Below are 72,089 nucleotides of genomic sequence, written 5' to 3'. Positions count from 1 at the left end.
GGAAGATACAGACAACCCTAGTTGATACATGAGCTATTCGAGCATACAAAACAGAATGTTTATTTGAAGGTTTAGAGTTTGGCACATACAAATTTACTTGGAATGGCAGGTAGATACCGTATATAGGTAGGTATGGTGGACTCATATGGAATAACTTTGGGATTTATGGAATTGGATGCACAAGCAGTATTCCCGCTTAGTACAAGTGAAGGCTAGCAAAAGACTGGGAAGTGACCAGCTAGAGAGCGACAACAATCATGAACATGCATTAAAATTAATCAACACCGAATGCAAGCATAAGTAGGATATAATGCACCATGAACATAAATATCGTAGAGGCTATGTTGATTTTGTTTCAACTACATGCGTGAACATGTGCCAAGTCAAGCCACTCGAATCATTCAAAAGAGGATACCACCCTATCATACCACATCACAACCATTTTAATAGCATGTTGGCACACAAGGTAAACCATTATAAGCTCCTAGCTAATTAAGCATGGCATAAGCAACTATAATCCTTAATTTTCATTGCAAACACGTTTATTCATAATAGGCTGAATCAGGAACGATGAACTAATCATAGTTACAAAAACAAGAGAGGTCGAGTTCATACCAGCTTCTCTCATCTCAATCAGTCCATCATATATCGTCACAATTGCCTTTCACTTGCACGACTGAATAGTGTGGATAATAATAATAGTGCGCGTGCATTGGACTAAGCTGGAATCTGCAAGCATTCAATTCAAGAGAGAAGACAAGGTAATATGGGTTGTTTTGTCAGATCAACAATAATGCATATAAGAGCCACTTTAACATTTTAATTATGGTTTTCTCCTCTCGACCCCCAAAGAACAAGAAAAGAAAAAAAACTATTTACACGGGAAAGCTCCCAACAAGCAAAAAGAAGAACGAGAAATCTTTTGGGTTTTCTTTTTAATTACTACTACAAGAATGGAAAGTAAACTAATTAAAAGCTACAACTATTTTTTTGTTTTTCTTAAGGTTTATTAAACACACAAGAAGAAAGCATAAAAAGGAAAATAAACTAGCATGGATGATACAATGAAAAAGTATGAACATCGACAACTAGCAATGAGTGTGTGAACATGAATGTCATGTCAGTGAGAAATACGTACTCCCCCAAGCTTAGACTTTTGGCCTAAGTTGGTCTATGGCCACGGCTGGCCTGGCAGATATCCAAAGTTGTAGCTGGGGTCGTACTGTGATGTGACACGTCTCCAACGTATCTATAATTGTTGATTGCTCCATGCTATATTATCTGCTGTTTTGGGCAATATTGGCTTTATTACCCACTTTTATATTATTTTTGGGACTAACCTATTAACCGGAGGCCCAGCCCAGATTTGTTGTTTTATGCCTATTTCAGTGTTTTGAAGAAAAGGAATATCAGACGGAGTCGAAATGGAACGAAATCAACTGGGAAAGTTATTTTTGGAAGGAAACACACCTGATGGACTTGGACCCCACGTTAAGGAAGGAACGAGGTGCTCACGAGGGTGGGGGGGGCGCCCTGCACCCATATATACCTACGTGACCTAAAACTTCCAGAGCGCAAGATAGATCGGGAGTTCCGCCGCCAGAAGCCTCCGTAGCCACTGAAAACCAATCTAGACCTGTTCCGGCACCCTGCCGGAGGGGGAAAGCCTTCTCCGGTGGCCATCTTCATCATCCCGGTGCTCTCCATGACGAGGAGGGAGTAGTTCTCCCTCGGGGCTGAGGGTATGTACCAGTAGCTATGTGTTTGATCTCTCTCTCTCTCTCTCTCGTGTTCTTGAGATGTTACGATCTTGATGTATTGCGAGCTTTGCTATTATATTTGGATCCTATGATGTTTTCCCCCCTCTTCTCTCTTGTAATGAATTGAGTTTTCCCCTTGAAGTAATCTTATCGGATTGAGTCTTTAAAGACTTGAGAACACTTGATGTATGTCTTGCCGTGGATATCTGTGGTGACAATGGGATACCACGTGCCACTTGATGTATGTTTTGGTGACCAACTTGCGGGTTTCGTGACATTGGGAACCTATGCATAGGGGTAGGCACACGTTTTCATCGTGATTCTCCGGTAGAACTTTGGGGCACTCTTTGAGGTCCTTTTGTGTTGGTTGAATAGATGAATCTGAGATTGTGTGACGCATATCATATAATCATGCCCACAGATACTTGAGGTGCAATGGACTATCTAGGTGACATTAGGGTTTTGGTTGATTTGTGTCTTAAGGTGTTATTCTAGTACGAACTCTAGGGATGTTTGTGACACTTATAGGAATAGCCCAACGGATTTATTGGAAAGAATAACTTTGAGGTGGTTTCGTACCCTACCATAATCTCTTCGTTCGTTCTCCGCTATTAGTGACTTTGGAGTGACTCTTTGTTGCATGTTGAGGGATAGTTTTATGATCCAATTATGTTAGTATTGTTGAGAGGACTTACACTAGTGAAAGTATGAACCCTAGGCCTTGTTTCAACGCATTGCAATACCGTTTACGCTCACTTTTATCATTAGTTACCTTGCTGTTTTTATTATTTTAGATTACAAATACCTTTATCTACTATCCATATACCACTTGTTTCACCATCTCTTCGCCGAACTAGTGCACCTATACAATTTACCGTTGTATTGGGTGCGTTGGGGACACAAGAGACTTTTTGTTATTTGGTTGCAGGGTTGCTTGAGAGAGACCATCTTCATCCTATGCCTCCTACGGATTGATAAACCTTAGGTCATCCACTTGAGGAAATTTGCTACTGTCCTACAAACCTCTGCACTTGGAGGCCCAACAACGTCTACAAGAAGAAGGTTGTGTAGTAGACATCATGATGCAGCAGCTATTGCCTCATGAGCTGCCGCTTGGAGATGGGCTGTCTCCATCCTCCTCTTATACTCGTCCGGCTCCTCCCTGGTTATAACATATCTCCCTTTTGCCTGAGAGTCAAAGAAAGCAGGAGCAGGGAGAACGACGTGATAGGTGCGTCGTCTGTCAAAGATTAGTCGGTACTAGAGGAACTAATCGTTCCTCTCAACAAATTGATGACGAACCATAGCCTCATAATCTAAATAAACAGGAGGCAACTCAATATCATGCTCACGTATGGGTATATCAGGAAAATTAGCTATGCGGGTTGCATAAATTCCACCAAAGAAATCTCCATGAATACGATTATTATGCAACTTTGATAACCCACAAGTATACCGGATCGCAACAGTTTTCAAGGGTAAAGTATTCAACCCAAATTTATTGATTCGACACAAGGGGAGCCAAAGAATACTCTCAAGTATTAGCAGCTGAGTTGTCAATTCAACGAGACCTGGAAACTTAGTATCTGCAGCAAAGTATTTAGTAGCAAAATAATATGATAGTAGTGGTGATGGTAACAAAAGGTAACGGTAGTAAAAGCAATGTTTTTGGTATTTTGTAGTGATGATAGCAATAGCAACGGGAAAGTAAATAAGTGAAGAACAATATACGGAAAGCTCGTAGGCAATAGATCGGTGATGGAGAATTATGCCGGATGCGGTTCATCATGTAACAGTCATAACCTAGGGTGACACAGAACTAGCTCCAGTTCGTCAATGTAATGTAGGCATGTATTCCAAATATAGTCATACGTGCTTATGGAAAAGAACTTGCATAACATCTTTTGTCCTACCCTCCCGTGGCAGCGGGGTCCTTACGGAAACTAAGGGATATTAAGGCCTCCTTTTAATAGAGAACCAGAACAAAGCATTAACACATAGTGAATACATGAACTCTTCAAACTAGGGTCATCACCGGTAAGTATCCTGATTATTGTCACTTCGGGGTTAATGGATCATAACACATAATAGGTGACTATAGACTTGCAAGATAGGATCAAGAACACTCATATATTGATGAAAACATAATAGGTTCAGATCTGAAATCATGGCACTCGGGCCCTAGTGACAAGCATTAAGCATAGCAAAGTCACAGAAACATCAATCTCAGAACATAGTGGATACTAGGGATCAAACCCTAACAAAACTAACTCAATTACATGATAGATCCCATCCAACCCATCACTGTCCAGCAAGCCTACGATGGAATTACTCACGCATGACGGTGAGCATCATGAAATTGGTGATGGAGGATGGTTGATGATGACGATGGCGACGGATTCACCTCTCCGGAGCCCTGAACGGACTCCATATCAGCCGTCCTGAGAGCTTTTAGGGCTTGGCGGCGGCTCCATTTTAGGCACCCCCCACCCTCGTGGACAGGTGGTGGGCCCCCTGGCCTTCATCTTTTGCAGGTATTTTTCATATTTTACGAAAAGTTGCTCCGTGAATTTTCAGGTCATTCCGAGAACGTTTGTTTCTGCGCATAAATAACACCATGGTAATTCTGCTGAAAACATCATCAGTCCAGGTTAGTTCCATTCAAATCATGCAAGTTAGAGTCCAAAACAAGAGCAAAAGTGTTTGGAAAAGTAGATACGATGGAGACGTATCAACTCCCCCAAGCTTAAACCTTTGCTTGTCCTCAAGCAATTCAGTTGACAAACTGAAAGAGATAAAGAAAAACTTTTACAAACTCTGTTTGCTCTTCTTGTTGTAAATATGTAAAGCCAGCATTCAAGTTTTCAGCAAAGATTATAACTAACCACATTTGCAATAATGCATAGGTCTCAAGTTTACTCATATCAATAGCATAATCAACTAGTGAGCCATAATAATAAATCTCAAATGACAACACTTTCTCAAAACAATCATAATATGATATAACAAGATGGTATATCGCTAGCCCTTTCTGAGACCACAGAACATAAATGCAGAGCATCTTTAAAGACCAAGGACTGACTAGACATTGTAATTCATGGTAAAAGAGATTCAGTCAAGTCATACTCAATGTAAATTAACAATAATGAATGCAAATGACAGCGGTGCTCTCCAACTGGTGCTTTTTAATTAGAGGGGGATGACTCAACATAAAAGTAAATAGATAGGCCCTTCGCAGAGCGAAGCAGGGATTTTTAGAGGTGCCAGAGCTCGGTTTTTGAAACAGAGGTGAATAATATTTTGAGCGGTACACTTTCATTGTCAACATAACAACCAAGAGATGGCGATATCTTCCATGCTACACACATTATAGGCGGTTCCCAAATAGAATGGTAAAGTTTATACTCCCCATTCCTCCAACAAGCATCAATCCATGGCTTGCTCGAAACAATGAGTGCCTCCAACTAACAGGAGTCCCAGAGGGAGTTTTTTTTGCAATTATTTTTATTTAGTTCGCATAAAGCATGGGACTGGGCATCCCGGTGACCAGCCATTTATCTCATGAGTGAGGAGCGGAGTCCACTCCTCTTGAGAATAACCCGCCTAACATGGAAGATACAGACATCCCTAGTTGATACATGAGCTATTCGAGCATACAAAACAGGATATTTATTTGAAGGTTTAGAGTTTGGCACATACAAATTTACTTGGAACGATAGGTAGATACAGTATATAGGTAGGTATGGTGGACTCATTTGGAATAACTTTGGGGTTTAAGGGATTGGATGTACAAGCAGTATTCCCGCTTAGTACAGGTGAAGGCTAGCAAAAGACTGGGAAGATACCAGCTAGAGGCGACAATAGTCATGAACATGCATTAAAATTAGTCAACACCGAATGCAAGCATGATGTGGCGACCCGACCCGAATGGATCAAGCCTACTGTGCTCCGGTGTCATCCCTGGATCAGTAATGCTGACACCACACAGTACAGCGAAGGATTTATAGCATAGTGGCAATCACACACTTATTACATCGTTGTCTCAAAGAGAACTTATTACAATAAAATGGCTTAAGGCCATCTAAAAACGATAACAGCGGAAGACTTGGAAGATAAATGGGTCCATCAACTCCAACGGCATCACTGAGTATAGGGCCACGACCTAAAAACACCTTACTCGTCGTTCGAAAATTCTGCAACACAAGAAGTTGCAGCCCGAGAACGGGTCAGCACATGGAATATGCTGGCAAAGTAACACATAGAGAGTAATGGAATGAAACAGCTATACTACATGCATATTTGGCTGGTGGAAAGCTCTATGGTTACAGTTTTGCGTAAAGCCAGTTTTTCCCTACTGCAAAGGAATAAATTTATTTAACTATCATGGTGGTTGTTAAACATTGAGAATGGTTGACAGCATTCTCAATCCCAATTAAAAATAATTAAAACCCAACAACATTAATTAGAAGTAACATGTTGAGATTCACATGATATTCAAGTACTAGATACTCAAGTTGTCCATAACCGGGGACACGGCTAATCATGATTAGTTTGTACACTCTGCAAGGTTTGCGCACTTTTCCCACAGACTCGATCGCCTCCGTTTGGTTTCTCGCACTAACATGGTGTTTGAGAAGACGGATGACCGAGACATAGTCTTTCAGAAGCGCTAGCACCCTTACGATGGAGTAGACCGTACCACCTACATCCCCTACATCTGCTAAGTCTACCCCTATAAGAGTTCGCCACGACTTAGTCAACTTATGCAGAGCCCATAATGGCTTGTGCTGCACACGGAAGTTTCTAGCATGAAAGATCTTATTGATCCTTTGAGCCTGGGTGGCGGTCCAAAAAAAACAGGCAAGTCCTGATAGACATCAGGGTGCCTCAATCCACCCAGATGTGTGTTTAAGTTGCCACCTTAGATAAACCATTAAAATTATCAACTCACATCTGTCATGGATATCACTCACCCAATCCACGTCTACTAGCATAGCATGGCATAATAAGCAAACATAGAAGTAACTCCCAAAGGTTTCATAATAAACAGGTAATAGGTACTACCTCATCTACTTCCCATCCCACAATTTAATTAGATCCTAATCATGCAGTGTGAGAGGATTGATCTAATGCAATAAAACATGGGTTGTAGAAAGGTATGATCAAAGTGTTACTTGCCTTGCTGATGATCCGCGAGACCTAGGGTTTCGAAGTAACAGGCGGCGCAAACCGGGTGATCTATCGCAGACAAACAACAAGCACACAATAAGTACTCATCTAATGCACAGGTAAAACTCGAACAAGAGATCGAACCAGTTAGTTCAACTTAAGAACTCCGATTGCAAAGAAAGAACGAACCGAACAAAGAAACGGAAAACAAACGGCGGAAGAAAACAACTCGGTTCTAGCAAGTTGAAACTAGGTCAAATTTTACCGGGACAAAAACTTGTTTAAGTTGATTAGACGGAACGGCGGTTTCGAAACGAAACTCCAGGCGCTTAAATCACCTGATTCCGATAAACGAGTGAGAAGATAAACTAGAATGAAGATCGGATCTGAGATCACGATCGCGGAAAAGACGCGGAATAAATCCGACGAAAAGAAAAAGAAGAACGGTTAAACGAACGGGCGTCGTTAACCTAGAAGAATCCGGTGATCACGTTCGTTAGGACGAACGGTCCGGCGAATGGTCCAAAGGCAACTAAATCGGAAAAGAAAATGAATCCGATCTAGGGTTTCGGAGAAGAAAACCGAAACGAAAAACCGATCTAGAAAACGAATCAGAAGAGAAGAAAAAAATCGGAACGATTAGAAGAAAACGATCCGAGGAAAAGAGACGCGGGGCAACCTCCGGCGAGGTCTCCGGCGAGGTCTTCGGTGAGGGGTTCCGGCGGCGTGGCCTAGGGCGGCGGCGTGGGCAAGGTGCGGCGGCGCGGGTGTGGGGTGGCGCGGCGGCGGTGTAGGGCACGGGGTGGGGTGCGGTGGAGGGCTTGGGGTTTGATTTGAGGTGTTTAGAGGGGGGGTGTTGGGGTATTTATATAGGTGAGGGGAGGGGAAAACTTGGGGTAGGGGACAAGAAATAGAGTAGGAAAAAGAGTAGGAGAAAGACTCCTAGAAGAAAAACGAAACAAAGGAAAAAAGAGGGGGCTACGGTGGCCAGAGTCCTGCTGGGACTCGGCTTCAAGCGAGGCGGCGGCCTGGCGCCTGGCCTGGCGCTGGCGCACGCGCACGGCTGGGAGGCTGGGGCGGCCGGCCGGCTGGCTGGGCCTTTGGCCCGGCTGGCCTGGCTCTTTTTTTTTAAACGGTTTCGTCCGTAGAAAAACACAGAAAAGAAAGCTAGACGAACTCCAAAAGTTCTAAAGTAAATTTCCCCCGACTCCTAAAAATGAGCCGAAGTAAATGAACTTTTCTCCGGGCCTAAAATGCAATTTTCGAAAACGCGCATTTTTCCCTATCCAAATAAAATGCAAATAAAATTCCGGCAAAACCAAAACTTGATCTATTCATTAAATCTTCATTTTTCCTCAATTTTGGGAAAGTCATATTATTCCCTCTCTCATGTTTTGACACCGGAAAAATAATTGAAGATAAAATAAATAAATCAAATGATCCTCTTTTCAAATTTGAGAAAACTCTCAAATATGAAAATAACGAAATCTCCAACTCTCTCCGAAGGTCCTTGAGTTGCGTGAAATTTCTAGGATCAACCAAAAATGCAAGAAATATGCTATGCATGATGATCTAGTGTATAACATTCCAAATAGAAAATTTGGGATGTTACAAACCTACCCCCCTTAAGATGAATCTTGCCCTCGAGATTCGGGTTGGCTAGAAAATAGGTGAGGGTGGTCCTTGAGCAAATCTTCTTCTCTCTCCCAGGTGGCCTCATCCTCTGAGTGGTGGTTCCACTGAACTTTGCAAAACATGATAACCTTGCTGCGAGTAACTCTGCTGGCATAATCGAGAATCTTGACTGGCTTCTCCTCATACGTTAAGTCGTCCTTCAACTGAATCGCTTCGAGTGGCACGGTATCTCTTAGCGGTACCTCCGCCATCTCGGCGTGACATTTCTTCAGCTGAGAAGCATGGAATACATCATGAACTCCTGACAGTCCCTCTGGTAATTCTAACTTATAAGCAACTTCTCCCATACGTTGCAAAATCTTATACGGTCCAACGAAACGCGGTGCTAATTTTCCCTTAACTCCAAAGCGCTTAACTCCTCGAAGTGGGGATACTCGGAGATAAACTCTGTCTCCGGTTTCGTAAACTGTCTCCTTGCATTTAGAATCTGCGTAGCTCTTCTGCCTGGACTGGGCTACCTTGAGCCTATCGCGAATAAACTTAACTTTCCGTTCAGACTCCTTAATCAAATCTGGTCCAAAGAATTGACGGTCTCCAACTTCGTAACTGTTGTCATGGGACGAAACTGGTATCTGATACGATACTCCTCGGAACTCCATGCAAACAAATGATCCTAGTCATGTATATCTTTGCCAACTTAGCACTGGTGTAAGTGGTCTTAACTGGAATAAAATGTGCTACATTCGTCAAACGATCAACTACTACCCATATCGAGTCGTAGCCTGCTTTTGTCCTGGGTAGTCCTGTGATAAAATCCATGCCTATCTTATCCCACTTCCACTCGGGTATCGGCAATGGTTGTAACAATCCTGCTGGCTTCTGATGCTCTGCCTTTACTCTCTGGCATACGTCACAAACTGCTACATATGCTGCAATATCCTTTTTCATTCCGGTCCACCAGAATGTTTCCTTCAAATCCAAATACATCTTGGTATTCCCTGGGTGAATCGAATACGGTGAATCATGTGCCTCTTGCAAAATCAACTTCCTGATCTCCGGGTCATTGGGCACATAAACACGGTCCTCAAACCATAAGGTATCGTGCTCATCCTCACGAAATCCCTTTGCTTTTCCTTTGCTCATTCTCTCTTTTATAGCAGCAATCTCCTTGTCAGATTTCTGAGCTTCCCTGATTTTATCCATCAATGTTGACTGAATCTCCAATGCTGCTACAAAGCCTTTCGGAACTATTTCCAAACATAGCTCACGAAGGTTTTCTGCTAACTCCTTGGGTATTTTCCCCGTCATTAGAGTATTGACATGGCTCTTACGGCTCAATGCGTCAACTACTACATTAGCTTTTCCAGGATGGTAATGCAATCTCATGTCATAATCCTTGATGAGCGCCAACCATCTCCTTTGTCTGAGGTTCAAATCCTTCTGAGTGAAAATGTACTTCAAACTCTTGTGATCCGTGTACACCTCACAATGATTTCCAATGAGGAAATGTCTCCACGTTTTCAGCGCATGCACTACGGCTGCTAACTCCAAATCATGCGTCGCATAATTCAACTCATGAGGCTTCAGTTGTCGTGAAGCATATGAAACAACTTTTCCTTCCTGCATAAGCACTGCTCCAAGTCCTCGACGTGAAGTGTCGCAATACACCTCATAATCCTTGGTCTGAATTGGCAAAATCAATACTGGTGAGGTAACCAAACGTTTCTTCAACTCCTGAAAACTAGCCTCACACTCCTCAGTCCATTTGAACTTAGTATCCTTCTTCAACAACTCCGTCATAGGCTTCGCAATCTTTGAGAAATTCTCAATAAATCTCCGGTAGTATCCTGCGAGTCCCAGAAAAACTCCGGATCTCTCCAACTGTCGTTGGTGATTCCCATTCGGTTACGGTCTCAACCTTTGTGGGGTCAACTGCTATACCTTCTCCGGATATAACGTGTCCGAGGAATCCAACTTCCTTCAACCAAAACTCACATTTGCTAAATTTTGCGTATAACTGATGTTCCCTTAGTTTCTCCAAAACCAAACGCAAATGTTCCTTATGCGCCTCTTCATTCTTTGAATAAACTAGGATGTCATCAATGAACACTACGATGAACTTATCCAAAAACTCCATAAACACTTTGTTCATCAGGTTCATAAAATAGGCAGGTGCGTTAGTCAATCCAAATGACATAACGGTATACTCATACAGTCCATATCTCGTGGTGAATGCTGTCTTAGGTATGTCCTGCTCTCGAATCTTCAATTGATGGTACCCTGATCGCAAATCGATCTTGGAAAACACTTTAGCTCCTTGCAACCGATCAAACAGATCGTTGATCATTGGCAGTGGGTACTTATTCTTGATGGTTACTTCATTCAATCCTCGATAATCTACAACCATGCTTAATGATCCATCCTTCTTTTTCACTAGAAGTACGGGTGATCCCCAAGGCGAAGAACTTGGGCGAATGTAACCTTTCTCCAGTAAATCCTTAATCTGATTCTTAATTTCCACCAAATCCTTTGCTGGCATCCGGTACGGTCTCTTCGATATTGGGCCTGTACCTAGCAATAACTCAATCAAAAACTCAATGTCCCTATCCGGTGGCATGCCTGGTAATTCCTCAGGAAATACATCAGGAAAATCCTTTACCACTGGTACTTCTTCTTGGACAACTCCTGTTAGGCAGTTTACTTGTGTCCTGCTTGGCACATGCCGGGATACATACTTGATCCTTCTTCCTTCTGGTGTGGTAAGCAAAATTGACTTACTAGCACACTCAATATTCCCTTCATACTTTGATAACCAATCCATGCCTAATATCACACCCAATCCTTGAGATTCCAATACTATTAGGTCTGAGGGAAAAACATAGTTACCAATCCTTAATGGTAACCGATCACACCATCGTCTAGCCATAAACTCCGCTCCTGGTGAGCTTACTAACATGGGTGACCTAAGGGCTTGGGTTGGTAGGTTATATTTATCCACAAATCCCCTTGATATGTATGAATGCGATGCACCAGTGTCAAAAAGAACGAGTGCAGTAAATGACTTAACCAAAAACTTACCGATTACTGCATCGGGCTGATCTTCAATCTCCTCCACATTAACGTGGTTCACTTGTCCCCTATTAAAAGGGTTCGGCTTTTTCCCGGAGCTTCCATTGCCATTTCCATTCTGGCCTTCAGGACATTCATTTGCATAATGCCCTGGCTTCGAACACTTATAGCAAGTGATGTGGATCAAGTCCTTCTTGGCTGGGGTTGATGGGGTGGTCCGGTTCTGGCCGTTGCTTCCTCCATTCCCATTGCCATTCTTGTGGCCACTATGGTTGTGCGAGCTACCTCCTCCATGGGTGTGCTGAAACTGAAATCCCGGTTTAGGGGCAAAACGGGGCTTCTGCTGGGCTCCAGAGTTATACTCCCCCTGTCCATACTTCCTCTTACGGTTCTCAATCTGCTGTTGCTTCCCTTCAATCATGATGGCACGACCTACCAACTCCTGGTAGTTGTTGAAACTCGCTACCATCAACTGCATGCTTAGCTCATCATTCAATCCTTCCAGAAACTTCTCCTGCTTAGCTGCATCCGTAGCAACGTCATCTGGGGCATAACGTGCTAACTTGCTGAAGTCGTCAATGTACTGGCCCACTGTCCTTCCTCCTTGGCGTAAGTTACGAAACTCATGCTGCTTTATGGCCATAGCTCCGGCTGAAACATGGGCAGTGCGGAAAGCTTGCTGAAACTGATCCCATGTGACAGTGTCAACTGGGTAAGTGGCTGTGAAATTCTCCCACCATGCTGCCGCGGGTCCGTCAAGCTGGTGAGCGGCAAACTTCACTTTCTCACCATCCGTGCATCCTGCAGTGGTCAACTCCCTTCCAATCTTGCGGAGCCAATCGTCTGCTACTATTGGCTCGGTGCTACTGGAAAACACCGGCGGATTTAGCCTAAGGAAACGGGCTAAGTGGTCAACAGGTGGCGGTGGTGGTGGTGGGTTGTTGTTGTTGTTCTACTGGTTCTGGACTAACATCTGCATCAATTGATTCTGCTGCTGGATCAACTTAGTGAGCTCCGGTGGGAATCCATTGTCACGTCTCGGAGGCATCTAAGGGTTTTAGAAAAGACGAGAATTGAGAATAGAGTGGGGTCTAAAGGGAAAACACTACCCATATGCACATGAGGCAAAAGCACACAATATCACTTAATTCAATCAAACAAGGGCTTACAATCGGTCTAAAACTATCGCAAAAGTGCTCGACTATAATGTTTACATGGGGGAAATACTACTACTATCTGGTGGTCATCTAGAAATTTGAACCGGTGGAAGACTCCATGATATCTGCTCCAGCTTCGTCTTCAAAGTCGGGTCCACTTGGATCCGAATCGGTGTCGTCGATGATGATGTAGTTGTCCGGACATGCGACGTACTCGTCGTCCTCCTGGGATGCTAACTTCCTCTTGAGTTCTTCAATCTCCTGCTTAAGATCAACGTTGTGCCTTGCTAGAGCTACGATCTCATCCATGTAGTCCTTGCGTGTAGACTTCAGTTCTCCTTCTAGCTCGATGATCCTTGCCTTTGCATTCTTCAACTCTATCATATCATTGCACATCTGGTTCTCATGGCATCGAATGTGCTGGTTTAACTCCTGGATGAATGATGCAATGGATCTATCCTTCTTGGTGCTGACTAACTCCCATTGTTCATCTCGGCGTCCGCAGATCTGGTAGATAGTGTCCTTGAGGTCTTCTTGGTAAACTTCTCCAATGCGTCCTATGGTGATATGAGCTGCCATGCTCTTTCCCAGACTCGAGGTTGGTGCATTGAAAACACTATCTATAGGCTTCGTGATTGGCGCGAATGTTCTTCCCGGAACGTGAGCTTGAATCTTCCAGCGCTCCTCTTCAGGCAGAGTGGCGTTGAAGGTTCCCGTGAAGCTTGGTAATCCAATGTTCAGGTACTTGGTGACTTCCTTCAGGTGCAATCCAAAAGGTGTGCCTTCATCCGGTTGAGCGTACTTAATCTTCGCGTGCGTCATCCTAAAAGAGTAGAAAAGATGAGGAGTTAGAAAATGAGAAGAGAATGGTGATCTATGGCTATAACTTAGTGGTCGTGTCCTAGAGTCAGCGTGTGCTCTGATACCATCTCTGTGGCGACCCGACCCGAATGGATCAAGCCTACTGTGCTCCGGTGTCATCCCTGGATCAGTAATGCTGACACCACACAGTACAACGAAGGATTTATAGTAGAGTGGCAATCACACACTTATTACATCGTTGTCTCAAAGAGAACTTATTACAATAAAATGGCTTAAGGCCATCTAAAAGATAACAGCGGAAGACTTGGAAGATAAATGGGTCCATCAACTCCAACGGCATCACTGAGTATAGGGCCACGACCTAAAAACACCTTACTCGTCGTCGAAATGTCTGCAACATAAGAAGTTGCAGCCCGAGAACGGGTCAGCACATGGAATATGCTGGCAAAGTAACACATAGAGAGTAATGGAATGAAACAGCTATACTACATGCATATTTGGCTGGTGGAAAGCTCTATAGGTTACAGTTTTGCGTAAAGCCAGTTTTTCCCTACTGCAAAGGAATAAATTTATTTAACTATCATGGTGGTTGTTAAACATTGAGAATGGTTGACAGCATTCTCAATCCCAATTAAAAATAATTAAAACCCAACAACATTAATTAGAAGTAACATGTTGAGATTCACATGATATTCAAGTACTAGATACTCAATTGTCCATAACCGGGGACACGGCTAATCATGATTAGTTTGTACACTCTGCAAAGGTTTGCGCACTTTTCCCCACAAGACTCGATCGCCTCCGTTTGGTTTCTCGCACTACATGGTGTTTGAGAAGACGGATGACCGAGACATAGTCTTTCAGAAGCGCTAGCACCTTACGATGGAGTAGACCGTACCACCTACATCCCCTACATCTGCTAGTCTACCCCTATAAGAGTTCGCACGACTTAGTCAACTATGCCAGAGCCCATAATGGCTTGTGGCTGCACACGGAAGTTTCTAGCATGAAAGATCTTATGATCCCTTTGAGCCTGGGTGGCGGTCCAAAAAAACAGGCAAGTCCTGATAGACATCAGGTGCCTCAATCCACCCAGATGTGTGTTTAAGTTGCCACCTTAGATAAACCATTAAAATTATCAACTCACATCTGTCATGGATATCAGTCACCCAATCCACGTCTACTAGCATAGCATGGCATAATAAGCAAACGTAGAAGTAACTCCCAAAGGTTTCATAATAAACAGGTAATAGGTACTACCTCATCTACTTCCCATCCCACAATTTAATTAGATCCTAATCATGCAGTGTGAGAGGATTGATTTAATGCAATAAAACATGGGTTGTAGAAAGGTATGATCAAAGTGTTACTTGCCTTGCTGATGATCCGCGAGACCTAGGGTTTCGAAGTAACAGGCGGCGCAAACCGGGTGATCTATCGTAGACAAACAACAAGCACACAATAAGTACTCATCTAATGCACAGGTAAAACTCGAACAAGAGATCGAACCAGGTAGTTCAACTTAAGAACTCCGGTTGCAAAGAAAGAACGAACCGAACAAAGAAACGGAAAACAAACGGCGGAAGAAAACAACTCGGTTCTAGCAAGTTGAAACTAGGTCAAATTTTACCGGGGCAAAAACTTGTTTAAGTTGATTAGACGGAATGGCGGTTTTGAAACGAAACTCCAGGCGCTTGAATCACCTGATTCCGATAAACGAGCGAGAAGATAAACTAGAACGAAGATCAGATCTGAGATCACAATCGCGGAAAAGACGCGGAATAAATCCGACGAAAAGAAAAAGAAGAATGGTTAAACGAACGGGCGTCGTTAACCTAGAAGAATCCGGTGATCACGTTCGTTAGGACGAACGGTCCGGCGAACGGTCCAAAGGCAACTAAATTGGAAAAGAAAATGAATCCGATCTAGGGTTTCGGAGAAGAAAACCGAAACGAAAAACCGATCTAGAAAATGAATCAGAAGAGAAGAAAAAAATCAGAACGATTAGAAGAAAACGATCCGAGGAAAAGAGACGCGGGGCAACCTCCGGCGAGGTCTCCGGCGAGGGGCTCCGGCGGCGTGGCGTAGGGCAGCGGCGTGGGCAAGGTGCGGCGACGGCGTGGGCAAGGTGCGGCGGCGCGGGTGTGGGGTGGCGCGGCGGCGGTGTAGGGCGCGGGGTGGGGTGCGGTGGAGGGCTTGGGGTTTGATTTGAGGTGTTTAGAGGGGGGGTGTTGGGGTATTTATATAGGTGAGGGGAGGGGAAAACTTGGGGTAGGGGACAAGAAATAGAAAAGGAAAAAGAGTAGGAGAAAGAGTCCTAGAAGAAAAACGACACAAAGAAAAAGGAGGGGGCTACGGTGGCCAGAGTCCCGCTGGGACTCGGCTTCGAGCGAGGCGGCGGCCTGGCGCCTGGCCTGGCGCTGTCGCACGCGCGCGGCTGGGAGGCTGGGGCGGCCGGCCGGCTGGCTGGGCCTTTGGCCCGGCTGGCCTGGCTCTTTTTTTTAAACGGTTTCGCGCGCAGAAAAACACAGAAAAGAAAGCTAGACGAACTCCAAAAATTCTAAAGTAAATTTTCCCTGACTCCTAAAAATGAGCCGAACAAAATGAACTTTTCTCCGGGCCTAAAATGCAATTTTCAAAAACGCGCATTTTTGCCTATCCAAATAAAATGCAAATAAAATTCCGGCAAAACCAAAACTTGATCTATTCATTAAATCTTCATTTTTCCTCAATTTTGGGAAAGTCATATTATTCCCTCTCTCATGTTTTGACACCGGAAAAATAATTGAAGATAAAATAAATAAATCAAATGATCCTCTTTTCAAATTTGAGAAAACTCTCAAATATGAAAATAACGAAATCTCCAACTCTCTCCGAAGGTCCTTGAGTTGCGTGAAATTTCTAGGATTAACCAAAAATGCAAGAAATATGCTATGCAGGATGATCTAGTGTATAACATTCCAAATTGAAAATTTGGGATGTTACACATGAGTAGGATATAATCCATCATGAACATAAATATCGTGAAGGCTATGTTGATTTTGTTTCAACTACATGCGTGAACATGCGCCAAGTCAAGTCACTTAAATCATTTAGAGGAGGATACCACCCTATCATACCACATCATAACTATCTCAATAGCATGTTGGCACGCAAGGTAAACCATTATAACTCATAGCTAATCAAGCATGGCACAAGAAACTATGATCTCTAATTGTCATTGCAAACATGTTTATTCATAATAGGCTGAATCAGGAATGATGAACTAGCCATATTTACAAAAACAAAAGAGGTCAAGTTCATACTAGCTTTTCTCATCTCAGCCAGTCCATCATATATCATCATAATTGCCTTTCACTTGCACGACCGAACGATGTGAATAATAATAATAGTGCACGTGCATTGGACTAAGCTGGAATCTGCAGGCATTCAATAAACAGGAGAAGACAAGGCAATATGGGCTCTTTTGTTAGATAAACAATAATGCATATAAGATCCACTTCAACAATTTGATTATGGTCTTCTCCTATCGACCCCCAAAGAAAAGAAAAGAAACAAAACTATTTACACGGGAAAGCTACCAACAAGCAAAAGAAGAACATGACATCTTTTTGGGTTTTCTTTTTAATTCCTACTACAAGCATGGAAATTAAACTGATTAAAAGCTACAACTAATTTTTTTGATTTTTCTTAAGGTTTATTAAACACACAAGAAGAAAGCATAAAAATGAAATAAACTAGCATGGATGATACAATGAAAAGTATGAGCACCGACATCTAGCAATGAGTGTGTGAACATAAATGTAATGTCGGTGGGAAATACGTACTCCCCCAAGCTTAGGCTTTTGGCCTAAGTTGGTCTATGGCCACGGCTGGCCTGGCGGATATCCATAATAATAGTTGGGGTCGTACTGAGAAGAAGAAGAAGAGGAAGACTCTGATTGCCACTAGCTGACAATCATCTCCGGATCCCACTGGTAATTAGACTGTCGTGAAGGATCAACCTATGGTTCCGGCTCTGGCTCCATAGCTGGTGCAGGGTCCCGGTAGGCGTGAATAGCCTTCAACGGAACAAGGTACTGGCCTACAGATAAATCAAACAAAGAAGTAGCAGGCAGGGTGATAGTCTCAGGATGATGTTTATTAAAGAACAATTGATATTTAAGCTCTCCTTCCCTATTCTTGACAATAAAATCATTTGCCACCATACTTTTATAATCTAGATAAACACGAGGCAACACTTTTTCTTCCTTCTCATAATGCCTAATAGGTATGTTAAAATGTGCAGCTAGGCGTGAAGCATAGATGCCTCCAAAGATGGGGCCCTTTGTATGGTTCAGACTTAACCGTTTAGCAATAATGCCGCCCATACTAACAGAGTTATCACCATATAAATCGTTGAGCAAAATAATAATATCAGGGATACTAAGGTTTCCACAGTTTCCACGACCAATTAAGCAACGACTAGGAAATAATGCAAAATAACGTAAAACAGGAAAATGTATGCTAGTGATTCATGCATTGCAACCTTCCTTGTTTCCCCTACAGTGACAGTATCAATAAACCCCTCCACATCATCGCGATGTGGTTCTTCTGTCTTGCCCTCAAAAGGGACTAAACAAACCCGACAAAAATCATAAAGTGACATCTCCTTATGCTCATCATATAAATAAAACTCCACCGTAGGTGGTGAGCTCCTAGAATGGAAATGAAAGTTTTGCACAAATATATTCGTGAGTAAGAGATACTGATCGCATTGGTCGCGGAGGAAAGAGGTGAGGCCTTCATTCTTAGCCAATTCCTGAAAATCTTCATAAATCCAGGCTGCTCTCAAGAAATCTTCGGAAGGCCATTCACACGCCCGAACCTCCGCGGTGCGCGGCAGATTATACTTAGGCTTCGGTGCCTTTTCCTTCGAGCTTTGGCTCAATGAGCCCCTCAAAAGTCTCCTCATCATTTTCTGAAAAATTCTGAAATTTTTAGTAACTTCAAAATAAAAGTAAACCAAACTCAATAATATTGATACCAACTACTCCTACAAGTGCCTAGAGCCTATATCATGCATCAAAACTACTTTTGACCATATAAATTTGACATGCAAGCTCAAGAACAGGGTCACCTAAGTAGCAAAAATTTGCAATGAATAAAGCACTAGAACAGAAACAAATTGGACCAATGGAGGAGTCACATACCAAGGAACAATCTCCCCAAGCAGTTTTGTGAGAGGTGCTTTGAACAAGGAGATTGAAAATGACAGCAAAATGAGCTAGAACTCATGCTTGAGCTGGATATTCGTGTTTGGGGGAGGAAGAAGGAGTGTGTGGGTGCAGGAATAAGTGGAGGAGAGCCACCATGGGCCCACGAGGCAGGGGGCGCGCCCTCCACCCTCGTGGGCAGGTGGTTGGCCCCTCTACTATGTTCTTAGTGCCAAATATTCTCTAATATTCTAGAAAAAAATCATATTTAAATTTCAGGGCATTTGGAGAACTTTTATTTTCGAGGTATTTTTATATTGTACGTATACTCAGATAACAGACAGAAAAATATTTATTTTTATTTTATTTAATATAAATAACAGAAAGTAAACGGAGGGTACAGCAGGTCGTGCCTTCTAGTTTCATCCATCTCATGATCATCAAAAGGAATCCACTAACAAGGTTAATCAAGTCTTGTTAGCGAACTCATTCCGAATAACATGGAACCGGAGAAATTTCGAATAACACTATGTTACCTCAACGGGGATATGCACATCCCCAATAATAAGAATATCATATTTCTTCTTGACAGTAGGAAGAGGAAATTCAAAACCTCCAAATATAATCGATGGAATTTTATCAATAGAGTTGATACTATGAACTTGAGGTTGTTTCCTCGGAAAGTGTACCGTGTGCTCATTACCATTAACATGAAAAGTGACATTGCCTTTAGTGCAATCAATAACAGCCCTTGAAGTATTCAAAAAGGGTCTTCCAAGAATAATAGACATACTATCGTCCTCGGGAATATCAAGAATAACAAAGTCCGTTAAAATAGTAACGTTTGCAACTACAATAGGCACATCCTCACAAATACTGACAGGTATAGCAGTTGATTTATCAGCCATTTGCAAAGATATTTCAGTAGGTGTCAACTTACTCAAATCAAGTCTACGATATAAAGAGAGAGGCATAACACTAACACCGGCTGCAAGATCACATAAAGCAGTTTTAACATAATTTCTTTTAATGGAGCACGGTATAGTTGGTACACCGGGATCTCCAAGTTTCTTTGGTATTCCACCCTTAAAAGTATAATTAGCAAGCATGGTGGAAATTTCAACTTCCGGTATCTTTCTTTTATTTGTAATAATATCTTTCATATACTTAGCATAAGGATTGGTTTTGAGCATATCAGTTAATCGGATACGCAAAAAGATAGGTCTAATCATTTCAGCAAAGTGCTCAAAATCCTCATCATCCTTTTTCTTGGATGGTTTGGGAGGAAAAGGCATGGGTTTCTGAACCCATTGTTCTCTTTCTTTACCATGTTTCCTAGCAACAAAGTCTTTCTTATCATAATGTTGATTCTTTGATTGTGGGTTATCAAGATCAACCGCAGGTTCAATTTCTATGTCATTATCATTACTAGGTTGAGCATCATTATGAACATTATGATTAACATTAACACTAGTTTCAGGTTCATTACCTGATTGTGTTTCAGCATCAGAAATAGAAATATCATTTGGATTCTCAGGTGTTTCAGTAATAGGTTCACTAGAAGCATGCAAAGTCCTATCATTTTTCTTTTTATTCTTTTTAGAAGAACTAGGTGCATCTATATTATTTCTCTAAGAATATTGCTCAGTTCTCTTAGGATGGCCTTCAGGATACAAAGGTTCCTGAGTCATTCTACTAGTTCTAGTAGCCACTCTAACAACATTATCATTATTCTTACTATTCAATTCATTGAGCAAATCATTTTGAGCTTTAAGTAGTTGTTCTACTTGAGTGGTAACCATAGAAGCATGTTTACTAATATGTTTAAGTTCACCTTTGACATTAGCCATATAATCACCCAAGTGTTCAAGCATATTTGAATTGTATTTCAATTGTCTACCAAAATAAGCATTAAAGTCTTCTTGCTTAGCCATAAATTTATCAAACTCATCTAAGCATTGGCTAGCAAATTTAGTAAATGGGATTTCAGCTTTATCGTATATGTAGAGATAATTTACCTTTACTACCTGTGTTGGGTTATCAAGACCATTAGTTTCTTCAATAGGTAATGGATTAAGATTATATGTTTCTTCAACAGGTAGTAAATTAAGACCATGTATTTCTTCAATAGGAGGTGAATTCTTAACATCTTCAGCTTTAATACCTTTTTCTTTCATAGATTTCTTTGCCTCTTGCATATCTTCAGGACTGAGAAATAGAATACCCCTCTTCTTCGGAGTTGGTTTAGGAATAGGCTCAGGAGTTGGCTCCGGAGGTGTCCAATTATTTTCATTTGTCAACATATTATTCAATAGAATTTCAGCTTCATCCGGTGTTCTTTCCCTGAAAACAGAACCAGCACAACTATCCAAGTAATCTCTGGAGGCATCGGTTAATCCATTATCAGATTCAATATTTTCAATTTCTCTCACTCTAACAAGTGATTCTTCATCATCACTTTCATCAGTATCATCAGATTCAATATTTTCAATTTCTCTAGCTCTAGCAAGTTGTTCATCAAGAAATTTACCAAGTGGCACAGTAGTATCAAGCATAGAAGTAGTTTCATCATAAGTATCATGCATAGAAGAAGTGGCATCATCAATAACATGTGACATATCAGAACGAAGAGTAGAAGCAGGTGTAGGTGTCGCAAGCTTACTCAAAAGAGAAGGTGAATCAAGTGCAGAGCTAGATGGCAGTTCCTTACCTCCCCTCGTAGTTGAGGGATAGATCTTGGTTTTTGGATCTCTCAATTTCTTCATAATGATAAGCAGATATATATCCCAACTGACTCAAAGAATAGAGCTATGCTCCCCGGCAACGGTGCCAGAAAATAGTCTTGATAACCCACAAGTATAGGGGATCGCAACAGTTTTCGAGGGTAAAGTATTCAACCCAAATTTATTGACTCGAAACAAGGGGAGCCAAAGAATACTCTCAAGTATTAGCAGCTGAGATGTCAATTCAACCACACCTGGAAACTTAGTATATGCATCAAAGTATTTAGTAGAAAAATAATATGATAGCAGTGGTGACGGTAACAAAAGGTAACAGTAGTAAAAGCAATGTTTTTGGTATTTTGTAGTGATGATAGCAATAGCAACGGGAAAGTAAATAAGCGAAGAACAATATATGGAAAGCTCGTAGGCAATGGATCTGTGATGGAGAATTATGCCGGATGCGGTTCATCATGTAACAGTCATAACCTAGGGTGACACGGAACTAGCTCCAGTTCGTCAATGTAATGTAGGCATGTATTCCAAATATAGTCATACATGCTTATGGAAAAGAACTTGCATAACATATTCTGTCCTACCCTCCCGTGGCAGCGGGGTCCTTACGGAAACTAAGGGATATTAAGGCCTCCTTTTAATAGAGAACCGGAACAAAGCATTAACACATAGTGAATACATGAACTCTTCAAACTAGGGTCATCACCGGTAAGTATCCTGATTATTGTCACTTCGGGGTTAACGGATCATAACACATAATAGGTGACTATAGACTTGCAAGATAGGATCAAGAACACTCATATATTGATGAAAATATAATAGGTTCAGATCTGAAATCATGGCACTCGGGCCCTAGTGACAAGCATTAAGCATAGCAAAGTCACAGCAACATCAATCTCAGAACATAGTGGATACTAGGGATCAAACCCTAACAAAACTAACTCGATTACATGATAGATCCCATCCAACCAATCACCGTCCAGCAAGGCTACGATGGAATTACTCATGCACGGCGGTGAGCATCATGAAATTGGTGATGGAGGATGGTTGATGATGACGATGGCGACGGATTCCCCTCTCCGGAGCACCGAACAGACTCCAGATCAGCCCTGCCGAGAGGTTTTAGGGCTTGGCGGTGGCTCCGTATCGTAAAACGTGATGATTTCTTCTTTCTGATTTTTTCTCCCCGAAACACAATATATGGAGTTGGAGTTGGAGTCGGAGAGGCAACAGGGGGCCCACGAGGTAGGGGGGCGCGCCCTCCACCCTCGTGGATAGGTGGTGGACCCCTGGCCTTCATCTTTTGCAGCTATTTTTCATATTTTCTGAAAAGTTGCTCCGTGAAGTTTCAGGTCATTGCGAGAACGTTTGTTTCTACACATAAATAACACCATGGTAATTCTGCTGAAAACAGCGTTAGTCCGGGTTAGTTCCATTCAAATCATGCAAGTTAGAGTCCAAAACAAGGGCAAAAGTGTTTGGAAAAGTAGATACGACGGAGACGTATCAAACCTACGTGCAACAATAGCCCCCAAGTTGTATTGTTTATCTCCTAAAATAGCGCTTCTGAGAACGCTAAGATCAGGCACACACATGTGACATGCTTCATCTTTACAATTAATATATCTACCTATGAAGAGAGCAAAATAATGTATAGCAGGAAAATGAATGCTCCCTATGGTAGCTTGTGTTATGTCTCTAGATTCCCCCACAGTTATACTAGCAAGAAAATCTCTAAATTCAAATTTGCGAGGTTCATTAGGACTACCCCATTGTGGAAGTTTGCAAGCGGTGTTAAAATCCTCTAAGTCCATAGTATAAGAATTTTCATAAAGATCAAACATGACAGTTTGAGAATTGCGTGATTATGAAAATTCAAACCTTCTCACAAAGGAATAAGTGAGATAGTGGTACTGGCTGCACTTATCTGCCTCGAAGCTCTCAAGATCAGCATTACGAACATATGCGTTAAATTCTTCCTTGATTCCTGCTCGATCTATAAAGTCCTCTGAAGGCCATTCACAAGCCCGCACTTGAGCTTCCCTCATTGGTCCATTGTCGGCATCGCGTAATGCGAGCCTGGGTCCTTGCTTCCTTGAAGGACCACCTTGGTACATTTTCCTAAACATATTTCTTCCTCTGAAAAATTTCTTAAATTTTAGTAACTTCAAAATAAAAGTGAACCAAACTCAACAAAATTGATAGCAACTACTCCTACAAGTGCCTAGAGGATATATCATGCATTAAAACTACTTTTGGCCATATAAATTTGACATTCAAGCTCAAGAACAGGGTCACCTAAGCAGAAAAATATACAATGAATAAAGCACTAGAACAAAAACTAAATGGACCATTGGAGGAGTCACATACCAAGGAACAATTCCTCAAAACAGTTTTGTGAATGGACCTTTGAGCAAGGAGATCGAAAATGGCAGCAAGATGAGCTTGGACTCAGGTTTGAGCTGGTTAGTGATGTTTGTGGGAGGAAGAAGGAGTGTGTGGTAGTTGGAATAAGTGGAGGGGAGCCACCGTGGGCCTACGAGGCAGGGGGGCGCACCCTGGACCCTCGTGGCCAGGTGCTTGCTCCCCCTACTGTGTTCTCAGTGCTAGATATTCTCAAATATTCCAGAAAAAACCATATTTAAATTTCAGGGCATTTGGAGAACTTTAATTTTTGGGGTATTTTTTATTGCATGGATAATTCAGAAAACAGAAAGAAATTACTATTTTTGCTTTATTTAATGTAAATAACAGAAAGTAAAAAGATGGTACAAAGAGTTGTGTTTTCTAATTTCATCCATCTCATGCTCATCAAAAGGAATCCACTAACAAGGTTGATTAGGTCTTGTTAACAAACTCATTCCGAATAACATGGAACCGGATAATTTTCAAATAACACTAGGTTACCTCAACAGGGATATGCATCTCCCCAACAATAAGGATATCATATTTCTTCTTGACAGTACGAATAGGAAATTCAAAGCCTCCAATAGTAATAGTTGGAATTTTTCCAATAGAATTGATACTGTGGACTTGAGGTTGTTTCCTCGGAAAGTGTACCATATTCTCATTACCATTAACATGAAAAGTGACATTGCCCTTGGCGCAATCAATAACAGCCCCTGCAGTATTCGAAAAGGGTCTTCCAAGAATAATGGACATACTATCGTCCTCATGACTATCAAGGATAACAAAGTCCGTTAAAATAGTAACGTTTGCAACCACAACACGCACATCCTCACAAATACCGATAGGTATAGCAGTTGATTTATCAGCCATTTGCAAAGATATTTCAGTAAGTGTCAACTTATTCAAATCAAGTCTACGATATAAAGAGATAGGGATAACACTAACACCGGCTCCAAGATCACATAAAGCAGTTTTAACATAGTTTCTTTTAATGGAGCATGGTATAGTTGGTACTCCGGGGTTTCCTAGTTTCTTAGGTATTCCAACTTTAAAAGTATAATTAGCGAGCATGGTGGAAATTTCATCTTCCGGTATCTTTCTTTTATTAGTAACAATATATTTCATGTACTTAGCATAAGGATTCATTTTAAGCATATCAGTCAAACGCATACGCAAGAAGATAGGTCTAATCATTTTAGCAAAGCGCTCAAAATCCTCATCATCCTTTTTCTTGGATGGTTTAGGAGGAAAAGGCATGGGTTTCTGAACCCATGGTTCCCTTTCTTTACCGTGCTTCCTAGCAACAAAGTCTCTCTTATCATAACGTTGATTCTTTGATTATGGGTTATCAAGATCAACAGCAGGTTCAATCTCTACTTCATTGTCATTACTAGGTTGAGCATCAATATGAACATCCTCATTAACATTATCACTAGGTCCATGTTCATTACCAGATTGTGTTTCAGCATCGGAGATAGAAATATTATTGGGATCCTCAGGTGTGTCAATAACAGGTTCACTAGAAGCATGCAAAGTCCTATCATTTTTCTTTTTCTTCTCTTTAGAAAAACTAGGTGCATCTACATTATTTCTCTGAGAATCTTGCTCAATTCTCTTAGGATGGCCCTCAGGATACAAGGGTTCCTGAGTCATTTTACCACCTCTAGTCATAACTCTAACAACATTATCATTTTTCTTACTATTTAATTCATTGAGCAAATCATTCTGAGCTTGAATTACTTGTTCTACTTGAGTGGTAACCATAGAAGCATGTTTACTAATAAGTTTTAGTTCCCTTTAACATTAGACATATAATCACCCAAGTGTTCAAGCATATCAGCATTGCGTTTCAATTGTCTACCAACATAAGCATTGAAGTTTTCTTGTTTAACCATAAAGTCATCAAACTCATCTAAGCATTGGCTAGCAAACTTAGTAGGAGGGATTTCAGCTTTATCATATCTATAGAGAGAATTTACCTTTACTACCTGTGTCGGGTTATCAAGACCATATATTTCTTCAATAGGCGGTAAATTAAGACCATGTATTTCTTCAATAGGAGGTAAATTCTTAACATCCTCAGCTTTTATACCTTTTTCCTTCAAAGATTTGTTTGCCTCTTGCATATCTTCAGGACTAAGAAATAGAATACCCCTTTTCTTCGAAGTTGGCTTAGGAATTGGATTTGGAAGTGTCCAATTATTTTCATTAGTCAACATATTATTCAATAGAATTTCAGCTTCATCTGGTGTTCTTTCCCCGAAAACACAACCAGCACAACTATCCAGGTGGTCTCTGGAAGCATCGGTTAGTCCATTATAAAAGATATCAAGTATTTCATTTTTCTTAAGAGGATGATCAGGCAAAGCATTAAGTAATTGGAGAAGCCTCCCCCAAGCTTGTGGGAGACTCTCTTCTTCTATTTGCAGAAAGTTATATATTTCCCTTAAAGCAGCTTGTTTCTTATGAGCAGGGAAATATTTAGCAGAGAAGTAATAAATCATATCCTGGGGACTATGCACACAACCAGGATCAAGAGAATTAAACCATATCTTAGCATCACCCTTTAATGAGAATGAAAATAATTTAAGGATATAATAGTAGCGAGTTTTCTCATCATTAGGGAACAGGGTGGCTATATCATTTAATTTAGTAAGTTGTGCCACAACAGTTTCAGATTCATAGCCATAAAAAGGATCAGATCCAACCAAAGTAATTATCTCAGGGTCGACAGAGAAATCATAATCCTTATCAGTAACAAAGATAGGTGAAGTAGCATAAGCAGGATCATATTTCATTCTAGCATTCAAAGTTTTTTGTTTCAGCTTAGCTAATAATTTCTTAAGATCACTCCTATCATTGCAAGCAAGAAAATATCTAGCAGTTTCTTCATCCATAACATAGCCCTCAGGCACAATGGGTAATTCAGATCTAGGGGGAGAATCTTCATCATCACTTTCATTAATATTATCAGTTTCAATAATTTCATTCTCTCTAGCCCTAGCAAGTTGTTCATCAAGAAATTCACCAAGTGGCACAGTAGTATCAAGCATAGAAGTAGTTTCATCATAAGTATCATGCATAGCAGAAGTGGCATCATCAATAACATGTGACATATCAGAATTAATAGCAGAAGCAGGTCTAGGTGTCGCAAGCTTACTCAAAACAGAAGGTGAATCAAGTGCAGAGCTACATGGCAATTCCTTACCTCCACTCGTAGTTGAGGGATAAATCTTGGTTCTTGGATCTTTCAAGTTTTTCATAATGATAAGCAGATATAAATCCCAAGTGACTCAAAGAATAGAGCTATGCTCCCCGGCAACGGTGCCAGAAAATAGTCTTGATAACCCACAAGTATAGGGGATCGCAACAGTTTTCGAGGGTAGAGTATTCAACCCAAATTTATTGATTTGACACAAGGGGAGCCAAAGAATATTCTCAAGTATTAGCAGCTGAGTTGTCAATTCAACCACACCTGGAAACTTAATATCTGCAGCAAAGTGTTTAGTAGCAAAGTAATATGATAGTAGTGGTAACGGTGGTAAAAGGTAACGGTAGCAAAGGTAATATTTTTGGTGTTTTATAGTGATGATAACAATAGCAACGGAAAGGTAAATAAGCGAAGAACAATATATGAAAAGCTCGTAGGCAATGGATCGGTGATGGAGAATTATGCCAGATGTGGTTCATCATGTAACAGTCATAACATTGGGTGACACAGAACTAGCTCCAATTCATCAATGTAATGTAGGCATGTATTCCGAATATAGTCATACGTGCTTATGGAAAGAACTTGCATGACATCTTTTGTCCTACCCTCCCGTGCAGCAGGGTCCTATTGGAAACTAAGGGATATTAAGGCCTCCTTTTAATAGAGTACCAGAACAAAGCATTAACACATAGTGAATACATGAACTCCTCAAACACTACAAGGATACCCTCTATAAAGCAACATATATTCTACAATGTTTTAGCTGTATGTTGCAAAATTCACAGTAGATACAGATATAAGCATTGTAGCATATGTGTTGTACCAATACATACTCCTACTAGACTGCAACCGCCCATAACTCCAAATAAAGGCCAAGGCACTAACCCAGCCCAGCCCAAGTTGGCTTTAATCTAGGTCATTCCCTATCCCCAGTCTCCTATTCTTCTGGTTCCTATAGGCTCCCATGCCGGCCGCCGCCCCTCTCCCTATCTGCATCCCGAAGCATCGCCCCTCACACTCCCCTACGATCCTCCATCCCAGCACGCCGCCCCTCACCGCTCCCCTGTGACCCTCCATCCCAGCGCGTCGTCCCTCGTCAACACTCCCCTGCTTCCCGGTGCGTTGCCCCTCGTCATTGTTCCCCTACGACCAACTGAGTCTACTACCTTCGCACGGGGGCCTGTGGCTATGGGAAGAGTTGCCACTACAACCACCCTCGCGATCAAGCTGCGTGGTGAGCCGAACCACTTCTTTTCTTCCAAATTTATTTCCCCCATCTTGTTCTACTTCACGTCAGTATAGTTCGGAATTGGTACTTACGACTTGCTAGTCCCTGATGTTGACCGACAGGTTGAATTATAGCTGGTTTGTGCGGAGGGGAGATTCCAACTGAAGCCTCTTGGTGTGAACGAATTGATTCTAGTTATGGTTTAGGAGACTATCACGAGCTCACGGAAGTGAAACTTGATTGTGTAGTCGTTGGTTGATGTCGTTGATTATGTCATTGGCTGATTGTATGGTAAGGCTTGTTATCTCACTCCCGTGGTTGATGTAGATGATTTAAAGATCCACTTTCCGCTTACGTGCAAAGTTGTAGGCCTGATCAATCACTCTATCATATGGTCATATTTCTATTATTACAGCTCAAGTAGGTAGCAATGCTCACTTGTTCTAGTGAGTTTGTTGTAGAAGTGAGAACTTTACGCAGAGTTGTTGTAGAATTGAGAACATCTACGAGTGTTGTATCACATATCATGGCCATCTACTCAGGTCTGACCACCATAACTTTGATGTTTGTTAGTTGTTACGTAGGCTTTCTTCTTTCTAATCAAATCTACTCAGTGGACTAATTGGTCGCATCACCCTGCCTCCACCTATCGTATGCACTAGGTCTATTAAATTGCATGCATAACAGTAGCCTAATTAACTTTGAACGTATGATGCTTGAGTCTATGTGTCAATGCCTGCATGTCTGCAGGTCGACGATTAGTTTAATATCAGCATGGTGGCTATTTTTTATCCTCAAAAGTTAATATAATTATATACATATAGTCAGCCTATGTGATGCATGTGCAAAAGCATAAGCTCACAGTATAAAAATTATGATGGTCCAGTTTGGTAGATTTTTATGTACCTTTCTTAATATTTTGAGGTAGACCTCAAATTATAATTATTTGTGCGATTTATAAAAATGATGTCACTATGTATCAGAGAAAACATATGTTTTTCTATTGTATTTGCAGCACACAAATTATCACAGTTTCTTTTCAGTTCAAAAGAAAACAAATGTTTACTTGAGCTAATTAGCACTATGTACCAGTTCAGGTATGTGGCATGCAAGCAGAGGACAGAATGAACTTAACAATTACCAATTCTACCGCATATTTGATCTGACAAGGTCAGGTTCTTCATAGTTTGTTTCAATGCATGTGGAAATATATGTGCCATCAGGCATACTTAGTGTTTTCTTTAATCATATTGACGCTTTAAATCTTAGACCTAATTTATTGCAATTTCTAATGACATATGACTCTTTGTGCCTATGGTCTGTACATCTTAGAAATTCCCCATCAATCTTTTTTGGTGTCTTCTCCTAACTACATCAGATCAAGGCCACCGTCATGACAATGAGTGTGCCAATGTAGCAGCTGGTGGACATAGTCCTCGCATAGATAATTTCTCTCTAATTTCAACATTTTTTTCTTAAAGAGAAATAGCATAAGGAGAAACCATTACTGATGTCATATCTGAGCTAACAATTTCAGATCACCATAGTAGTTATTTCTAGCTAACAATGTGAAACACAAAAATGATAGGCCGTGCATGGGTTGATGACTAGTGTGCATGGTAGAATAACCTTACGAGCCTTTTTTACAATGTTTGAAGAAAATTCTGCTTGGTATGTTGGAGAGGCTAGGAGGAGGATCCTTGCACTGTCGAAAAACAATATAATTGTGAATTTTTGTTGTACGGCGATAGGAACTTAAATTGCAAATCAGATATTTACAAGTTAAGCTTGTGCAGTTCATTCATGGTTACAACTACAATACTATTTTTTATTTTTATGCAGTGTGCAATGGATTTAGAATTCGCCAAATTACTATTGTGATTTCCTAGAGAAAGTCCACATTACTCAGCTGGTGTAGATGAATTTCTGGAGTTTGCATATAGAGATATACCAACAGATACAATGGCTAATATCCTGCCTCTCTCACTTCTTGCATCATGTCAATGCATTGTGTATTAACAGTTAATTTGTGTTTTTTTGTCTGTAGATTCAAAATTTAAATGGATGATCATATGGGTGCGTGGCAAGTATACTGCAGTGACGATGTTCATGCTCATGTTCATGATGATGGTAATGATGATGATGGAGGCTTTTAGTTTGGTTAAGTTGTAGGGATGATGTTCCCCGGTTCAGTTTTAGATAAGTTGTACGGATGTTGACATATGCTTTCAGTTTAAGTTTCAGTGTCAAGAAAATATTTAGATTACGCATCACATTTGGATGATGTTCCTCGTGTAATATCAACTATTGTAATCCAATAGATTTATCTAATATATAATTTCTTCCTCTTGTGAGTATATTCTTTTGTTTTCTGTTCACTTGAAATACATAATTATCACTATTACATGGAGAGTTAATTTAATTGTTGGCAATATATTCACATTATATATACGAACACATGAAGCGTTGCAAATTCTTTGTTTCCAAGCAATTGGATCTTGATTCCTATGCATTAAGCGCCAACGTATATAAGTGTTGCGCAAGTATGTCTTATGTGTTGCATTCTTGCAACGGTCCCTTTTACCAACGGCAGTATAAGCGTTGCACTATGTGCTAGCAACACTGGATAAGGCTACGCATTCCAAACCGTTGGTAAGAACACTAACAACGAATATATGGACATTTAGATGCAGAAAAAAAACATTGCTATAGGGGAGGTCATGTTGTAGTGAAACTACGATCATCTCCGGGAGTGGTCCCGATTATTGTCACTTCGGGGTTGCCGGATCATAACACATAGTAGGTGACTATAGACTTGCAAGATAGGATCAAGAACTCTCATATATTGATGAAAACATAATAGGTCAAGATCTGAAATCATGGCACTCGGGCCCTAGTGACAAGCATTAAGCAGAGCAAAGTCATAGCAACATCAATCTTAGAACATAGTGGATACTAGGGATCAAACCCTAACAAAACTAACTCGATTACATGATAAATCTCATCCAACCCATCACCGTCCAGCAAGCCTACGATGGAATTACTGACGCGCGGCGGTGAGCATCATGAAATTGGTGATGGAGGATGGTTGATGATGACAATGGCGACGGATTCCCCTCTCTGGAGCCCCAAACGGACTCCAGATCAGCCCTCCCAAGAGAGTTTAGGGCTTGGCGGCGGCTCCACATTGTAAAACGCGATGAATCCTTCTCTCTGGATTTTTCTCCAAGAAAGTGAATATATGGAGTCAAGGTTGAGGTCGGTGGAGCGTCAGGGGGCCCACGAGGCAGGGGCACGCCCCCCACCCTCGTGGACAGGTGGAGGCCCCCCTGACGTGGATCTTCCTTCCAGTATTTTTTATATATTCCAAAATAATTCTCCGTTTATTTTCAGGTCATTCCGAGAACTTTTATTTCTGCACAAAAATAACACCATGGCAATTCTGCTGAAAACAGCGTCAGTCTGGGTTAGTTCCATTCAAATCGTGCAAGTTAGAGTCCAAAACAAGGGCAAAAGTGTTTGGAAAAGTAGATACAACGGAGATGTATCAATCACACAATCTCAGATTCATCTATTCAACCAATACAAAGAACTTCAAAGAGTGCCCCAAAGTTTCTACCGGAGAGTCAAGACGAAAATGTGTCCAACCCCTATGCATAAGTTCACGAGGTCATGGAACTCGCAAGTTGATCATCAAAACATACATCAAGTGGATCTCATGATATCCCATTGTCACCACAGATAAGCACGTGCAAGACATACATCAAGTGTTCTCAAATCCTTAAAGACTCAATCCGATAAGATAACTTCAAAGGGAAAACTAAATCCATTACAAGAGAGTAGAGGGGGAGAAACATCATAAGATCCAACTATAATAGCAAAGCTCGCGATACACCAAGATCGTACCACCTCAAGAACACGAGAGAGAGAGAGAGAGAGAGATCAAACACATAGCTACTAGTACATACCCTCAGCCCCGAGGGAGAACTACTCCCTCCTCGTCATGGAGAGCACCGGGATGATGAAGATGGCCACCGGAGAGGGATTCCCCCCTCCGGCAGGGTGCCGGAACAGGTCTAGATTGGTTTTCGGTGGCTACGGAGGCTTCTGGCGGCGGAACTCCCGATCTATTCTGCTCCTTGATGTTTCTAGGATATATTGATATATATATAGGCGAAACAAGTCGGTCAGGGGAGCCACGAGGGGCCCACGAGGGTGGGAGGCGCGCCCAGGGGGTAGGGCGCGGCTCCCTACCTCGTGGCCACCTCGAAGCTTCCCTGACGTCTACTCCAAGTCTCCTGGATTGCTTCTGTTCCAAAAATAAGTTTCGTGAAGTTTCAGGTCAATTGGACTCCGTTTGATTTTCCTTTTTTGTGATACTCTAAAACAAGGAAAAAATAGAAACTGGCACTAGGCTCTAGGTTAATAGGTTAGTCCCAAAAATCATATAAAATAGCATATAAAACATCCAAGGTTGATAATATAATAGCATGGAACAATCAAAATTATAGATATGTTGGAGACATATCAAGCATCCCCAAGCTTAATTCCTGCTCGTCCTCGAGTAGGTAAATGATAAAAACAGAATTTTTGATGTGGAATGCTACCTAACATATTTATACATGTAGTTCTCTTTATTGTGGCAAGAATATTCAGATCCATAAGATTCAAGACAAAAGTTTAATATTGACATAAAAACAATAATACTTCAAGCATACTAACAAAGCAATCATGTCTTCTCAAAATAACATGGCCAAAGAAAGCTATCCCTACAAAATCATATAGTCTGGCTATGCTCTATCTTCATCACACAAAATATTTAAATCATGCACAACCCCGATGACAAGCCAAGCAATTGTTTCATACTTTTGTTGTTCTAAATCTTTTTCAATCTTCACGTAATACATGAGCGTGAGCCATGGATATAGCATTATAGGTGGAATAGAGTGGTGGTTGTGGATAAGACAAAAAGGATAAGATAGTCTCACATCAACTAGGCGTATCAACAGGCTATGGAGATGCCCATCAATAGATATCAATGTGAGTGAGTAGGGATTGCCATGCAACGGATGCACTAGAGCTATAAGTGTATGAAAGCTCAAAAAGAAACTAAGTGGGTGTGCATCCAACTCGCTTGCTCATGAAGACCTAGGGCATTTTGAGGAAGCCCATCATTGGAATATAAAAGCCAAGTTCTATAATGAAAGATTCCCACTAGTATATGAAAGTGACAACATTGGAGACTCTCTATCATGAAGATCATGGTGCTACTTTGAAGCACAAGTGTGGTAAAACGATAGTAGCATTGTCCCTTCTCTCTTTTTCTCTCATTATTTTTTTTGTTTTTTTGGGCCTTCTTTTTTTTGGCCTTTCTTTTTTTTTCTTTTTTTCGTCCGGAGTCTCATCCCGGTTTTTGGGGGAATCATAGTCTCCATCATCCTTTCCTCACTTGGACAATGCTCTAATAATGATGATCATCACACTTATATTTACTTACAACTGAAGAATTACAACTCGATACTTAGAACAAGATATGAGTCTATATGAATGCCTCCGGCGGTGTACCGGGATGTGCAATGACTCATGAGTGACATGTATGAAAGAATTACAAAGATGGATTTGCCACAAGTATGATGTCAACTACATGATCGTGCAAAGCAATATGACAATGATGTAACGTGTCATAACAAACGGAACGGTGGTAAGTTGCATGGAAATATATCTCGGAATGGCTATGGAAATGCCATAATAGGTAGGTATGGTGGCTGTTTTGAGGAAGGTATATGGTGGGTGTATGGTACCGGCGAAAGCTGCGCGGTACTAGAGAGGCTAGCAATGGTGGAAGGGTGAGAGTGCGTATAACCCATGGACTCAACATTAGTCATAAAGAACTCACATACTTATTGCAAAAATCTATTAGTCATCGAAACAAAGTACTACGCGCATGCTCCTAGGGGGATAGATTGGTAGGAAAAGACCATCGCTCGTCCCTGACCGCCACTCATAACGAAGACAATCAATAAATAAATCATGCTCCGACTTCATCACATAACGGTTCACCATACATGCATGCTACGGGAATCACAAACTTTAACACAAGTATCTCTCAAATTCACAACTTCTCACTAGCATGACTCTAATATTTCCATCCTCATATCTCAAAACAATCATCAAGTATCAAACTTCTCATAGTATTCAATGCACTTTATATGAAAGTTTTTATTATATCCCTCTTGGATGCCCACATATTAATTAGGACTAAATTCATAACCAAAGCAAATTACCATGCTGTTTACGACTCTCAAAATAATATAAGTGACGCATGAGAGTTCATCTATTTCTATGAAATAAAACCACCACCGTGCTCTAAAAAGATATAAGTGAAGCACTAGAGCAACAACAAACTACTCCGAAAGATATAAGTGAAGATCAATGAGTAGTCGAATAATTATGAAACTATATGAAGACTCTCTAACATTTAATAATTTCAGATCTTGGTATTTTATTCAAACATCAAGCAAAACAAAATAAAATAAAATGACACTCCAAGCAAAACACATATCATGTGGTGAATAAAAATATAGGTCCAAGTACAGTTACCGATGAACGAAGATGAAATAGGGGGTGCCTTCCGGGGCATCCCAAAGCTTAGGCTCTTGGTTTTCCTTGAATATTGCCTTGGGTTGCCTTGGGAATCCCCAAGATTAGGCTCTTGCCACTCCTTATTCCATAGTCCATTGAATCTTTACCCAAAACTTGAAAACTTCACAACACAAAACTTAACAGAAAACTCGTAAGCTCCGTTAGTATAAGAAAATAAATCATCACTTAAGTATTGTTGTGAACTCATTCCAAATTCATATTGGTGTAATATCTACTGTATTCCAACTTATCTATGGTTCATACCCTCCGATACTACTCCTAGATTCATCAAAATAAGCCAACAACACATAGAGAATAGAATCTGTCAAAAACAGAACAGTCTGTAGTAATCTGTTGGTTTCTAATAGTTCTGTAACTCCAAAAATCCTGAGAAATTAGGAAGTCCTAGGAAATTTGTTTATTAATCTACTGCAAGTGGAATAGGTATTTTATCGCTCTCTGGTGAAAATGAAAATTATTCTCGTGAGCACATACTTTCTGTTTTTTACAGCAAGATCAAATAACAATCACCCAAGAAGATCCTAAAGGCTTTACTTGGCACAAACACTAATTAAAACATAAAAACACAATCATAACAGAGGATGGATAAATTATTTATTACTAAACAGGAACAAAAATCAAGGAACAGAAATAAAATTGGGTTGCCTCCCAACAAGCGCTAACGTTTAACGCCCCTAGCTAGGCATCATGATTTCAATGATGCTCACATAAAAGATAAGAATTGTAACATAAAGAGAGCATCATGAAGAATATGACTAGCACATTTAAGTCTAACTCACTTCCTATGCATAGGGATTTTGTGAGCAAAAAACTTATGGGAACAAGAATCAACTTGCATAGGAAGGTAAAACAAGCATAGCTTCAAGATTTTCAACACATAGAGAGGAAACTTGATATTATTGCAATTCCCACTACAAGAAATATGTCAACTAGTGACCTTCTGTCAGTGACCTTGGAAGAATTGGTCATATATCTTAGACCGTTTGAGACCAATTGGTCAAAAGCTGTTCAGGGGGCTCCAAACCCTAAACTATAACGACCATTTTGGTCAGAAAGGTCGTAATTTCCTTACACGAAATGGTCATAAAGCAGATAGCACTGGTCCGCTGCCTTATTTCTAGCTGATCATGACCAATATAGATGGTCATAACCTTATAAATTGTGGTGGGTTGCTATGACTAGGCGCCACCTCATCAGTTTTGCCTATGTGTCATGTCCATGTGGCAGTTTTTACCCTAGGTTGTGAAGCAACCTATATTTCTGTCATTCCCAAAATTCCCAAAAAAATCTCGTAAATTCTTTGGGTCATATCTTAGTCAAATATGTAAAAAACCTTCCTTGCCTAGTTCAAAAATAATTCAACAATATTCATTTTCCTGTTATGTTCACAATAATACTTGAAAGAAGTGTTATTTATATATTCTTGATTGCCCTCAAAAATTTTGGGCAGTCTTTCCTATCCAAATCATTGCCTCATGACAAAATTCAGCTCCATTTGCCCAGTAAATCTTCCTCGGCAAATTTCCAAAGTTTTTTTTCACCTAGAAGCATTGTGATGGAAGTACCATTTTTATATATCCAAATGACATGAAATTTATACGGTTCTTTCATATGCCCAAATTCTCACCCTCCTCCAAATTGCAGCTCAGTCAAATCATCTATGTGAGCCCAGGTTCAATCTATATTTTATGGCCAGATTGGCACATTGCAAAGCAAGTGTTATCCAGATCCCTCCTATTACCCTCAAACTTTTTGGGCACTCTTCCATACCCAAATCATTGCCACATGATAATATTTAGCTCCATTTGCCTGGTAAATCTTTCTCAGGAAATTTCCAAAGTTTCTATCTCGAGAGAAGCTTTGTGAAGTAAGTAGTAGCTATGCTTACCCAAATGATCTGAAAATTTACCAGGGCATGACCATACCTATGTAACTTACCTACACCAAATTTGAGCTCATTTCATTTATCCAATTTCTCTCGCTAATTTTCCCAAGTTTCTGTCCAGGGAATAGCATTGTTAACGAAGTACCACTTTGGCATGTCCAAATGGTACCAATTTTCTACAGTGCTTTCCTATGCCCAAATAACCACCCCCACCAAATTTCAGCTCAATCCATTTCTTATTTGAGCCCAGCTTCAACATTCATATTTATGTCCAGAGTGGTACTTTGCAAAGCAAGTACCACCTAGGATCCTCCTTTTGAGCTAAAAAATTGTGAAGACAGTCTTCTTAGTAGATGATCATCCTCAACCAAAACTCACACCCATTGGCCATATGCATTTCCCGTATCGCTAATCAAACACTTGACTGCTAATTCATGTTTGAGCATAGTTCGGTCTCCTCGTGAGAATCTTATGTTGTAATTTTCTTCCTAGCACCTGCCTGGGGAGTAACCAACCCCCTAGACATGCCTAGGCCGCCCAGAACACATGCCAACGCCATAGCCACGCGTTGACCACGCGGTGGGCATGCGAGTTTACGCGCTCTGGAGTTGGGGCCCTCGACCACCATCCAAACCTCGATGTATCGCAACCAAACCATGTATTTATGATTAAATAGATACTTATATACCTAGAAATGATTTTTATAAAAAATAAAGAGCAAACTATAAGGTAGATGCAGTTCGAAATTGACCCGCTTCCTGCTGAAACGACAGAAATTTGTCTTTTTCACAAGTGGTGGATCAAAACTTTTGACACCAAACCATTTTTTCAATTATGCATTAAATATGGCCTAATATTTTATAAAAATTATTTGGTCCAATTTGCAACAAATATATGGTAGCTCCTTCACAAAAAAAACTCATTTTAGGCATTCAAAAAATGGAAAATAAATTTTCCGTGCAAAGAAACTGAAAATTCCCTTAGGCAACATTGTTTGGAATTCCAAGATGCACCCTTGAGCACAATAAGAGATCATTTGAACAAACTATGCCATGAATGTGGCCGTAAGATTGATCATTTGGCTTGAAAACCCTGAATCTTCACGCATGATACCTCATTTCTGAGAACACTTTTTTAAAATAATTGCCTTATTACAATTTTATTATTTTTCCTGGAAACTCGGTCACATATAATGACACAATGCGAAGGTTTCCAATTTTTTGATTTTTTGAATTTTTTATGCCCGTTTCGAAATGCGATCAAAACGGCGGGTTTGCCCGTTCCTAGCTAGTGGTTGAATCTTGGAATTTTTTTGATGTTTCTCTGATTAAATAGATACTTATGTACCTAGAAATGATTTTTTGAAAAAATAAAGAGCAAACTATGAGGCAGCTGCAGTTCAAATTTGACCCGCTTCCTACTGAATCGGCAGGAATTTGTCTTTTTCACCAGAGGTGGATCAAGGCTTTTCACACCCAACCATTTGGTCAATTATGAATCAAATATGGCCTAGTATTTTTGAAAATTGATTCGGTCCAATTTTGCAACAAATATATGGTAGGTCCTTCAGAAAAAGAACTCAATTCGGGCACTCAGGAAATGGAAAATGAATTTTCCGTGCAAAGAAAATAAAAACTCCCTTAGGCAACATTGTTTGGAATTCCAAGATGCATCCCTTGTGCACAATATGAGATCATTTGAACAAACTATGCCATGAATGTGGCCACAAGATTGATCATTTGGCTTGAAAGCCCTGAATCTTCACGCACCATAGCTCATTTCTAAGAACACTTTTTTAAAATAATTACCGTATTACATGTTTATTATTTTTCCTGGAAACTTGGTCACATATAATGACACAATGCGAAGGTTTTCCAATTTTTTGATTTTTTTTGAATTTTTATGCCCGTTTCGAAATGCGATCAAAACAGCAGGTTTGACCGTTCCTAGATAGTGGTTGAATCTTGGAAAACTTTGATGTTTCTCTGATTAAATAGATACTTATGTATCTAGAAATGATTTTTTGTAAAAATAAAGAGCAAACTATGAGGCAGCTGCAATTCAAATTTGACCCGCTTCCTGCTGAATCGGCAGGAATTTGTCTTTTTCACCAGAGGAGGATCAAGGATTTTGACACGCAACCATTTGGTCAATTGTGAATCAAATATGGCGTAGTATTTTAGAAAATTGATTTGGTCCAATCTTGCAACAAATATATGGTAGGTCCTTCACAAAAAGAACTCAATTCGGGCACTCGGGAAATGGAAAATGAATTTTCAGTGCAAAGAAAATGAAAACTCCCTTAGGAAACATTGTTTGTAATTCCAAGATGCACCCTTGTGTACAATATGAGATCATTTGAACAAACTATGCCATGAATGTGGCCATAAGATTGATCATTTGGCTTGAAAGCCATGAATCTTCATGCATGATAGCTCATTTCTAAGAACACTTTTTTAAAATAATTACCAAGTTTATTATTTTTTCTGGAAACTTGGTCACATATAATGACACAATGCGAAGGTTTTCCAATTTTTTGATTTTTTTTTGAATTTCTTATGCCCGCTTCAAAATGCGGTCAAAACAACGGGCTTGACCGGTCATAGCTACGGTTGAATCTAGGAATACTTTTGATGTATATCTGATTAATTAGATACTTATGTATCTAGAAATGATTTTTTTGAAAAAATAAAGAGCAAACTATGAGGCGGCTGCAATTCAAATTTGACCCGCTTCCAACTGAACCGGCAGAAATTTGTCTTTTTCATGAGAGGTCGATGAAAACTTTTGACATCCAACCATTTGGTCAATGTGCATTAAATATGGCCTAGTATTTTAGAAAATTGATGGAGTCCAATTTTGCAACAAATATTTGGTAGGTTCTTCACAAAAAACCCCATTTTTGCCACTCAGAAAATGATTAAAAATAGCTAGAAAGATCAGAAATGCATACAAATTGGTCCTTATCCATAAAATGTGGTATAAATCTAGTGAAAATTTGTGTGATGCCCTTTTGCAATATATTTTTGATAGCTACTTCACAAAATCAATGTATTTTTAGTACTTGAAAACTACTTAAATCACTGATTTTTCCAAACCAATCAAAACTCTTCGCACGGATCGATGACATGGTGCCCATCCGTCCATCTCTCCATCCCACATCTATCCATCTATCTACAGAAAAAAAGAAAAAACTGAAAAGGAGATACCCCACCCGCAGCCCAAATCCAAGCTCTGATCCCCCATCTCCTCACCGCCGCCGCCCCCTCCCGATCCCGTCCTCCGCCTCATCCCCCTCCTCTCCTCGATCCCATCCCTCCCCTCATCTCCCACATCGCCGCCGCCACCCATCCAAACCTCACCGGCCGGTGGCCTCTCCCTCTCCTCCCACCTTAGGCAGAGCCACCACCCATCCATCTCTCTCTCCTCCCACCTCAGGCGACCCCTCTTTCGCTCATCTCTCCCTCTCCCACAATGACCTACAGATCCCGCTTGATTCCGGCATCCTCCAGCGTCGCCAAGCCTACCCACAGCTTCCTCTCGCTGCGCTCTTTCTTCACCACCGCGTCGATTTGCTTTACCCCGCCTCATGTGGTCGCCCGCATCACTTCCTCCCACTAGGGTTTCGGTGGTGGGGTGGATCTCTTCGTTGCGCATGGCTGAGATGAACATCCTCGGCGGTGGTGGTGGCGCGCATGAGATCCTCCTCCATGACAAGGCCGCCGCCGGATCAGCTCCTCTCCACCAGTGGATCCTCGCCTCTCCGACAAGGCCGCCACTGGATCCCCTCATCTTCGACAGCAACGCCTCCGGATCCGCTCGTCCTCGACAACGATGGCACCGAGGAGCACCAGGAGCTTCAGATCAGGTAACTTATTATCTCCGTCTCTCCCTCCCGCATGGCATGGAAGCAGTACCTACTCCAGCTGCAGCTCTGCTCTCTCCACACCTAGGTTACTGATTGCTTTCTCTTGCTGGGTTTTCCTTCACCTAGGTTTCGCTAGTGAACAGATGATCATGGCGTCAGTGGCTCAACGTCTCCCCTGGCAAAGGTGATGTCTGATTTCCAAAGACAACAGGTTGCTTTGTAGTGTATGTTGCCTTGCCATTCTCAAGGTAGGATCGTGAATTGGAAGCCTGCAATTCCAAGCTTGAACTCCTATGGCAACTGGGTCACTACCAATAGATTACTACTAATTCTGTACGTGTTGTATGGCTTGCCCCTTTTTGGAGTGGTTAATTTCTTAGTCAGTCTAGTCTGCCTGTATTGGATTTGGTTGCCTGGTTGTGTAAAAAAGTTAGTGTGGGTCATTGAAGGAGTGAGTGATCTCAGTTCTGGTTGTGTCAAAATTTTACTATGTATCATGCTTATTATTTACTGCATTGAGGCATGTGGTTACCAGAATTTGGGCATGTATGTATAATTTTTAGTCTCTTGAACGAATAATAATTCTTTAGGTGTAATGTGTCTGGTGTTACTACATACATTGTTGTACTAGTTGTAGCAGGATAATGAATAATATTTCTTCATTAACTATGCCACCTGCATCTTGTTGTACTAGTAATAGTAGGATAATGCATCTTGTTGTACTAATGAGTGTTGTTATGCCTTTCACATTCATTCATTCATTCTCTGATTGTTCTAGGAGTCAGTCCTCATTCATTTGGTGCGGTGCGCCATGGACGCGATGGCCGCTTCATCCCCTGCCCCGGCGCCATGGAGTGGCTAGAGATGGCTGTGGACGATGACGCCCATCGACAAGGGACGGCCTGGCCTGCCACCCTGAAGCCCTAACAAGGCGGCTGAGGAACCAGGAGGTTACTCATACTGTCGCCCCTTATGTGGACGCACCAGACCAGGCCTACTGCTGCTGCTGGGTAGAGTCCGGCCACACTGCTGCTTGGTATGATTCCCACCTCCTCCGAACCCCCTTGTACTGCAGGCCTTCATGTGCATGTGTGGAGCCCTGTTTGTTTCATATCCACTGCTTGCCATATCTTCCAGGTAGATTAGCACAAGATCAGTGGTTTTTAGCAATTTTCTCATGCCCATGTGTGGGGTGGTAAACAGAGGACGACGCACTATTAACTGCACAACTCTGAAATGCTATTGATTACTCACTGTTACACCATGCATGCCCTGTACTGGTTACTAAATGATGTGCGTTTTTCTTCAGTTTGATTGAAAAATTGTCCCCCCTTTTGTGCATGCATACATCTGCCCACTAAGCCACCAAACATGTTGTAAGTCTTAATCTGTCAATGGTGTGACTTTGTGTTTACATCATATCCTGGTAGAATTATTATGTTTGGCTCTCTACTCTAGTAGTGTTGTCTGTAGAGGCCACCGTGATTCTGTTATACACATGATGATGCAAGTATGGACTGTTGTTTGTTTCATATGTAGTCATGTACTGCCATCATATAAATGCATGCCCTGTTCTTCATCTCCCCTCCCTCTGATTCCTCCTGCCTGCGTTTTGTTTTGTGTCTCAGATCTGTAGAAGCTGTCGCCGTCGCCGCTGCCGCTGTTGCAGGTGGAACTGGAAGAAGCCCTCATGGCTGCTGCACATCCAAAGTGGTGAGCGCCACCCAATTTTTTTGGTACTGTGAAGTGTTAGTTGGTACTGTGAAGTGTTAGTTGATGGTTGATTAGTCTATTAATCAAAGCATTCTTACATGCTGTGAGTATATACTGCAATCCTATTTTTTGTGTGAAAAATGAACTAGTTATCGGCAATACGAGCTAGACATGAACCGGCTCTTGCTACTAAAGGAACATAGTATAAATTTAGACCTTGTGTGTGATGCTATATATTCAGACATATACTATTGTTCATTTACCTTTGTGATCTCAGAAGTTGATGCCATATTTAAGGTTTTGGGGATGTACTACTATTTATTTACTTATGTGATCAGCACCCCAATCCCAGGGTCCTCTATTTGGAGCAATAAATCAAAGCTTGTTTGCTGCAGTTTGTTTTATACACTTCCTTTTGTAACATCAACATATAAAATCAGTTGTTTGCATCATATTGGATCATTCCCACTTATTAGTTGAGTTCTAAATATGTAGTCTCTTTAGTTCTGTTTTTATATTATAGTTAGAATTATACCGTGTGACTGAATCATGTGTTATTTAGTTGGCAGAGCACTATCTTTAGTTTTCTGATGATTGTTAAACTCTCATTCTGAATAAATAAGTAGCTGACCCTATTGGTTCTTTCTTTCTTTAGGGCTGCGACCTGATGGTCAAGCTGCTGTTTTGCTCTACTTGATAATTCCAATCAGATCATTGTCAACACTATCATCGTCAGGCCTTGATTCCCTTTAGTCTCTCCTGCCTTGTGATGTTAGTCCGTGTGGGCTTACTAGTATTGTTAGATGATGTCAGTTGAATGGATGGTCGTGGTAGTAGAATAGTACAATACTTTTCTTCAGGTGAATGTGTTATGGTGACGTTCATTGCATGACATGCACTTGTACCAATATACCATGCTGGTACCTATAGGTTAGTATTGTTGGTGCCTAACATGAGCTTGAATGTTGTAGTGGAAGTGTAGAACAACAGGTTAATGTGTTGCTGTCAAGTTGTTGGAATTTTTGCTATGCCTTGCTTAGTGTTTAATGAACTCAAGCATTTGGGCATGTGCGTATAATTGTCTCAATATTTTGTATTGGCAATAATTTAACTCCCAATGTATCTCACTAATAGTTTATGATGTACATCAGGATCTAATGTTGTTGAGGATGCTGGTGTTGTGACAGAAGATCAAGGAAGCCTCGAGATGCACACCACAGTTTTAGTTGATGTTGCTAGTTTGCCACCATGTTTTGAATATTTGATGTTGTTGATGTTGCTAGTTTGCCACCGTGTATATGTTGTTGGCCATGCAAACATGCATGTGATGTTGTGAATATTTGAGCGAATGATTCTGTATTTAATAATTTAATCCAGAATCATTTATTGTTTTCTGTTGAAATGTGTAAAATTGAAATCTATGAATGAAAAAGAATGAACACGTTCTACTGGACCAAGTTATATTACGGGTCTAAAAAGGCTGTGGCCCAAACAATAGTGGGCTGGAAAATTGTGCATTTATGAAAAACTAGTAACAAAAGGCTTAATGAGAAGGACTGTGAAATGGCCTAGGCCCAGAAAATAAAAAGGCTGAATTGTAGGGCCTTGCCCATATAGCTGACCAAAATTAATAAGAAAAAATATATAAAAAGGCTGAATTGTTGGGCTCGGCCCATCTAAAACACCAAACTGGACCGGGCTGATTCTAATCAACGACCTTTTCAATTGGTCACAATTTTGCCACGTCAGATTGCCACGTCGGATCCGACGTGGCCTGGGTAGATAGCCAGTGACCAAAACAAAAGGTCATGGGTTCAACGACCTTCTGTTTTGGTCGTAAACGTCTACGACCTTTTCACAGAGAAGGTCGCTAATTTCAGTTTACGACCGCTAGCTTTTGACCTTCTGTTTTTGGTCACAAAAAGGTCGCAAATGAAAAACTATGACCTTTCAGCAGCCAATAGTGAGGGTCACAAGTTGACATATTTCTTGTACTGTCCTACAAGCATATGTTCCTCCCTCATAATAATTTTCAGTAGCATCATGAATGAATTCTACAATATAACCATCACATAAAACATTCTTTTCATGATCTACAAGCATAGAAAATTTACTATTCTCTACATAAGCAAAATTCTTCTCAATCGGAATGGTGGGAGTATCATAAGAGACTTGAATACTATAAATTGTTTCCACGTTAAAAGAGTAGTGTTCAGAAAAAGGGTAATCATAATCATGACAAGTTTTATAAATATAATCATCACTACTCTTTATAGCATAAGTGTCATCACAATAATCATCATAAATAGGAGGCATTCTATCATCATAATAACTTTTCTCATCGAAACTTGGGAGGCTAAAAATATCATTTTCATTAAACATAGCATCCCCAAGCTTGGGACAAACATTAATTGCAGCAAATATATTATAAAACATGTCATTCTCATCAAACAAAGCATCCCAAGCTTGGGGCTTCTCATATCATAAGCATAATCACTCTCATCATAAATAGTATGGATAGCACCAATAGTATAGCAATTATCATCATCACAATGAGTAATAGGAGCAACATCATTTGGGAGGGATACTGTTCTACCTTTACTTCTCCCTCTTTTCTTTTTCTTCTTCACATCAGGGTTTAACCCTCTCTTTTGAGCTCCTTATTAATGAGATTGGTTGAATAGAAAGCTCCTCCTCATTCCCTGATTCATCATAAGAAATAACAGGAGGATATTGGGAAGTCTCTTCCCTTTCATTAGTATTCTCTTCATCTTCTATTTCTTTTCTTTTCTTTATATACTTGTCAATATAAGGATTTTCAATGCAATTCACCGCACAATACATATAAATTTCCTCCAGATCAAAATTAAGAACTCTATCAAGGGCAAATTCTGGAGTAACCTTAGATATACGTTTAATTTCTTCATAACCCAGGAGAAAACTAAGTTCATTATGATGCAAGGGAAATCAAGTCATCACAATTTTTGGACACGATACGATCATGAAACAATTTGCATTGGGTACTGAAATGATCATGTTCATTGCAAAGTTCACAAGTATGGCTAAGAAAGTTTATATTTTCAGCACAAACATCTAGCCTTTCTTGCAACCATTTAGTTTCCAAATACTTATGCCTCTTGCAAAATCTATCTTCCCTATTTGTACGTACTTGCAAACTCTATGCACTCCACAAAAATCGACATGCTTATAAGAGATATTTTCATCATGACTAGTGCAATCATCATTAGTACTATGGATATTCAAAGAGTTCATACTAATAACATTGCAATCATGCTCATCATCCAAAGATTTAGTGCCAAACATTTTAATGCATTATTCTTCTAACACTTTGGCACAATTTTCCTTTCCATCATACTCACGGAAGATATTAAAAAGATGAAGCGTATGAGGCAAACTCAATTCCATTTTTTTATAGTTTTCTTTTATAGACTGAACTAGTGATAAAACAAGAAACAAAAATATTCGATTGCAAGATCTAAAGATATACCTTCAAGTGCTAACCTCCACGGCAACGGCGCCAGAAAAGAGCTTTGATGTCTACTACACAACCTTCTTCTTGTAGACGTTGTTGGGCCTCCAAGTGCAGAGGTTTGTAGGACAGTAGCAAATTTCCCTCAAGTGGATGACCTAAGGTTTATCAATCCGTGGGAGGCGTAGGATGAAGATGGTCTCTCTCAAGCAACCCTGCAACCAAATAACAAAGAGTCTCTTGTGTCCCCAACACACCCAATACAATGGTAAATTGTATACGTGCACTAGTTCGGCGAAGAGATGGTGATACAAGTGCAATATGGATGGTAGATATAGATCTTTCTAATCTGAAATTATAAAAACAGCAAGGTAACTAATGATAAAAGTGAGCGTAAAAGGTATTGCAATGCTAGGAAACAAGGACTAGGGTTCATACTCTCACTAGTGCAAGTTCTCTCAACAATAATAACATAATTGGATCATATAACTATCCCTCAACATGCAACAAAGAGTCACTCCAAAGTCACTAATAGCGGAGAACAAACGAAGAGATTATTGTAGGGTACGAAACCACCTCAAAATTATCCTTTCTGATCAATCTATTCAAGAGTCTGTAGTAAAATAACATGAAGCTATTCTTTCCGTTTAATCCATCATAGAGTTCGTACTAGAATAACACATTAAGACACAAATCAACCAAAACCCTAATGTCACCTAGATACTCCAATGTCACCTCAAGTATCCATGGCTATGATTATACAATATGCATCACACAATCTCAGATTCATCTATTCAACCAACACAAAGAACTTCAAAGAGTACCCCAAAGTTTCTACCAGAGAGGCAAGACGAAAACGTGTGACAACCCCTATGCATAAGTTCACGAGGTCACCGAACTCGCAAGTTTATCACCAAAACATACATCAAGTGGATCACATGATATCCCATTGTCACCACAGATAAGCACGTGCAAGACATACATCAAGTGTTCTCAAATCCTTAAAGACTCAATCTGATAAGATAACTTCTAAGGGAAAACTCAATCCATTACAAGAGAGTAGATGGGGAGAAACATCATAAGATCCAACTATAATAGCAAAGCTCCCGTTACATCAAGATCATACCACCTCAAGAACACGAGAGAGAGAGAGAGATCAAACACATAGCTACTGGTACATACCCTCAGCCCCGAGGGAGAACTACTCCCTCCTCGTCATGGAGAGCACCGGGATGATGAAGATGGCCATCGGAGAGGGATTCCCCCCCCCCTCCGGGAGGGTGCCGGAACGGGTCTAGATTGGTTTTCGGTGGCTACGGAGGCTTCTGGTGGCGGAACTCCCGATCTATTCTGCTCCTCGATGTTTCTAGGGTATATTGGTATATATAGGCGAAAGAAGTCGGTCAGAGGAGCCACGAGGGGCCCACGAGGGTGGGGGCGCGCCCCGGGGGTAGGGCGCGCCTCCCTGCCTCATGGACACCTCGAAGCTTCCCTGACGTCTACTCCAAGTCTCCTAGATTGCTTCCGTTCCAAAAATAAGTTACGTGAAGTTTCATGTCAATTGGACTCCATTTGATTTTCCTTTTCTGCGATACTCCAAAACAAGGAAAAAACAGAAACTGGCACTAGGCTCTAGGTTAGTAGGTTAGTCCCAAAAATCATATAAAATAGCATATAAATGCATATAAAACATCCAAGGTTGATAATATAATGGCATGGAACAATAAAAAATTATAGATACGTTGGAGATGTATCAGGCACCATAGGACAGCACTAAAATAAAATATAGAACTCAAACCAATCATGATCATCAATCAACCCATAGGACAAAACAAATCTACTCAAACATCATAGGATAACCATATATCATTGTATAATAATATATAGTGTTGAGCACCATGTTTAAGTAGAGGATTGCAGCGGGAATAGAGAGGTTACGCCACTGCATAGAGGGGGAGAAAGTTGGTGTTGACGGTAGCAAGGTTATTGGTGTAGATCGCCGTCACGATCCTTGCCCCGGTGGCACTCCGGTGCCACCGGGAGAGAGGAGGAGAGAGCCCCCCTCCTTCTTCTTCTTCCTTGGCCTCCCCCTAGATGGGAGGAGGGTTTCCCCTATGGTCCATAGCCTCCATGGTGGCGAAGGGGCGGGATCCCCTCCAAGATTGGATCTACCCCTCTGTTCTCTTCTGTTTCGCGTTTTTGTTTTCTGGCAGAAAACCATTTCTTAAATATCCGAAGATCCGCAACTCTGATTGTGCTGAGATTTTAACATGATTTGTTTCCAGATATAAGCTTCCTTGCGCTTGAAGTAGAGATCCAACCGACTTACGGGGTGCCCACAAGGCACCACCGCGCGCCAGGGGTGGAGGTAGCGCCATGGTGTCTTGTGGAGGTCGTGGGCCTCCCTTTGCATTGATTCCACCTCCCAAAAATCACATATATTCCAAAATAATTCTCCGCAAATTTTTATCGCGTTTGGACTTTGTTTCATATGGATATTATGCGAAGCAAAAAACATGCAAAAACAGGAACTGGCACTGGGCACTGGATCAATATGTTAGAGTAACTCTAGCAGACCCCGCATCGCGCCTGCCCAGAAAACGCGTTTGCAGTTCGTGCAAAACCGGTTTTGCGGGCCGGCTCGGACGGCCATAGATGCAGACCCCTCAAACGTACGGGTCGGCTTTCCGGGGTCTGCTCTTTGCGCCGCTGCATCCCGCATCTCATCGGCCCGCAAATATCAAATCCAACATAATACAACAATCGAAAGCAAAACTAAATTATTCAAATCAAACATAATACAATAATCATCCACATTACAAATAATTATTCAAATCACCGTAGCAAACTTAAATAATGCAATAAAAAACTTGTCATGAATACAAATACAAATGAATACAAAAATGAGTCACTGTCCAGCCCTTTGCCAATGGTGCTCAATGAGATCCTCCTGAAGTTGAAAGTGGGTGTTTGCATTTTCAATCTCCTTGTATATTTGAAGAAAAGCTCTAATGCGGTAAGGGTCTCTAGCTGGTTTGACACAACTACCCACATTGTCATAGAAGAATTCCAAGTTCATTCCTCTCTCATCTTCAAGAATCATATTGTGCAGGATAATGCAGCATGTCATGATATTTTTCAAGGTTTTATTATCCAAAAAATGAGCAGGACCATGAACAATGGCAAACCTAGATTGCAAAACACCGAATGCTCTTTCAATGTCTTTTTGGGCTGCCTCTTGCACCCTTGCAAATTCACATTGATTTTTAGTTGTGGGTTCTGTGATGCTTTTGACAAATGTGCACCAAGGAGGGTATATACCATCTACAAGATAGTACCCCTTTGTGTATTCATGCCCATTGATAGTGTAGTTGCAAGCAGGAGCATCACCACTAGCTAGCCTAGCAAACGAATGAGACCATTGCAACACATTGATATCATCGAGAGTGCCCGGCATACCAAAAAAGCAATGCCAAATCCATAAATCCTCGGATGCTACGACCTCTAGCACAATTGTTGCATCACGAGACTTGCCATAATACATTCCTTACCATGCCTTGGGGCAATTTTTCCAAGTCCAATGCATACAATCAATGCTACCTAGCATGCCAGGCCAACCTCCCCTCTCATTAGTTGCCATCAATTTCTTTGTGTCATCTTCGTTGGGTGCCCAAAGATACTCAGGACCAAAGACACGGATGATCACCATTGCAAATCTACGCACAGACTCAATTGTAGTATCTTCACCAATGCGAAGGTACTCATCGGCATAGTCAGCCGGATCACCATACGCAATCACCCGCATTGCCGCAGAGATTTCTTGATATGCACTAAATCCCTTTAAGCTCACATCATTTCTTCTTTGAGTAAAATACCGGCAATTTGCCTCGCAAGCTTGAACAATTTTGACAAAGAGGGATCGGCGCATTCGATACCTTCTCCGGAAGAGGTGCGGTGGATATGTAGGATTCTTCACGAAGTAGTCTTGCATCAACATCTCGTTCCCAAGATGACGATTCCGGGGAATGCAAAGACGACCGATGATCGATCCTCGCCTCCTCCTCCGGTACTCGTCTTTGTGCTCCTTCACGGCAAGTGCCATGACCAATGTTTGCTGCCGAAAGTTCGCAAGCATGGTCTCAACATCCGAGTCGTTCGAATCGGACGAATCAGAGAGAAAGAACTTCTCACACAGGCTCAACTCCATCTACATGCATACCAGCGCATTAAATTAGCTATACCGCTCGCAAAAAAACAAAAAACGCACTAACCGGTGGTGGACGCGGCGGGTGATCCTGGGCGGCGACGAGAAGGCGGGCCCGATAGTGGTCGATCCCCGGCGGTGGCAGCGACAAGGGAGGCTCTTCTCGTCGGATCAGGGGGGTCGGCGCAGCATCTCACTGTGGGAGGGTGTGGGGCGGCCCTGCAGACTGATTCCGCCCGCAGATTTGGCCGGTATCGCCGGCGGCGGGCGGGCGGAAGCAAGGGCGGTCGGCGGCGGTAGGAGGGGGGAAAGCATGCGGGCTGAAATGTCCCTCCCACTAACTGCTTCTCTGTGATGCAGGGCACCAAAGCCGCAAGGGGGAAACCCGTGTATTCCCAGGTTGGGTCGGGATTTTGCCGCGCCCCTCAAAATTTTCTGCGGGCCGGGGAGGGATGCAGGGTCTGATCGGGCAGGTTTTTCCGCCCCTACCCACATTTTGGCGGTTATTTTGCGGGTTGGGGCGGATGCGGGGTCTGCTAGAGTTGCTCTTATTCCCCAAAAACCGTATAAAATGTTGCCAAAAGTATATAAAAGTTGTATAATATTGGCATGGAACAATAAAAAAAATATAGATACGATGGACACGTATCAATCACGTCTGAGACAAGTAGACTGACTGCTGCCTACATCTCCCGCTCTTACTCTACATATCGACCGCTATACAGCATGCATGTAGTGTACTAAGTTAACAAGAACGGAGTAACGCCTTATGCAAGATGACAAGATGTAGAGCACTAGTTCCAATCAATATGAACAAACCCCATCTTTTTATCCTTAATGGCAAAAATACAAATATGTGTCATGTCCCCTTCTGTCACTGGGATTGAGCACCACAAGATTGAACCCATTTCAAAGCACCTCTCCCATTGCAAAAAAAAAATTAATCTAGTTGGCCAAACCAAATCCATAGATCAGAGAGAAATACAAAGCTATATAAATCATGCATAAAAGAGTTCTAAGAAGACTCAAATAATATTCATAGATAATCTGATCATAAACCCACAATTCATCGGGTCTCAACAAACACACCGCAAAAGAATATTACATCGAATAGATCTCCAAGATCATCGAGGAGAACATTGTATTGAAGATCAAAGAGAGAGAAGATGCCATCTAGTTACTAGCGATGGACCCATAGGTATGTGGTAATTAAACTACCCACACATCATCGGAAGGGCAGCAAGGTTGATGTAGAAGCCCTCTATGATTGAATCCCCCTCCGGCAGAGTACCGAAAAAGGTCCCCAGATGGGATCTCACGAAGACAGAAACTTGTGGCGGTAGAAAAATATTTTTGGTGTGCCCTCTGGTCTACGGGGAATATTTGGGCATTTATAGAAGAAATATTATGGTTGGAAGTGCCACGGGGGGGGGGGGGGACAAGCCTGGGGGCACCCCCTAGGGTGCGGCCGCTGAGCTTGTGGCCACCTCATGGCTATTCTTGACTCCTCCTAAAGCTTCCAGGGTGTCTTATGGTCCAAGAAAAATCATCAAAAAAATTTGTTCCATTTGGACTCCATTTGGTATTGATTTTCTGTAAAGACAAAAACAAGGGAAAAACAACATCTGGCACTTGGCACTAAATTAATAAGTTAGTGCCTAAAAATGATGTAAAATAGCATAATAATGCATATAAAACATCCAAGATTGATAATATAACCGCATGGAACAATAAAAGATTATAGATACATTGGAGACGTATTAAGCACCCCCAAGCTTAATTCTTGCTCGTCCTCGAGTAGGTAAATGATAAAAGCAGAATTTTTGATGTGGAATGCTACTTAACATGTTTATGATGTAATATTTCTTTATGTGCCATGAATATTCAGATCCATAAGATTAAAACCAAAATTTTAATATTAACATAAAAACAATAATACTTCAAGCATACTAAAAAGCAATCATGTCTTTTCAAAATATCATGGCCAAAAAAGTTATCCCTGCAAAATCATATAGTCTTGTCATGCTCCATCTTCTTAACACAAAGTATTTATCACGCACCATCCCGATGACAAGACGAGTAATTGGTTCATACTTTTAAACGTGCTTCAGTTTTTTCAACTCTCATGCAATACATGAGCATAAGCCATGGATATAACACTATGGGTGGAATAGAATATGATGTTGGAGGTTGTGTGGAGAAGACAAAAAGAAGAAAGTCTCACATTGACGAGGCTAATCAACGGGCTATAGAGATGGACATCAATTGATATCAACGTAAGGAGTAGGGATTGCCATGCAACAGATGTACTAGAGCTATAAGTGTATGAAAGCTCAAAAGAAAACTAAGTGGGTGTGCATCCAACTTGCTTGCTCATGAACACCTTGGCCATTTGAGAAAGCCCATCATTGGAATATACAAGCCAAGTTATATAATGAAAAATATCCACTAGTAATATATGAAAGTGACAAAATAGGAGACTCTCTATCATGAAGAACATGGTGCTACTTTGAAGCACCAGTGTGGAAAAATATAGCAACATTGTTCCTTCTCTCTTCCTCTCTCATTTTTTTGTTTTGTTTTTGTTGGGCACTTCTCCTCCTTTTTTCTTGGGCTCATTTGGCCTTTTTTTTATTTCTCACATGGGATAATTCTCTAATAATAAATATGACTGTCACATTTCTATTTACTTACAACTCAAAAAATAATTACTACTCGATACTACAACAAAAGTATGACTCTATATGAATGCCTCCGGCGGTGTACCGGGATGTGCAGTGATCTAGTGTGACATGTATAAAAAATATAAACGGTGGCAGAGCCACAAATACTATGTCAACTATATGATCATGGGAAGCAATATTAAAATGATGATATGTGTCATATTAAAACGGAACGGTGGAAGTTGCATGGCACTATATCTCAGAATTGCTATGGAAATGCCATAATAGGTAGGTATGGTTTCTGTTTTGAGGAAGATATAAGGAGGCTTATGTGTGATAGAGCATATCATATCACGGGGTTTGGATGCACCAGCGAAGTTTGCACCACAACTCAAGGTGAGAACGGGCAATACACGATACCGAAGATGCTAGCAAATTGCGGAAATGTAAGAGTTGAAGGAAATATGCCCTAGAGGCAATAATAAAGTTGTTATTTATATTTCCTTATATCATGATAAATGTTTATGCTAGAATTGTATTAACCGGAAACTTAGTACATGTGTGAATATATAGACAAACAGAGTGTCACTAGTATGCCTCTACTTGACTAGCTCGTTAATCAAAGATTGTTAAGTTTCCTATCCTTGGACAAGAGCTGTCATTTGATGAACGGGGTCACATCATTAGAGAATGATGTGATTAACTTGACCCATCCATTAGCTTAGCACTATGATCGTTTAGTTTATTGCTATTGCTTTCTCCATAACTTATACATGTTCCTATGACTATGAGATTATGCAACTCCCGAATACCGGAGGAACACTTAGCGTGCTATCAAACATCACAAATAAATGGGTGACTATAAAGATGCTCTACAGGTGTCTCCGATGGTGTTTGTTGAGTTGGCATATATCGAGATTAGGATTTGTCACTCCGTGTATCGGAGAGGTATCTCTGGGCCCTCTCGGTAATGCACATCAATATAAGCCTTGCAAGCAATGTGACTAATGAGTTAGTTACAGGATGTTGCATTATAGTATGAGTAAAGGGACTTGTCAGTAACGAGATTGAACTAGGTATTGAGATACCGACGATCGAATCTCGGGCAAGTAACATACCGATGACAAAGGGAACAACGTATGTTGTTATGCGGTTTGACCGATAAAGATCTTCGTAGAATATGTAGGAACGAATATGGGCATCCAGGTTCTGCTATTGGTTATTGACCAGAGATGAATCTCGGTCATGTCTAAATAGTTCTCGTACCCGTAGGGTCCACACGCTTAACGTTCGGTGACTATCGGTATTATGAGTTTATGTGTTTTTGATGTACCGAAGGTAGTTTAGAGTCTCGGATATGATCACAGACATGAAGAGGAGTCTCGAAATGGCTGAGACATAAAGATTGATATATTGGGAGGCTATGTTTGGACATCAGAATGGTTCCGGGTGAGTTCAGCCATTTACCGGAGTACTGGGGGGTTATCGGAACCCCCCGGGGAGTGTATGGGCCTTATTGGGCCTTAGTGAGAGAGAGGAGGAGGCGGCCAAGGTGCAGGGCGTGCCCCCCAAGCCCAATCTGAATTGGGTGGGGGCGCCCCCCCCCTTTCCTTCCCTCTCTCTCTCCCCCTTCCTCTCCTACTCCAACTAGGGAAGGGGGAATCCTACTCCCACCGGGTGTAGGACTCCCCCTTGGGCGCGCCATGAGAGGGTCGGCCCTCCCCCTCCTCCACTCCTTTATCTACGGGGGAGGGGCACCCCTTAGACACACAAGTTGATTGTTTAGCCGTGTGTCGTGCCCCCCCCTCCATAGATTTCCACCTCGGTCATATTGTTGTAGAGCTTAGGCGAAGCCCTGCGTCGGTAACTTCATCATCACCGTCATCACGACGCTGTGCTGACGAAACTCTCCCTTGACCTCAGCTAGATCTAGAGTTTGTGGGATGTCACCGAGCTGAACGTGTGCACATCGCGGAGGTGCCGTACCTTCGGTGCTAGGATCGGTCGGATCGTGAAGACGCACGACTACATCAACCGCATTTTCATAACGCTTCGGCTTACGGTCTACGAGGGTATGTCGACAATACTCTCCCCTCTCGTTGCTATGCATCACCTAGATGGATCTTGCGAGTGCGTAGGATTTTTTTTGAAATTACTGCGTTCCCCAACAATTGCATCTGAGCAAGGTCTATGCGTAGATGTTATATGCACGAGTAAAATACGAAGGAGTTGTGGGCATGGGTATATGCATATTGCTTGTTGTCACTAGTTGATTCTTGATTCAACGGTATTGTTGGATGAAGCGGCTCAGACCGACATTACGCGTACGCTTATGCAAGACTGGTTCTACCGACGTGCTTCGCACACAGGTGGCTAGTGGGTATCTATTTCTCCAACTTTAGTTGAATCAGATTCAATGAACATGGTTCTTTCTGAAGATCAAAGCAATCACTATACCATGTTGTGGTTTTTGATGCGTAGGTAAGAACGGTTCTTGCTCAGCCCGTAGCAGCCACGTAAAATTTGCAACAACAAAGTAGAGGATGTCTAACTTGTTTTTTGCAGGGCATGTTATGATGTGATATGGTCAAGACATGATGCTAAATGTTATTGTATGAGATGAACATGTTTTGTAACAGAGTTATCATCAACTGGCACGAGCCATATGGTTGTCGCTTTATTGTATGAAATGCAATCGCCATGTAATTGCTTTACTTTATCACTAAGCGGTAGTGATAGTCGTAGAAGCAATAGTTGGCGAGACGACAACGATGCTTTGATGAAGATCAAGGTGTGAAGCCGGTGATGATGGTGATCATGACGGTGCTTTGGAGATGGAGATCAAACACACAAGATGATGATGGCCATATCATATCACTTATATTTGATTGCATGTGATGTTTATCCTTTATGCATCTTATTTTGCTTAGTTCGGCGGTAGCATTATAAGATGATCTCTCACTAAATTTCAAGGTACAAGTGTTCTCCCTGAGTATGCACCATTGCTACAGTTTGTCGTGCCGAGACACCACATGATGATCGGGTATGATAAGCTCTACGTTCACATACAACAGGTGCAAGTCAGTTTTGCACACGCAGAATACTCAGGTTAAACTTGACGAGCCTAGCATATGCAAATATGGCCTCAGAACACTGAGACCGAAAGGTCAAGCATGAATCATATAGTAGATATGATCAACATAGTGATGTTCACCATTGAGAACTACTCCATCTCACGTGATGATCGAACATGGTTTAGTTGATATGGATCACATGATCACTTAGATGATTAGAGGGTGTCTATCTAAATGGGAGTTCTTAAGTAATATGATTAATTGAACATTAATTTATCATGAACTTAGTACCTAATAGTATTTTGCATGTCTATGCTGTTGTAGATAGATGGCCCGTGTTGTTGTTCCGTTGAATTTTAATGCATTCCTAGAGAAAGCTAAGTTGAATGATGATGGTAGCAACTACACGGGCTGGGTCCGTAACTTGAGGATTATCCTCATTGTTGCATAGAAGAATTATGTCCTGGGAGCACCACTGGGTAACAAGCCTGCTACAGATGTTGCTAACAACGTTAAGAACGTCTGGCAGAGCAAAGCTGATGACTACTTGACAGTTCAGTGTGCCATGATTTACGCCCTAGAGGACTTCAACGACATTTTGAACGTCATGGAGCATATGAGATGTTCCAGGGGTTGAAGTTAATATTTCAAGTAAATGCCCGGATTGAGAGATATGAAGTCTCCAATAAGTTCTACAGCTGCAAAATGGAGGAGAATAGTTCTCTCAGTGAACATATACTCAGAATGTATGGGTACCACAACCACTTGAATCAGCTGGGAGTTAATCTTCGTGATGATAGTGTCATTGAGAGAGTTCTTCAACCACTGCTGATACGTCTCCAACGTATCTATACTTTTTGATTGTTCCATGCTATTATATTATCTGTTTTGGATGTTCAATTGGGTTTTAATATACTTTTTTATATTATTTTTGGGACTAACCTACTAACCAAGGCCTAGTGCAAATTGTTGTTTTTTTTGCCTATTTTAGTGTTTCACAGAAAAGGAATATCAAACGGAATGAAACCTTCGAGAGAGTTATTTTTGGAACAAACGTGATCCAGGAGACTTGGAGTGGACGTCAAGAAATAAGCGAGGAGGCCACGAGGCAGGAGGGTGCGCCCCCACCCTCATGGGCCTCTCGCAGCTCCACCGACCTACTTCTTCCTCCTATATATACCCATATACCCTGAAAACATCCGAGAGCACCACGAAACCCTATTTCCACCGCTGCAACCTTCTGTACCCATGAGATCGCATCTTGGGGCCTTTTCCGGCGCTCCGCTGGAGGGGGAATCGACCACGGAGGGCTTCTACATCAACACCATAGCCTCTCCGATGATGTGTGAGTAGTTTACCACAGACCTTCGGGTCCATAGTTATTAGCTAGATGGCTTCTTCTTTCTCGTTGGATCTCAATACAAAGTTCTCCTCGATTCTCTTGGAGATCTATTCGATGTAATTCTTTTTGCGCTGTGTTTGTCGAGATCTGATGAATTGTGCATTTATGATCAAGATTATCTATGAAGAATATTTGATTCTTCTCTGAATTCTTTTATGCATGATTTAATATCTTTGCAAGTCTCTTCAAATTATCAGTTTGGTTTGGCCTACTAGATTGATCTTTCTTGCAATGGGAGAAGTGCTTAGCTTTGGGTTCAATCTTGCGGTGTCCTTTCCCAGTGACAGCAGGGGCAGCAAGGGACGTATTGTATTGTTGCCATCGAGGATAAAAAGATGGGGTTTATATCATATTTCTTGAGTTTATCCCTCTACATCATATCATCTTGCCTAATGCGTTACTCTATTCTTATGAACTTAATACTCTAGATGCATGCTGGATAGCGGTCGATGTGTGGAGTAATAGTAGTAGATGCATAATCGTTTCGGTCTACTTGTCGTGGACGTGATGCCTATATACATGATCATGCCAAGATATTCTCATAACTATGCGCTTTTCTATCAATTGCTCGACAGTAATTTTTTCACCTACCATAGAATTTGCTATCTTGAGAGAAGCCACTAGTGAAACCTATGGCCCCCGGGTCTATCTTCCATCATATTATTTTCCTATCAACTTGCTATTTCTCTCCTTGTTTATTTCGCAATCTTTATTTTCCAATCTATACAATAAAAATACCAAAAATATTTATCTTATTATCTCTATCAGATCTCACTTTCGTAAGTGACCATGAAGGGATTGACAACCCCTTTTTCGCGTTGGTTGCGAGGTTCTTGTTTGTTTGTGTAGGTACTAGGGACTCGCGTGTTACCTCCTACTAGATTGATACCTTGGTTCTCAAAAACTGAGGGAAATACTTACGCTACTTTGTTGCATCACCCTTTCCTCTTCAAGGGAAAACCAACGCATGCTCAAGAGGTAGCAACAAGGATTTCTGGCGCTGTTGCCGGGGAGGTTGCACCAAGTCAAGTAAAGATTTGATCTCCCGTCAACAAGCCATTTCTGGCGCCGTTGTCGGGGAGATCTACGCACAAGTCAAGACATACCAAGTACCCATCACAAACTCTTATCCCTCGCATTACATTATTTGCCTTCTGCCTCTCATTTTCCTCTCCCCCACTTCACCTTTGCCTTTTCTTCGCCTTCTTCTGTATGTCTTTTTTTTGTGTTTCCATGTGCCTTCTATTTGCTTGCATCTTTGCTTGCTAAAAAATCTATTGATATGGATCCACTTAAAGTGTTCTACTTGGATCATCTTCGATCCTTATGCGCTCATGTTGAAACCCCAACTAGCCTAGTTGATGGGAAATCTTTATAGGAGCATGCTCATTTTGTGCGTCATCGTTTGTCTAAAAAGGGGAAGCTCTTATGGTATCAAATAAATAGTTTGCTATGCTATGCTTGGAATGTTTGTGAAATTTATGACTTTACTTGTTGCTCTAAGAACCCTAAAAAACACCTTCCCTATCTATGTGAGTTTAATGATAATGAAATCTTATCTTCTTATGCAAAGGTGTTTATAGTTACTACGATATCGAACACATTGAAGAATTTGTTGTTTTTAAGGGTGCTCATGAAGTTGCTTCTTTGATTGAAAAGTATGATATTACTCTCTACAAATCTGAAAATTCCGACATACTTAAATATTGCTATGAAAGCTATGCTCACAATGCCTATGTTAAGGAATTTATTGAGATAATGGCCGTTGCTTTGGAAGAAAATAATGATATGCATGAATCTATAGATAATTATGATTCCGATGATTTGATTGAAATATCCCTTGATGAACATGGCTTGCTATTCTTATGGCCATGATGCAAATATTTAAGGAGATGAATTTGTTATAGTTCCTTATGTTAAACACGATATTATTGCTATTGCACCCATACTTGATAGTTCCTTGAATCAAAAGCATGATTGCAATGATGTTATTATAAATTCTATGAATGTCAATTGTGCTAATAATATGCAAAACCCTAAGCTTGGGGATGCTAGTTTTGCTATGTCCACTACTTGTTGCAATGATCATGATTGGGGTGATTCTTCTTATGATCTTGAGAATTTATTTAAGCCCCATGATGAATATGAGATTGATAATAATGTTTGCAATATTGAAAGTGGGTTTGGAAGAGTGTCAACTTTAGATCCCACATATTTGGAGAATGTTCAATCTTATGAAATTTTTGATAAAAGTGGGTTTGGAGAGGTCATGACTTTAGTTAATGTTAATCCCACTATTTTGGAAGAGTGCCAACTTTGCATGCATGTGGATCGTGTTGAAAATATTTTATGTGATAGGTATTTTGTTGAATTTGCTTACGATCCCACATGTAATTATTATGAGAGAGGGAAATATGGTTGTAGAAATTTCCATGTTGCTAAATTACCTCTCGTTATGTTGAGATTGCTATTGTTTCTTTCCTCTTCCTTGCATATGCTAGTTTTTTCTTGTTATGATAATTTGTTTGCTTATAAAATACCTATGCATAGGAAGCATGTTAGTCTCAAGTGTGTTTTTCATATGCTTCATGATTCTCCCTTCGTGTTTCAATTTCTATCTTTCATGTGAGCATCATTAAAATTATAGATGCCTAGTTAGGGCGTTAAATGACAACGCTTGTTGGGAGGCAACCCAATTTTATTTTTGTTTCTTGTTTTTTTTGTTCCCGTTTAGTAATAAATAATTAATCTAGCTTCTGTTTAGATGTGGTTTTATGTTTTTAATTGGTGTTTGTGCCAGGCAGAACCTTTGGGAAGACTCGGGGGAAGTCTTTGCGATCTTGCTGTAAAAAACAGAAACTTTAGCGCTCACGAGATTTGCTGCCATTTTTACTAGAGAGTGCGATTAGGTTGATTCTTTTTGAAGATTATTAATAGAAAAATTACTCACGTCCACCAATTTATTTTAGAATTTTTGGGGTTACATAAGTATTCGAAACCTACAGATTACGACAGTCTGTTCTGTTTTTGACAGATTCTTTTTTTCGTGTGTTGTTTGCTTATTTTGATGAATCTATGGCTAGTATCGGGGGGTATGAACCATAGAGAAGTTGGAATACAGTAGGTTTAACACAAATATAAATAAATAATGAGTTCATTACAGTACCTTGAAGTGGTGGTTTGTTTTCTTATAGTAACGGAGCTCATGAGATTTTCTATTGAGTTTTGTGTTGTGATGTTTTCAAGTTTTGGGTAAAGATTTGATGGATTTTGGAATAAGGAGTGGCAAGATCCTAAGCTTGGGGATGCCCAAGGCACCCCAAGTTAAAATTCAAGGACAACCAAAAGCCTAAGCTTGGGGATGCCCCGGAAGGCATCCCTTCTTTCATCTTCATCCATTGGTAACTTTACTTGAGGCTATATTTTTATTCACCACATGATATGTGTTTTGCTTGGAGCGTCTTGTATGATTTGAGTCTTTGCTTTTTAGTTTACCACAATCATCCTTGCTGTACACACCTTTTGGAGAGACACACATGAATCAGAATTTATTAGAATACTCTATGTGCTTCACTTATATCTTTTGAGTTAAACAATTTTGCTCTAGTGCTTCACTTATATCTTTAAGAGCACGGTGGTGGTGTTATTTTATAGAAATTATTGATCTCTCATGCTTCACTTATATTATTTTTAGAGTCTTTTAGAACAGCATGGTAATTTGCTTTGGCTATAAAATTAGTCCTAATATGATAGGCATCCAAGATGGGTATTATAAAAACTTCCATAAAGAGTGCATCGAATACTATGAGAAGTTTGATACTTGATGATTGTTTTGAGATATGAAGATGGTGATATTAGAGTCATGCTAGTTGAGTAGTTGTGAGTTTGAGAAATACTTGTTCTAAAGTTTGTGATTCCTGTAGCATGCACGTATGGTGAACTATTATGTGATGAAGTCGGAGCATGATTTATTTATTGATTGTCTTCCTTATGAGTGGCGGTCGGGGATGAGCGATGGTCTTTTCCTACCAATCTATCCCCCTAGGAGCATGCGTGTAGTACTTTGTTTCGATAACTAATAGATTTTTGCAATAAGTATGTGAGTTGTTTATGACTAATGTTGAGTCCATGGATTATACGCACTCTCACCCTTCCACCATTGTTAGCCTCTCTAGTACCGCGCAGCTTTCGCCGGTACCATACACCCACCATATACCTTCCTCAAAACAGCCACCATACCTACCTATTATGGCATTTCCATAGCCATTCCGAGATATATTTCCATGCAACTTACCACCGTTCCGTTTGTTATGACACGTTACATCATTGTCATATTGCTTTGCACGATCATGTAGTTGACATCGTACTTGTGGCAAATCCATCTTTGTAATTCTTTCATACATGTCACTCTTGATTCTTTGCATATCCCGGTACACCGCCAGAGGCATTCACATAGAGTCATATTTTGTTCTAGTACCGAGTTGTAATTTTTGAGTTGTAAGTAAATAAAAGTGTGATGATCATCATTATTAGAGCGTTGTCCCAAGTGAGGAAAGGGTAATGGAGACTATGATTCCCCCACAAGTCAGGATGAGACTCCGGACGAAAAAAAGGTAGGCCATAAAAAAGAGAGGAAAAGGCCCAAAAAATGAGAGAAAAAGAGAGAAGGGACAATGTTACTATCCTTTTACCACACTTGTGCTTCAAAGTAGCACCATGATCTTCATGATAGAGAGTCTCCTATGTTGTCACTTCCATATACTGGTGGGAATTTTACATTATAGAACTTGTCTTGTATATTCCAATGATGGGCTTCCTCAAAATGCCCTAGGTCTTCGTGAGCAAGCGAGTTGGATGCACACCCACTTACTTTCTTTTGTTGAGCTTTCATACACTTACAGCTCTAGTGCATCCGTTGCATGGCAATCCCTACTCACTCACATTGATATCTATTGATGGGAATCTCCATAGCCCGTTGATACGCCTAGTTGATGTGAGACTATCTTATCCTTTTTTGTCTTCTCCACAACCACCATTCTATTCCACATATAGTGCTATGTCCATGGCCCACGCTCATATATTGCGTGAAGATTGAAAAAGTTTGAGAACATCAAAAGTATGAAACAATTGCTTGTCTTGTCATCGAGGTTGTGCATGATTAAATACTTTGTGTGATGAAGATAGAGCATAGCCAGACTATATGATTCTGTAGGGATAACTTTCTTTGGCCATGTTATTTTGAGAAGACATGATTGCTTTGTTAGTATGCTTGAAGTATTATTATTTTTATGTCAATATTAAACTTTTGTCTTGAATCTTTCGGATTTGAACATTCATGCCACAATAAAGAAAATTACATTGAGAATTATGCTAAGTAGCATTCCACATCAAAAATTCTGTTTTTATCATTTCCTACTTGGGGACGAGCATGAATTAAGCTTGGGGATGCTTGATACGTCTCCAATGTATCTATAATTTTTGATTGTTCCATGCTATTATATTATCTGTTTTGGATATTTAATGGGCTTTAATATACCTTTTTATATTATTTTTGGGACTAACCTACTAACCAAAGGCCCGGTGCAAATTGCTGTTTTTTTGCCTATTTCAGTGTTTCACAGAAAAGGAATATCAAACGGAATAGAAACGAAATGAAACCTTCGGGAGAGTTACTTTTGGAAGAAACGTGATCCAGGAGACTTGGAGTGGACGTCAAGAAAGAAGCGAGGAGGCCACGAGGCAGGAGGGCACGCCCAGGGGGGCAAGGCGCGCCCCCACCCTCGTGGGCCCCTCGCAACTCTACCGACCTACTTCTTCCTCCTATATATATACCCATATACCCTAAAAACATCCGAGAGCACCACGAAACCCTATTTCCACCGCCGCAACCTTCTGTACCCACGGGATCCCATCTTGAGGCCTTTTCTGGCGCTCCGCAGGAGGGGGAATCGATCACGGAGGGCTTCTTCATCAACACCATAGCCTCTCCGCTGATGTGTGAGTAGTTTACCATAGACCTTCGGGTCCATAGTTATTAGCTAGATGACTTCTTCTCTCTCTTTGGATCTCAATACAAAGTTCTCCTCGATTCTCTTGGAGATCTATTTGATGTAATTCTTTTTGTGGTGTGTTTGTCGAGATCCGATGAATTGTGGGTTTATGATCAAGATTATCTATGAACAATGTTTGATTCTTCTATGAATTCTTCTATGCATGATTTAATATCTTTGCAAGTCTCTTCGAATTATCAGTTTGGTTTGGCCTACTAGATTGACCTTTCTTGCAATGGGAGACGTGCTTAGCTTTGGGTTCAATCTTGCGGTGTCGTTTCCCAGTGACAGCAGGGGCAGCAAGGCACATATTGTATTGTTGCCATCGAGGATAAGAAGATGGGGTTTATATCATATTGCTTGAGTTTATCCCTCTACATCATGTCATCTTGCCTAATGTGTTACTCTGTTCTTACGAACTTAATACTCTAGATGCATGCTGTATAGCGATCGATGTGTGGAGTAATAGTAGTAGATGCAGAAACGTTTTGGTCTACTTGTCGCGGACGTGATGCCTATATACATGATCATTCCTAGATATTCTCAGAACTATGCGCTTTTCTAACAATTGCTCGATAGTAATTTGTTCACCCACCGTAGAATTTGCTATCTGGAGAGAAGCCACTAGTGAAACCTATGGCCCCTGGGTCTATCTTCCACCATATTATTTTCCTATCAACTTGCTATTTCTCTCGTTGTTTATTTTGCAATCTTTATTTTCCAATCTATACAATAAAAATACCAAAAATATTTATCTTATTATCTCTATCAGATCTCACTTTTGTAAGTGATCGTGAAGGGATCGATAACCCCTTTTTCGCATTGGTTGCGAGGTTCTTGTTTGTTTGTGCAGGTACTAGGGACTTGCGTGTTACCTCCTACTGGATTGATGCCTTGGTTCTCAAAAACTGAGGGAAATACTTACGCTACTTTGATGCATCACCCTTTCCTCTTCAAGGGAAAACCAATGCATGCTCAAGAGGTAGCAACTGCCACAAGGCTACAAGAGCTTCGTGATGAACTATAATATGCAAGGGATGGATAACACAATTCCCGAGCTCTTCGCAATGCTAAAGGCTGCAGAGGTAGAAATCAAGAAGGAGCATCAAGTGTTGATGGTCAACAAGACCACCATTTTCAAGAAAAAGGGTAAAGGGAAGAAGGGGAACTTCAATAAGAACGACAAGCAAGTTGATGCTCAAGTGAAGAAGCCCAAGTCTGGACCTAAGCCTAAGACTTAGTGCTTCTACTGCAAAGGGACTTGTCATTGGAAGCGGAACTGCCCCAAGTATTTGGCGGAGAAGAAGGATGGCAAAGTGAAAGGTATATTTGTTATACATGTTATTGATGTGTACCTTACTAATGCTCATAGTAGCGCATGGGTATTTGATACTGGTTCTGTTGCTAATATTAGCAACTCGAAATAGGGGCTACGTATTAAGCGAAGATTGGCTAAGGACGAGGTGACGATGCGCGTGGGAAATGGTTCCAAAGTCGATGTGATCGCTGTCGGCACGCTACCTCTACATCTACCTTCGGGGTTAGTTTTAGACCTGAATAATTGTTATTTGGTGCCAGCATTAAGCATGAACATTATATCTGGATCTTGTTTGATGCGAGACGGTTATTCATTTAAATCAGAGAATAATGGTTGTTCTATTTATATGAATAATATCTTTTATGGTCATGCACCCTTGATGAGTGGTCTATTTTCACTAAATCTTGATAGTGGTGATACACATGTTCATAGTATTGAAGCCAAACGATATAAGTTTAATAATGATAGTGCAACTTATTTGTGGCACTGCCGTTTAGGTCATATTGGTGTAAAGCGCATGAAGAAACTCCATGCTGGTGGACTTTTGGAATTACTTGATTATGAATCACTTGATGTTTGCGAACCATGCCTCATGGGAAAGATGACTAAGACTCCGTTCTCCGGAACAATGGAACGAGCAACAGACTTATTGGAAATAATACATACTAATGTATGCGGTCTGATGAGTGTTGATGCTCATGGCGGGTATCGTTATTTTCTGACCTTCACTGATGATTTGAGCAGATACGGGTATATCTACTTGATGAAACATAAGTATGAAACATTTGAAAAGTTCAAAGAATTTCATAGTGAAGTGGAAAATCATCGTAACAAAAAATTAAGTTTCTACGATCTGATCATGGAGGTGAATATTTGAGTTATGAGTTTGGTCTTCATCTGAAACAATGCGGAATAGTTTCACAACTCACGCCACGTGGAACACCACAGCGTAATGGTGTGTCCGAACGTCGTAACTGCACTTTATTAGATATGGTGTGATCTATGATGTCTCTTACTGATTTACTGCTATCATTTTGGGGTTATGCATTAGAGACGGCTACATTCACGTTAAATAGGGCACCATCGAAGTCCGTTGAGACGACACCTTATAAACTCTGGTTTGGCAAGAAACTCAAGTTGCCATTTCTTAAAGTTTGGGGCTGCGATGCTTATGTGAAAAAGCTTCAACCTGGTAAGCTCGAACCCAAATCGGAGAAACGTGTCTTCATAGGATACCCAAAGGAGACTATTGGGTACACCTTCTATCACAGATCCAAAGGCAAGATATTCGTTGCTAAGAATGGATCCTTTCTAGAGAAGGAGTTTCTCTCGAAAATAAGTGAGTGGGAGGAAAGTAGAACTTGATGAGGTAACTGTACCTACTCCCTTATTGGAAAGTAGTTCATCACAGAAATCAGTTCCAGTGATTCCAACACTAGTAAGTGAGGAAGCTAATGATGATGATCATGAAACTTCTATCAAGTTACTACCGAACCTCGTAGGTCAACCAGAGTAATATCTGCACCAGAGTGGTACGGTAATGCTGTTCTGGAAGTCATGTTACTTGACCATGATGAACCTACGAACTATGAGGAAACGATGCTGAGCCCAGATTCTGCAAAATGGCTTGAGGCCATGAAATCTGAGATGGGATCCATGTATGAGAACAAAGTGTGGACTTTGGTTGACTTGTCCGATGATCGGCAAGCCATAGAGAATAAATGGATCTTCAAGAAGAAGACTGACGCTGACGGTAATGTTACTGTCTACAAAGCTTGAATTGTTGCAAAAGGTTTTCGACAAGTTCAAGGAGTTGACTATGATGATACCTTCTCACTCGTAGCGATGCTTAAGTCCGTTCGTATCATGTTAGCTATTGCCGCATTTTATAATTATGAAATTTGGCAAATGGATGTCAAAACTGCATTCCTTAATGGATATCTTAAAGAAGAGTTGTATATGATGAAACCAGAATGTTTTGTCGATCCAAAAGGTGCTAACAAAGTGTACAAGCTCCAGCGATCCATTTATGGACAGGTGCAAGCCTCTCGGAGTTGGAATATACGCTTTGGTAGTGTGATTAAAGCATATGGTTTTATACAGACTTTTGGAGAAGCCTGTATTTACAAGAAAGTGAGTCGGAGCTCTGTAGCATTTCTGATATTATATGTAGATGACATATTGTTGATAGGAAATGATACTGAATTTCTGAATAGCATAAAAGGATACTTGAATAAGAATTTTTCAATGAAAGACCTGGTGAAGCTTCTTATATATTGGGCATCAAGATCTATAGAGATAGATCTAGACGTTTAATTGGACTTTCACAAAGCACGTACCTTGATAAAGTTTTGAAGAAGTTCAAAATGGATCAAGCAAAGAAAGGGTTCTTTCAAAATGGATCAAGCAAAGAAAGGGTTCTTGCCTGTATTACAAGGTGTGAAGTTGAGTCAGACTCAATGCCCGACCACTGCAGAAGATAGAGAGAAAATGAAAGTCATTCCCTATGCTTCAGCCATAGGTTCTATCATGTATGCAATGCTGTGTACCAGACCTGGTGTGTGCCTTGCTATTAATTTAGCAGGGAGGTACCAAAGTAATCCATGACTGGATCACTGGACAGCGGTCAAGAACATCCTGAAATACCTAAAAAGGACTAAGGATATGTTTCTCATTTATGGAGGTGACAAAGAACTCGTCGTAAATGGTTACGTCGATGCAAGCTTTGACACCGATCTGGATGACTCTAACTCACAAACCGGATACGTATTTTTATTAAATGGTGGAGCTGTCAGTTGGTGCAGTTCCAAGCAGAGCGTCGTGGCAGGATCTACATGTGAAGCGGAGTACATAACTGCTTCGGAAGTAGCAAATGAAGAAGTCTGGATGAAGGAGTTCAAATCCGATCTAGGTGTCATACCTAGTCCATCGGGTCCAACGAAAATCGTTTGTGACAATAGTGGTGCAATTTCCTAGGCAAAGGAATCCAGATTTCACAAGACAACCAAGCACATCAAGAGACACTTCAATTCCATCCGCGACCAAGTCAAAGAGGGAGACATAGAGATTTTCAAGATACATACGGATCTGCATGTTGCAAAACATTATCAACGCCAAGACTCCATGGGTGTTAGAATCATTACCATGTAATCTAGATTATTGACTCTAGTGCAAGTGGGAGACTGAAGGAAATATGCCCTAGAGGCAATAATAAAGTTGTTATTTATATTTCCTTATATCATGATAAATGTTTATTATTCATGCTAGAATTGTATTAACCGGAAACTTAGTACATGTGTGGATATATAGACAAACAGAGTGTCACTAGTATGCCTCTACTTGACTAGCTCGTTAATCAAAGATGGTTAAGTTTCCTAGCCATGCGCGAGAGTTGTCATTTGATGAATGGGATCACATCATTAGAGAATGATGTGATTGACTTGACCCATCCGTTAGCTTAGCACTATGATTGTTTAGTTTATTGCTATTGCTTTCTCCATAACTTATACATGTTCCTATGAGTATGAGATTATGCAACTCTCGAATACCGGAGGAACACTTAGTGTGCTATCAAACGTCACAACGTAACTGGGTGACTATAAAGATGCTCTACAGGTGTCTCCGATGGTGTTTGTTGAGTTGTCATAGATCGAGATTAGGATTTGTCACTCCGTGTATCTAAGAGGTATCTCTGGGCCCTCTCGATAATGCACATCACTATAAGCCTTGCAAGCACTATGACTAGTGAGTTAGTTACGGGATGTTGCATTATGGAACGAGTAAAGAGACTTGCCGGTAACGAGATTGAATTAGGTATTGAGATACCGACGATCGAATCTCGGGCAAGTAACATACTAATGACAAAGGGAACAACGTATGTTGTTATGCGGTTTGACCAATAAAGATCTTCGTAGAATATGTAAGAACCAATATGAGCATCCAGGTTCTGCTATTGGTTATTGACCGGAGATGAGTCTCGGTCATGTCTACATAGTTCTCGAACCCGTAGGGTCCGCACGCTTAACGTTCGGTGACGATCGGTATTATGAGTTTATGTGTTTTTGATGTACCGAAGGTAGTTCAGAGTCCCAGATATGATCACGGACATGAAGAGGAGTCGCGAAATGGTCGAGGCATAAAGATTGATATATTGGAAGGCTATGTTTGGACATAAGAATGGTTCCGGGTGAGTTCAGGCATTTACAGGATTATTGGGGGGTTATCGGAACCCCCCGGGGAGTGTATGGGCCTTATTGGGCCTTAGTGGGAGAGAGGAGGAGGCGGCCAAGGTGGAGGGTGCCCCCCCAAGCCCAATCCGAATTGGGTGGGGGGCCGGCCCCCCCTTTCCTTCCCTCTCTCTCCCCCTTCCTCTCCTACTCCAACTAGGGATGGGGAAACCTACTCCCACCGGGAGTAGGACTCCCCCCTTGGGCCCTCCTCCTGCTCCACTCCTTTATATACGGGGGAGGGGCACCCCATAGACACACAAGTTGGTTGTTTAGCCGTATGCGCTGCCCCCCTCCACAGATTTCCACCTTGGTCTTATTGTTGTAGAGCTTAGGTGATGCCCTGCGTCGGTACCTTCATCATCACCGTCATCACGTCGTCGTGCTGACAAAACTCTCCCTCAACCTCAGCTGGATCTAGAGTTCATGGGACGTCACCGAGCTGAACTTGTTCAGATCGCGGAGGTGCCGTACCTTCGGTGCTATGATCGGTCGGATCGTGAAGTCATACAACTACATCAACCACGTTGTCATAACGCTTCCGCTTACGGTCTACGAGGGTATGTGGACAACACTCTCCCCTCTCGTTGCTATGCATCACCTAGATGGATCTTGCGTGTGCGTAGGAAATTTATTGAAATCACTGCGTTCCCCAACAAGAGTGTGTATAATCCATGGACTCACACTAGTAGAAAAAGGGTCAAATGTGAAGCACATTAGTGCTGGTTTGTATTTGAGCCGGCACTAATGTATACATTAGTGCCTGTTCCAATGGCTAGCCGGGCCGCTTTCATTAGTACTGGTTCGTGGCGAACCTTTAGCACCGGTTCGTGCCACGAACCGGTACTAATGAGAGTGGTGGCAGGATGTTGTCAGAGTGGGGCCCCTCTAGCACCTTTAGTACCGGTTCGTGCCACGAACCGGTACTAAAGGTCGTCCTATATAAACCCTTCGTCCACTAGCACTCTGTTCTTCCCCCTTTCCCCTCTCCGGCCCTCTCCTCTGTTCTTCCCTTCTTCCTCTCGAGTTCATCACAGAATTTGCCCAAAATTTGTCAAGATTTGAAGGCCCTCATCCATTCAAATGATCACAAAGGTTAGCAACTTTGTCCTTTCATCTCTCATTGCTAGATTAGCTCTTGCATTGGTTTATATAGTGATTAATTTGTGAGTTTAGTAATTTGGGAGGATATATATATATGTGCTAGTATTTGATTTATATGCAATTTGAGGTCAAAAATAACACTTAGTTTGCATATGTAGGTGTGGTTTACTTAGTGCCTTCTAAATCTCCATCGTAGCCACCGTCGATCGCCCGCACCGTCCCGTCGCCGGCACCACCTTGTGGTGAGCCTCTTGTTCATGAAATTTTATATAAAAATTGATGTTTGTGTGATTTGGATATATAGTTACTCGTATAATTATCTTACCCGTACGTTGTTTGTTATACATATAGTGCCATGGTTTTGATATCCGTCCCCGTCGGCCCTAGTCCTTGTTATGATTCGGATGTGGTATGTATATTCTCTTTTAAAACTAGTTGCATTTCGTGTTTATGACAAATTATGCCCATCAAGTTGACATAGAAATTTTTTCTAGGAGGTATCTGAACCGGAAATTCCAACCGACCCTATTGCCGAGAGGTTAAATTTAGTTGAAAGAGAAAACGAGTACTTGAAAGAAAAATTGAAAAGAATTGAGGGGGAGAAGATGGAATTGGAGTTGCATGTTGCCGATGTCGTCGATGATCACAAGATCAAGATGGAGAAAATGCGCTTGAAGATTAGAAAGATTAGAAAATATGCCATCGATAGTGAGGCTTGGTATCATTATGCTGTTGGATCCATTGTTACCTTAGTTGCGATCTTGATCGTATTTGTTGTTGCATTTAAATGCTTTAGCTAGAGAGTTATTTGTTTGTTGCATTTAAGTGTTGTATGAACTTTATGTATGAACTTGTATTAATTTGGTCTATTCGGTGTTGTGTAATGAAGATGAGCCGGCAATGGATGTACGATGACCGATGCTCTCCCCAGTTCATTGAGGGCGTGCGTACTTTTCTGCTTGCGGCTGAGGCAAACAAGCGGGCGGATGGTTTTATGCCTTGTCCATGTGCTCGCTGTAAGAATGGTCACAATTACTCTACGTCAAGAACCATTCACGTCCACCTGTTTAAGACCGGTTTCATGCCCCATTATAATGTTTGGACCAAGCACGGAGAAAGAGGGGTTATGATGGAAGACAATGAAGAAGAAGAGGACGACGACAGCTATCCTGGCCATGGGTTCCCTGAATACGATGATACAACAATGGGGGAAGAAGCTGAGCCGGTAATGCGGGAAGAAGCTGAGCCGGCAATGCGGGAAGAAGCTGAAGAAGAGGCATCAGATGAGCCCGTTGATGATCTAGGTCGGGCCATTGCCGATGCAAAGAGAAACTGCGCAAGTGATTTGGAGAAGAAGAAGTTGCAGCGCATGTTAGAGGATCACAATAAATTGTTGTACCCGAATTGCGTAGGTGACAAGAAAAAGCTGGGCACCACACTGGAATTGCTGCAATGGAAGGCAGAGAATGGTGTATCTGACAAGGGATTTGGAAAGTTGCTGGTAATGATAAAGGATATGCTTCCAAAGGACAACGAATTGCCCGAGAGTACGTACGAAGCAAACAAGGTTGTCTGCCCTCTAGGGTTAGAGGTGTAGAAGATACATGCATGCCCTAATGATTGCATCCTCTACCGCGGTGAGTACGAGGATTTGAACGCTTGCCCAGTATGTGGTGCATTGCGCTATAAGATCTGCCGCGATGACCCTGGTGATGTCGAGGGCCGGCGCCCCAGGAAGAAGATTCCTGCCAAGGTGATGTGGTATGCTCCTATAATACCACGGTTGAAACGTTTGTTCCAAAACAAAGAGCATGCCAAGGCGATGCGATGGCACAGAGAAGACCGTAAGAAAGACGGAAAGTTGAGAGTACCCACTGACGGGTCGCAGTGGAGAAAAATCGAAAGAAAGTACGGGAAGGAGTTTGCAGATGACACAAGGAGCGTATGGTTTAGTCTAAGCGCAGATGGCATTAATCCTTTTGGGGAGCAGAGCAGCAACCATAGCACCTGGCCTGTGACTCTATGTTTGTATAACCTTC

At 41.1% G+C, this 72,089-nt stretch overlaps 1 long non-coding RNA gene across 1 annotated transcript; it reads left to right on the top strand.

Annotated features, from left to right (window-relative positions):
- The first annotated feature begins 40,185 nt into the window (after positions 1-40,185).
- LOC125510326 lies at positions 40,186-43,913 on the top strand. The gene is made up of 4 exons (XR_007284547.1): positions 40,186-40,806; positions 40,933-41,842; positions 42,435-42,519; positions 43,671-43,913. It is a non-coding gene; the product is annotated as an uncharacterized LOC125510326 (long non-coding RNA).
- The last annotated feature ends 28,176 nt before the right edge of the window (positions 43,914-72,089 follow it).

The sequence above is a fragment of the Triticum urartu genome, chromosome 5 (genome assembly GCF_003073215.2).
Source record: "Triticum urartu cultivar G1812 chromosome 5, Tu2.1, whole genome shotgun sequence".
Classification (NCBI taxonomy): domain Eukaryota; kingdom Viridiplantae; phylum Streptophyta; class Magnoliopsida; order Poales; family Poaceae; genus Triticum; species Triticum urartu.
The sequence above is the reverse complement of the archived record's forward strand: the minus strand, read 5'-3'. Positions and strand labels throughout refer to the sequence as shown.